The sequence below is a fragment of the Sturnira hondurensis genome, unplaced genomic scaffold (genome assembly GCF_014824575.4).
Source record: "Sturnira hondurensis isolate 20B ecotype Veracruz unplaced genomic scaffold, ASM1482457v3 Scaffold0010428, whole genome shotgun sequence".
Taxonomy (NCBI): domain Eukaryota; kingdom Metazoa; phylum Chordata; class Mammalia; order Chiroptera; family Phyllostomidae; genus Sturnira; species Sturnira hondurensis.
In genome coordinates, this window is record NW_028083059.1 from 38,695 (window position 1) to 107,862 (window position 69,168).

Below are 69,168 nucleotides of genomic sequence, written 5' to 3' on the forward strand. Positions count from 1 at the left end.
AAGAGTGAGTGGAAACAGAAGGGAGGTTGGGAGGGCTGTTGGGGTGGGCTGAGATGGGGGTAAAAGGCAGAAAACAGTACTTGAACAACAATTAAAATAAAATAAAATATTGTTTAAAAGAAAAAATACAACTACAGCAATATAACTTTTAATGAATGAATGTTCTTTTAGTTAAAAAAAGAGTGATGGGAACAGTGAGATGCAGGAAATAGGGGTATTTGCATGACACTCTCAACTGTATCATGCTCTTTCCTCTGAAAATCTAGGTAAGGAGCTACATTGAACTAATTAATTAGACACTCAATAAATGTGGGTACCCTCCCTTTCTCGTACTTTCCTAAGTCAAACCTGCCAGGTGAGGCCTCTTCCCTGAGCTCCAGACTCTCAGATCCAACTTTTTACTAATATTTCTACCTGTGTTTCCTGCAGTGGCTCAAATTCTTTATGTGAAAAGTGGAATACATGATCTCTCCAGTCACACGCCACTTTTATAGCTTTATTTCTCACCTTGGCCAATGACACCACCAGTCCCTGTCAGCAATGCGAGAGACATCAGAAATCCTTCCCTCTTCTCACCCCTCACACAGAAGTGGCCATCAGGACAATTAGATTCTCCCTTCTACAGCCCCCTCCATTTCTCTTCCTAGAGACATCCTAGCATCCTGGCATTCAATCATTAACTGACATCCTCACAGTTAATGATTCCATTTGATCCTTCATTATCTTCATATGAATGACTGCAAAAGCTTCCCCTATGGTACCTGCTGTCCTGGGCTGCGTCTCCTTCCTTCCTTTTCCAAAAGCAGAGCTCGACTAGAACCTGTGAGCAGGTAGTTAATTTAGGAGGCACTCAAGGCAACAGGAATAAGAAGAGTGATGTGAGGAGCAAAAACCAATATAAGGATCAGTTATCACATAAGGCAGATTGCTTCCGTGGGTAGCTGGGGCTCAGTCCCACTTCTCAGGAACACTCACATTGCCTCTCTAAATTTTTCACTGAGGTCGGACCAGGAGTAGCATCTATTCACTGACTCCTATATACAGCTTTCTGGAGAACTTTGTCCTAGCAAGTTATTGTTACCTAGCTGGCACTGTGAGTCTTCAAAGGGCCATTCCATGTTCTTTCAAGCCACCTACCTCATCATGGTGGAGAACACAGTAGGACCAATTAATTCTATGAGCATGGGCCCACTGTCACACTTTCATTGTGAAATGAGTACCTTAATCTAGGCAGTGCTGTGTGGAATACCATGATGGTGGGTAAGGCATTCTGTAAGTCCATCCATAGATGCTAATTTTAGCAGAAGTATAGGTGCAGGGAAGGCAGATCCATATCCAGAGTGTCTATTCCAGTAAGAACAAAATGCTTTCCCTTGCACGATGTAAGAGTTCAGTGTAATCAGCCTGCCACCAGGTAGCTGACTGATCGCCCTGGGGAAGAGTGCCATATCAGGGACAGTGTCGATCTTTGCTGCTGGCAGATTGACATTCAAGAGTGGCCAAAGCCAGGTGAGCCTTGGTAAGCGGAAGTCTATGTTGTTGACCCCATCAATGCATCTTCCATTTCTACCACCACGCCACTTTGTTCATCAGTCCATTGGGTGATGACAGGAGTGGCTGGGAAAGAGGCTGACTGGTATTTACAGAAAGGGTCATCCTATCCACTTCATTATTAAAATCCTCCTTTGCTGAGGTCACCCTTTGATGAACATTCATAAGAGAGGCAAATAACTTCACATAATTTTTTTTCTCATTCCAAGAGTTCTATTTACCTTGCCGCTAATTTTCTAATCATTCCTTCTAAGGCCCTGGCCGTCCAGCCAAACCACTGGCTGCAGCCCATGAATTGGTATATAGTTCCACATCTAGACATTCCTCCTTCCCAACAAAGTGAATCACCAGGTGTGTTGTCAAAGTCTTGGGAAGATTTCCCTTCAGCACTGCCCTTCAGGGATGCCCGAGAATGGGGCTAGAGTGCTGCAGCTGTCTGCTTTGGAGTGGTACCTGCCTATCAGGCAGGAGCACTTGTGAGCCAGGCCTAAGTCTTCTCTTCATCAACTGGCTGTAGGGAATTCCTCTGCATGAGGCCATTCACATGGGCTGGGGGGGGGAAAGGGAACTGTTGGCACTTGGGGCGACTTCTTCAGGTAACTAATCTGTGCCTCCAGGGACTGCTAGACTTGATCACATATCTACCACTTGCATTTGATGCAACTGTATGGCTTGCTGGCTCAGATAACTTCAGTTAGATAGTCAGCTCAGGTGACATGCTAATTTGGTGGCCCATGATTAAACATTCAGTCTCTACCAATGCCCAGTAGCAGCCCAAGAGTTTTGTTTGTTTGTTTGTTTTTCAAATGGAGAGTACTTATCTGCAGAGTATGTAAGGCATTTCCTCAAAAATCCTAAGGGCCTTTGTTGAAAAGCACATATAGAAGCCCATCAAAGACTCAAAGCAGCATCCCTCTCTGCCACTGTCACTTCAATTACCATTGGATCTGCTCACCTCATGGCCCAAATGGCAAAGCAGCTTGCACAGCAGGCTGGACCTGTTGCAGAGTCTTCTCTTACTTGGAAGCCCATTCAAAACCAGCATCTTCTTGGATCACTCAGTTAATGGGACAGTATAACACATCCAACTGAGGAATATGTTGCCTCCAAAGTCCAGAGAATCACTAGGTGTTGTGCCTCTTTCGTTGTAGGAGGGGCCAGATGCAGTAACTTTTTCTTCACCTTAGACAGGATATCTCCACATGTGCCTCTGGACTCCTAGAGATGTCACTGAGCTAGAAGGCCCCTGAATTTTTGTCAAATTTATTTCCCACCCTCTGGCACACAAATGTCTTACCAATAAGCCCAGAGTAGTTACTACTTTTTGCTCTAATAAGCGTCATAGAGCAAGTTTCATTCCCTATAATGTCATCAATGTAATGGATTGGTGTGATATCTTGTGAAAGGGAAAGATAATCAAGATCCCTGAGAATGAACTATTGACTTAGGGCTGGAGAGTAGATATACCCCTGAATTGTGTTGCTGATCTTACCAGCTGAAAGCAAGCATTTTGTGTTGGTTTTTGCTAACAGGTATCAAGAAAAAAGCATGTACCCAATGCCAGCTGCATACCAGGCACCAGTTAATTTGCTCAAGCAATGAAACCACATCTGGTACAGCAGCTGCACCAAGAAACATCATCTGGTTAAGTTAATAATAACCTCCTGTCATTCTGCAAGATCCATCTGTCTTCTGCACAGGCCAGCTGGCAAGTTGAATGGGGATGTGGTAGGAATCAACACCCCTACATCTTTCAAGTCCTTGGTAGTGGCGCTAATCTCTGCCACACAAAAGCAGTACTGCACTTGGCTTGCTGTTTTCCTGGGCAGAGGCCATTTGAATGGCTTCTGCTTGGCCTTTCCCACTGTAATAACACTCAATTCACAAGTCAGGAAGCCAATGTGGGGATTCTGCCAGCTGCTTACTATGTCTATTCTAATATAAATTCCAAAAATAAGGGAATAACCACCGGATAGTTTGATGGCTCACTGGTCCCGCTGTGAGACAGACCTGAGCTAACTTCATTGATAACCTGACCTCCTTAAGTCCCTGCACTGATTGGTGGATTAGAGTGATACTTTGGCTCTCCTGAAAACAAAAAAGAAGATACTTCTTTTTTTCAGGAAAAAAGATCTCCTGAAAAGGTACTTCTTTTCTCCTGAAAGAAGACAGCTGAAGATAAAGCATGATAAGCATCTTAGTGAGACAAGATAATGTAAACAAATTAGGAGACAGACAACAAAGGCACCATTTATTAAAGAAAACTGCAATTCACTATAGCAACAGAAGAGGAAGATCTTGAACTAACTCCATTCTTCTACATATTATCATCCGCCACAGTGATCCAGGAAAATCCAATACAAATACTCATGAATAGATAACAAAACAAACAAAAAAGCATCCATGTGCAGTTAATATAAGAATAAAGCAAAAAAAATGAGAATTAAAACTCTTGAATAGATGAAATCCCAAAAGGAAAGGCTGCAAGTAGAGGCAAACTGTAGCAATACTAAAAATGCATTAAAAAGCAGTACTAAAAATGTAGCAGTACTTTAGTAGCAATACTAAAAATGCATTAAGAATACTAAAAGTGCATTATTTTATTAATAATTATTTTATTGTTGTTCAATTACAATTGTCTGCATTTCCCCCCAACCACTCTCCCCACCCCCAGCCAAATCCACCACCCCCCCTTGCTTCCATCCTCCTGCCTCCCTGGTTTTGTCCATGTGTCACTCACAGTAGTTCCTAAAAACCCTTCCCTTCATTATCCCTTTCCACCTCCCCTCTGGTTACTGTCAAATTATTCTTAATTTCTATGTCTCTGGTTATACTTTGCATGCTTTTTTCTTTTGTTGATTATGTTCCAGTTAAGGGTGAGATTGTATGGTATTTGACCCTCTGCCTGGCTTACTTCACTTAGTGTAATGCTCTCTGGTTCCATCCATGCTGTCACAAAGGATAGGAGCTCCTTTTTTCTCTCTGCTGCATAGTATTCCGTCATGTAAATGTAATAGTTTTTTGATCCACTCATTTACTGATGGGCACTTAGGTTGCTTCCAGCACTTGGCTATTGTAAATTGTGTTGCTATAAACAATGGGGTGCATAGGTTCTTTTGGATTGGCATTTTAGGGTTCTTGGGATATAATCCTAGCTGTGGTATTGCTGGATCAAAAGGCAGTCCCATTTTTAGTTTTCTGAGGAAATTCCATAGTTTTCCACAGTGGCTGCACCAGTCTGCATTCCCACCAACAGTGCACTAGGGTTCCTTTTTCTCCACATTCTCTCCAACACTTGTATTTTGCTGATTTGTTTATGATGGCCATTCTGACCAGTGTGAAGTGGTATCTCACTGTGGTTTCAATTTGCATCTCTCTGATGAATAGTAATGCTAAGCATCCTTTCATATGTCTCTGGGCCCTCTGTACTTCCTCCTTGGAAAGGTGTCTTTTCAGGTCCTTTTCCCACTTTTTAATTGGGTTGTTTGTCTTCCTGTAGTGGAGTTGTCTGAGTTCTTTCTATATTTTGGATATCAAATCTTTGTATGAGGTATCATGGGCAAATATGTTATCCCATATAGTTGGTTCTCTTTTCTTTTCTTTGTTTTTTTAATTTTATTTATTTTTACTTCTAGAGAGAGGGGAAGGGAAGGAGAAAGAGAGAGAGAGAGAAACATCAATGTGTGGTTGTGTCTTGCATACCCACTACTGGGGACCTGGCCCACTACCTGGGCATGTGCCCTGACTGGGAATCAAACCAGCAACCCTTTGGTTTGCAGGCCTGTGCTCAATCCACTGAGCTACAGCAGCCAGGGCTAGTTGGTTTTCTTTTCATTTTAATGCTGCTTTCCTTAGCCTTGCAGAAGCTATTTAATTTGATGTCCCATTTTTTTATTCTTTCCTTTATGTCCCTTGCTCTAGGGGACATATCAGTAAAAATATTGCTGTGCGGAATGTCTGAGATTTTCCTGCCTCTGTTTTCCTCTAGGACTTTTATGGTGTCACAACTTATATTAAAGTCTTTTATCCACCTTGAATTTATTTTTTTGTATGGTGTAAGTTGGTGATCAAGTGTCATTTTTTTTGTATGGAGCTCTCCAGATCTCCCAACACCATTTGTTGAAGAGGCTATTTTTACTCCATAAAATGTTTTTTTAAAGCAAGTGCTAATATGATAAATGACCGTAATCATAAATTCAAACACTCAGAATATAAATGGACAAAAAAAAGATGTGAAACAAAAACTACTGTACAAAAAAATAATAAACCAGAGAAAAAGAAGTTTTCCAGAAACAAAGATTACTTTTTAAGTTTCCAGAGGAAACCTTTTTAAAAAAAATCATTGCATTTATGGGGTGATATTGGTTAATGAAATTATATAGATTTCAGGTAGGCAATTCTATAATACATCATCTGCATATTTCATTGTGTTCACCACCCAAAGTCAAGCCTCCTTCTATCACCATTTATCCCCATTTCCCCTCTTCTACCCTTCTCCATTTCCCTCTGATAATGACCATGCTGTTTCTGTCTGAGGGTTTTTGGGTTTTTTTTGGCTTAATCCCTTCACCTTTTTCACCCAGCCCTCCAATCTCCCTCCCAACAGCAGTTTCTGTACTTATAAGCCTGTTTCTGTTCTGCTTGTTTATTTTGCTTTTAGGTTCAATTGTTGACAGGTATGTAATTATTGCCATTTTACTGTTCATGCTTCTGATCTTTTTTCTTCTTCTTAAAGAAGACTCTTTAACACTTTATGTAATACTAGTTTGGTGGTAATGAAATCCTTTAGCTTTTCCATCTCCAGAAAGGTCTTTATATATCCTTTTTAAAAAAATATATATTTTATCGATTATGCCATTACAGTTGTCCCATTTCCCCCCTCTTCATTCTCCTCCACCTGCACACCCCCTCCCACCCACATTCCCCACCTTTAGTTCATGTCTATATGTCATAAGTTCTTTAAGTTCTATATTTCCCATGCTACAATTGCCCTCCCCCTGTCTATTTTCTCCCTACCATCTATTCTACTTATTTTCTGTACCTTCTCCCCTTCTCCCCTGCTCCCACTCCCGTTTCAGCCTTTCATGTGATCTCTATTTCTGTGGCTCTGCTCCTGGTTTAGCTGTCTGCTTAGTTTGCTTTTGTTTTAGGTGTGGTTGTTAATAACTGTGAGTTTGCTGTCCTTTCACTGTTCATATTTTTTATCTTCTTTTTCTTAGATAAGTCCCTTTAACATTTCATATAATAAGGGCTTGGTGATGATGAACTGCTTGAACTTGACCTTATCTGAGAAGTGCTTTATCTGCCCTTCCATTCTAAATGAAAGCTTCGCTGGATAGAGCAATCTTGGAGGTAGGTTCTTGCATTTCATGACTTGGAATACTTCTTTCCAGTTCCTTCTTGCCTGTAAGGTCTCTTTTGAGAAATCAGCTGACAGTCTGTAGGTGACTGTCCCCTTATCTCTTGCTGCTTCTAGGATTCTCTCCTTCATTTTCATCTTGGCTAATGTAATTATGATGTGCCTTGTTGTGTTCCTCTTTGGCTCCACCTTCTTCGGGACTCTCTGAGCTTCCTGGATTTCCTGGAAGTCGATTTCCTTTGCCAGATTGGGCAAGTTCTCCTTTATTATTTGTTCAAATAAATTTTCCACTTGTTGCTCTTCCTCTTCTCATTCTGGCACCCCTATAATTTGGATGTTGGAACGTTTAAAGATGTCCCGGGGGTTCCTGAGCCTCTCCTCATTTATTTGAATTCTTATTTCTTCATTCTTTTCTGTTTGGTTATTTCTTTCTCCCTTCTGGTCCACTCCATTGATTTGAGTCCCAGTTTTCTTTCCATCCTTATTAGTTATTTGTGCATTTTCCTTCATCACACTTCGTGAAGCCTTCATTTTTTCATCTAATTTGAGACCAAAATCAACCAGTTCTGTGAGCATCCTGATTACCAGTGTTTTGAACTGTGCATCTGATAGGTTGGCTATCTCTTGATCACTTAAAAGTATTGACTCTGGTGCTTTGATTTGTTCTTTTGTTGGAGCCATTTTGGTCAGGTCACACCTATTATGTAGTGAGAAGCAGAGCCTTAGGTGTTCACCAGGGCGGGGCAACCCAGAGATGGGTTCTGATGCTGCATGTGGGTGTGGGGTCATAGAGGGAACACTGGCGCTTGTTCTGCTCTTCGTTGGACCGCAGTCCCTTCTGCCACTTCCCACAAGCCAATTGGGCCTTTCTGGTGCTGGCTCCCGGGGGGTGGGTGGGTGGGGCTTGTGTACATTCTAGGACCCTGTGGGTCTCTGACAACAAACTCTCCTGTGAGGCTGGAAGTATCTCCCAGCACCTTTTCAATTGGTGCTTTTAGGCCTTATTTCGCGTCACTGGGGCCATGGTTTGTGTGGTCTGTCCCGCTGCCTGTTTTTGCCTAGTTTATCTGCACGTGAATGTGGGGCCACGGTCAGCCAACTGCCTTGTGTGCTCTGCTCATTTCCTCCCCACACCCGGGTTCTGCTAGCCTTGTGCTGCCTGCACTCCCAGGTCTGGCAGTCACCGCCTTTTCCTACTTCAGTCCCTCTCTGGTGGCCGCTGACTCTGCCCTCCTTACTGGTCTGGTTGAATAGTTGTTGGACTTCCGTATAGTTCAATTTTTCTGTGTGTTCTGGTTGTGTTTTTGTTTCTAAATCTTTGTTGTCCTTAATTTTGGTTGTGCGAGGAGGCACAGTGTGTCCACCTACGCCTCCATCTTGGCTGGAAGCCATATCCTTCAATTCTAAATGATAGTTTTGCTGGGTAATCTTGGTTTGTAGGTCCTTGCTCTGCATCACTTTGAATATTTCTTGTCAATCATTCTGGCCTGCAAAGTTTCTGTTGAGAAATCAGCTAACAGTCTTATGGGAGCTCCCTTTAGGTAAATGCTTTTCTCTTGCTAGTTTTAAGATACTCTGACTTTAGTATTTTGCATTTTAATTAGGATGTATCTTGGTGTGGCCTCCTTGGGTTCATCTTGCATGGGACTCTGCACTGCCTGGACTTGCACATTTATTTCTGCCAGGTTAGGGAAGTTTTCGATCATTTTTTCAAATTGGTTTTCAATTTCTTGCTCTCTCTCTTCTTCCAGCACACTGATAATTTGAATGTTGGTATACTTAAAGTAGTCCCAAAGGCTCCTTACATTATCTTTATTTTTTAAAGTTCTTTTTTCTTTTTGCTGTTCTGATTGGGTGTTTTTTGCTTCCTCATATTCTAAATCTTTGATTTGATCCTCTGCTTCATCTACTCTATTCTTGATTCCCAGTAATGTATTCTTCATTTCACATATTGTATTCTTCATTTCTGACTGGTTCTTTTTTATGTCTTCTATCTTCAATTTTAAGTTCCCTATCTCTTTGTTGAAATTCTTCCTAGCAAAGTTCATGGAGCATACTTATAATTAGTGTTTTGAACTCTACATCTGGTAGATTGCTTGTCTCCATTTTGTATAGTAGTTCCTTTCCTGGAGTTTTGTTCTTTTCTTTCCCTTAGGATATGTGTCTTTGCCTCCTCATTTTTGAGGCCTCCCTGTGTTTGTTTCTATGTATAGCACATTAGGTAGAACTGCTATGTCTGCCATTCTTAGTACAGTGGCCTTATGTAGTAAGTGTTATGTAGAGTCCTGTGGCACAACCACCCTGTTCACCGGAGCCAGGCACTCCAGGTGCATTCCTTCCTACTCCCATGTGGGGTGTGCATGCCCTACTGTTGTAGTTACGCCTTCATTGCTGTTAGCACATCAATGGGATTTACTCCCAGGCTGACTGGTGGCTACAAGGACTGGCTTGCATCGACCAACCATCATGGAGGATTAGCTGTGCAGGGATCCACCCCACAGAGCAGGACTTACTTCAGTAAGGCTCTGGTGCTTACTGAGTCTACTCCTGGAATGTGTTGCTTGTCAAGGCAGTTGGGTGGTTGCCTCAATGTGGTCTCAAGCTGTCCACCGGCTGCACTGGCTCTCAGGGCTCCCAGAACATGCAGGCCAAGGTCAGCTGCCACCTGTGTTCTACTGGGGCGACCCAGCATGAATTACAAAGTAATTTGCAGATGGCTCCTACTTGTTCTGGGCTTAGAGGTACCCAGGCAAGGCCAAGCTGTGACCCATGGCCACCTGCTGCTAGAGCCAGGCCTTGAGTCAGTTAATGAGAGGTACAGGGCATTCTGAGGCCAGATGCTGCTTGTTTGAGAGATTTTTTAAAAGTCTGAAGTATAAGCCAAGACATCTGTATAGAAAAGGCACTGGAAATAGCTTGGGTGGACCTACAAGCTTGGTGGGGCTGTGTCTCAGAGAATCACCACAGTAAGGCAAACAGTGTGAGCCAGGTTGATGGAAACTCAGATATGGCACCCATCTGCCAACTCTGTGGACAGGGGGCATCAAGAAACAGTAGTCTCTGTTAGCACTTCTGCCAGAAAGCTGCTTCCCCAGCTCTTGCCCTGATGCCAGACAATTCGGTTCTTCCCTGTATGTCTCTGATGCCTTTCAATCTGCTGCTCTCACACTGGAGCTCAAAGGGATTGAGTCAGAGTCAAGTCCGTGTGTGGGCCCTTTAAGAGGAACTGCCTTGGTTACCAGTAGCCTTCCATCCCACTCAGCGACAATCTCTGCTGGTTTTTACAGCCAGTCATTATGGGGAATTCTTTTCCTGGCACTGGAACCCTGGGTGGTAGGGAAAGGTGGGACCTCTTGCTCCTCAGGGGGGTATCTCCACAGCTGAGATATCCCTCCCAATTTTTATCTGCCACACATGGGTATGGGACCAACCTAATCCATGTCTCTGCCCCCCCCTACCAGCCTCAATGTGGCTTATTCTATAAATCCTTAACTGTAGGACTTCCATTCAGCCAGAGGTTAAGGTTTCTGAATGATGGTTGTTCTGTAGCTTAGTTGTATTTTTGGTATGGTTGTGGGAGGAAGTGAGTACCATGTTTATCTATGGTGCCATCTTGACTGCAAGTACAAAAGGAAATTTTCCAAGGGAAGAATAAAAATAACTAAACATATGATAAGATACATAGATTAAAGAACTATAATAAATACCATAGATTAAATAAAAATGGTAAAAAGAGAAATAGATATAAAAAATTAAAAGGATCCAATTTGCGCTCCTGTTAAAGTAAAATGAAACAATAGAATAGAACTAATATCTACAAGCATGATTCAAGAAAACTTTGCTGAAATCAAAAAAAACCCTGAATCTATATGTTGAGCTGGGCCCTAGTGTACCTGGAAAAACTGACCCAGAAGACATATGCAAGACATATGCTTATAAAACCACTTGGCAAAAACAACAAACAGAAAACACTGGACCTCCAAGGAAAGGACCAAGTTACTTTCAAAAGAAACAAATCAAGTTGGTCTCAGACTTCTCAATAGTATACAAACAGAAATCAATGGAACATTTTCAACTACCCCAACACACTCACAAAAGTGTGGCTGAAGGATTTTATATGAAGCTATAATAAATATCCTTAAATATCAAATCTACAGAAAACGTTTTAAACATGCAAGGACCAAGGAAAGATTATATCTACAAGCCCTTCTGAGGAATATTCCAGGGAATAAGATCCACTGGGAAACTGGTAAAACACTGGTGTTGAGCACCAAGGGGATCTAGTGATATACTCAAGAGTACATCAAAACTGGGGATAAGCGTAGAAGAGTAGTTTGGTAATGTTACATACTCTGACAAAGTGGAAATAACCCAGCTGAGAAAAGGGAGGAGAAGAGAGACAGAAAGGAAAAAAATAAGTGAGTTTATTTAATAATAAACTCATTAATTGGTATGTAAGTAACAGGTGGGAGTCAAAGAAGGTTATATAGTTGACAACCCCAAAAGTACAAACCTAATGAGGTAAAATAAACTAGGTACTTTATATAAAGCATTAGTAACTTACATATTTACTCACTATTGAACTCTTTGAACTATTCAGATAAAATGACATGGCTGAAATATGTTTTTCTATGAGTATATCCCAACAAAAAAAAAGGGAAAATATTAATTAAATGTAATTAGCAAACTATCACTAATAATAATTGATTCTAGGTGAATACACGAAGGATCATTATACTGTTCTCATTTTTAAACATTTGGATATTTGCATAATGGAGTCTCAAGAGCCATTAACAAGGAATAAGCAAGCTTTATCTGTGCTGATATAATCACCAAGATTCACTGGTAAGTGAAAAAAAAGATATAGAATAGTATATACAACATATCTTTTGTTCAATGAAAAAGAAATACATATATACATAAAGCCCTGGTCAGGTGGCTCATTTGGTTGGAGCACTGTCTGGTGCACCAAAAGGTTGCAGGTTCGATTCTTCCGTCAGGGACCACACCTGGGTTGTGGGCTCAATCCACAGTCAAGATACACACAGGAGGCAACTGATCAGTGTTTCTCCCTCACATCTCTTTCTCTCTCTCTCCTTTCCTCTCTGAAGTATCAAATAAATATATCTCAGGTGAGAGTTAAAAAATATATGTCTATGTGTACTCTAATGTGAATACTATGTATTCTCATATACTGTATATACTATGTATATGTGTACTATGTGTATACTATGTAAAACTAATATAAATGGCTACCTAGCATGAAAGTAATAAAAGCAAGGCTTCTGCATATACCTGTTTACAGAAGTTGAATTTTGAACTAAGTAACTGTTTTACCTATTTAAAAAATCCACTAAATCACAAAGGAAATATGTAAGCAAATCCTAAAATTGAAAGCAATGTATCTCAGTTGTATACGAAATTAGTATTGTAAGCAAAAAATTATTTCAAGTGACTTGAATACAGTACTCTTATTCCTTTCGTAGGATATGCATAAGAATAAAGAGAACTGCTAAGAAATCCTAAGTTTTACTCAATATTTCTATTAGTAGTAACATTGGTTGTAATTTTTAAAGTAAATTTTGCACATGGTAGAATAAAGAATAAACATTAATATAGTTATTAGAAACCAGGATTTTCTTCCCTGGCCAGGTAGCTCAGTTGGTTAGAGGGTTTTTCCTGATTTAAGGTTGTGGGTTCAATCCCCGGTCAGGGCACATACAAGATGTATTCAACAAATGAATGCATAAATAAGTCAAACAACAAATTGATGTTTCTATCTCTTTGTTTCTGTTTCTGTCTTCATCCCACTCTCTCTCTCAATTCAATAATTAAAAAAAGGAACCAGGATTTTCAGCGTAAGAGAAAAAGAATCACATAAAAGAAGAAAACACTATGGTACTATTTTGAATTAATATTGTTGAGACTCATGGGTTTTAATAATATACTTCCTAGCTCTGCTCACTGAAAGGGTCTAGAAGCAATCACACTTTGGTAGCAATGAGCACATCTAATGTCTAGAGTTTGGTTTCTAAATATTATTCCTCAGTAACAGAAACAAAAGTTCCTTGGAGAAATGGCTAATTCCAAAACTGGGGTATGTAATGTACAAGATGAGCCTACAGCATCTCCTTGTGGCAGAAACCAAAAACAAGCTCAAAACTGTAAGGTGGGTGTCAAAAGGATATGGAAAGAACTTAAAGCTCCCCCTTCCCCAGCTAGGTTTGGAAAAACTTAAGAAAAAACAAACAACGACAACAACAAAAACAAAAAAAACCCCACCATTACTATAATCGATTATAAAAACTTCACCTTCCTACAAAAGAGAGGTGACTATTTCACAACTCCTTACTCTGAAAATTAGTCACTAAAAGGGAAGAACTAAGCATTTACCCTGCCTATTTTCAGAGAAATTTTCCCAGTTGATGAGTAAAAGCATTTCTTTAAAGAATGCAAGCTGATAAATGTAAAAAGGAAGACAAAAGGAGAGAAATCACCATTTTGGAACACCCAGTGAACCAACTGATCCAGGTATATATCATCAGTGGATGGGTAGTTAGGGAATGGGGTATTCATTTTGATGACAAAGTATCAGCCTGCAGAGAATTTGCTAAGTGCAAAGGGGGAAAAATGTACCTTTACATTGGAAAGATTAACCAAGTGATCAAATTTGGCATTGAACAGTAGAAAAGCTTGATATCACACTCTTCTAAGTAACTCTATATGAAGTACACAGCACGTTTCCCAAACTACTTAATTTTAGGAGGTAAAATTGAGAAATGAGAAAATAATCAGATGAATGCAGAAAGTGGGACAACGCTGTACAACTGGTCTGGTTCAAACAGTCAAGGCAAACAGGTAAAGAAGAAGGGACTGTTCAAGATGACAAAAGAGCTGTGATGCATGAATCCAAACTGAAGAGGAGTGCAAAAATACAAGTCAAAGGCCACTTGAGATGATAAGGGACTGGACTTTAGTTGAAATTGGAGAAGTATTAATGCCTCAGGTGAGCTAGTGGCTTCATCATTCAGGATAGACCAGGTTATGCTGCAGTAACAAAGAGCCCACATTCTCAGTGGCTTGGAACAAAGGATTATTTCTCCCTCTCATTTGTGTAGCAAGTTTCAGAAGTCTTAAGCTCCCCAATCTATTGCTCTGTTCTAGAGTAATTCTGTGTTTCCTTTAAGAACAATAGAGATTCTTAATGATAATGGGTAGGTGGGTTAGGACAATGTTTCTGAGTGTGATTCCCACACCATTTTGTGTCGATCTCCAAAAATACTGTTAAATGTAAACACTTTATTGCTACCTATGCAAATGCCTTTAACTCCAGAGTCCTAACCCATACTTGCTGAACCAGAAACTCAAAGACAAGGCTTCAAGAGTCTACTACTAAGTAGCTAGCTTCTGAAAGTTGCTTTATTATAATTCCACTATTTTATAAATGTTGCTATACAAAAGGATATTTGCCTAGAAATAACTAGAGTAGCAGTTTATAAAATGGCAGAAATTAGTGTTTATTTTCTGACAAGGTAGCAAGTACAATAGTATACATATTTTTTAAAATAATCAATTAATTTTTATTACAAGCTATCTTTTGATAGAGATTCCTAAAGCTTAGCTGTATATTTTAAAATACAGGTTCCACATTTTACTTTAATCAATTGAGACAAGCTAATGCCACTGGATTACTACAATGAAAAGCCAACAAAATAGCTAAAACTTGGGTCATGAAAATGGATCAGTCATTGATAAGAGCCTGCAACTGCTCTAATCGTTTTGCAGACAATCAGCATCTCATCCAACTTAGAATGCCAACTGGAAGTATTTTTAGTATTTTAAAGTAGACTTTCTGAAAAAAAAAAAAGTCAAAAGGCTAGGCTAGTTACACACCTATTCAAGCGGACAAGATCCAGAACACTGACCACACCGAACACTGGTGAGGATGTGGAGCAGCAGAACCCTATTCACGCTGCTGGGGATGCAAATGGTGCAGCTGCTTTGAAAGACAGTTTAGTGGCCTCTTACAAAACTGAACATACTGTTACCATTCAATCCAGCAACCATGCTCCCTGATATTTACCCAAAGGGGTTGAAAGCTTCTGTTCACACAAACACCTGCACATGGATGTTTACAGCAGCTTTATTCATAACTGCTACAACTTGGAAACGACCAAGATGTCCTTCAGTGGGTAAATGGACAAATAATCTTCCAGAAAATGGAAGATTGTGCAAGGCTAACAATAAAAAAAGAGCCATCAAGCCATGATAAAACACCAGGAAACTTAAATGCATATTACTAAGTGAAAAAAAGCTAATCTGAAAAGTTACATACTGTACAAGGAGGGACTCCCAAAAACCCCCAGAATTATCTTCTGGAGGACAGGCCACTTACAGTACAGGCTTCCCTTGCTGGGTGTGTTCCAGGAACCCATCTGTACCAGCGTAATGCGGCACTGTTGTGAGAGGCGGTGTTCAGCTTCAGTGAGTTATTTTTGAAGACTCAACACATTTGCCCATTTCCTGATGGGTGATTTACGAGCACACCTGTCCACAACACGCTGAGTGTTCGGCAGTTTTTGGTTCAAAATAGCATGACCCCTGTGCCCACCCTCCCTATTCACTGATCTCACCCAATATAACTTTGTTTCCCTGGATGAAGAAAGTCCTCAAGGGGAAACATTTTGCTGATGTGGAAGAGGTAAAACAAAAAATGGCAGAAGTTAGTAAAAGGCATCAAAATGGACAAATTCAACAACTGTTTTGAGCCATGGGAAAAAATATCTTGATAGGTGCACTGCATCAAATGAAGAGTACTTTGAAGGTGACTAAAGTTTAAACGTGTAAGAATAAATACACAACATTTTATAAATAAATTCTGGGTTTTTTTGTGGTCCCCCCTCATATGATTCCAACCACATGGCATTGTGGAAATGGTAAAACTATGGAGACAGTAAGATCAGTGGTTGCCAGGAGCTGAGGGAGGAAGAGGAAGGAGAGAACAGAAGATTTTTAGGGAAGTGAAAATACTCTCCATGGTGCTCTTAAAGGTCATTTTACATTTGTCGAAACAAATACTCTCCATTGGTACTCTTAAAGATCATTAATACATTTGTCTAAACCCACAGAATGTACACCTAAAGAGAAACCTAAATTGTGGACTCTGGGTGACTCTGAGCATCGATGTAGGCTCACTAACTGTAACAAATGTACCACTCTGGTGGGGGGTGTTGATAATGGAGAAAGCTATGAATGTAGAGGTAGATGGGAAATCTTTGCACTTCCAATTTTGCTCTGAACCCAAAACTGCTCTAAATCAGTGCTCTAAAATCTAAAATTTAAAAATAAAGAGTCTACCACCTTGTCCTGCTACCCCACCAAATAAAGAGATTTGGGGACGGAGACCTTCTTTTCTTCTTTCTTTAGTCAAGACTCCTCGAGCTATTTCTAGCCTCACTAACCTGCTCAACACACCCCCAAATAAAATGAATATTCACTCTTCTCTGCCAATCATTTTCCTCCCCATGTTTACATTCAGATGTCTTTGAAGAGACGTTTCACCTTGAACATACATACTCATTGGACACCTCCTTCCATTAACAAGTTGGTAAGAGCAAATTGTTACTAATTATAACAGGAAGTGACAAGCACAAAGGAAACATTTAATGACATGATAAACTGTATCTGCTGAACCTTTTAGTCCACTATTCCTAGTTGAAATATTTTGGAAATTATTTTTTGTATATAATGGTTATTAATTACCAACATCTGTCTTTTGACAAATGAACTGCTTAACTTGACATTGTTACAATTAGTGTAAGTTGCAGGTCCATCTGTCTAGGTGATGGAAAAAAACAACTACAACTTGATCCAATTTGTTTTTTTTTTCCCAAAGCAAAACATCTGAAATAAAACATGAACATTTAATTACCTTTAGATAATATATGAAATAATTTACATGCTATACCTTCCCAAACACACTGAAGATAAATCCAATTTTCTGAGACACACAATCTGCTTTTTGCCAATACATACCCTATGGGTCACTTAGGGTGTTAACTGATTTTTCAGTCCACGTGAGAGCAGATAAACACATGCATATGTGCCTCAACTGAAGATTAGAGGATGACAAACCAAAGAGCTGACTAGAAGAAATCTTCCATGGAAGGTCTGAAAGCCAGTTAGTGCTGGAACCCAGTGACAAAGTACAAACACTTTCCCTCTGTGGTCACAAAGGTTAAGCTTCCTCTCCCAGTGCTTAAATTCCACACACAATGTTTTATACAGAGTACATTTCTATTGCTCTTTAAAATGGAGTATTTTTCCAATCAACATAATTTGTTACAGAAAAGCACTGGAAAACTAAACCGGATTAGATAAGCTCTCACACAGTAAAGTTTTTTTTTCCCACTTGAAAAAATATTTATGACCAAAACTAGTAACAGATATAGGCATAATAAAGAGAAGCATGAGGGGTCCTTTGCAATCTCCTTGTACCCTTTAATTATGCCTCATGCCACCCATATCACTTAAATTTTCAATTTTAAAGCCAGCTGGCTCCGGCAGTCCTGACCTCAGGCACCCAGGTCCTGTGTGAATGCGTGCTGCCTCAGCCCAGCAGGCCATCGGCTACAATATAGATGCTTTTCCTCTTGTAATTTAAAGATATGTATCAGTACCCAGAATAAAGTTACATGGCAAAATGAAACTCTTCCCAGCATCTAAGTTGGTTTTGTTAAACATTAACTTTGTATTAGGCTATCCTTTATTTTCCTTCTTTTCTTATATATTAACAGAAAATAATAGTCCATCTAGAAATGACTGCTTTAAGATTCAGATAACCAAGCAAATATATCTACCTGTATTTCATTTTTGTTCTTACCCAAAAATGTTTGGGTAAACTGAGAGTTAAATAGTCTAGAAAGAGTAGTAACTCATTGAGAGATAAGACAGTTTAAAAATACATATGTATTATCCATGTTCTAAGAACAGTTTTAGAACTTTAGATTTCTTTTAATTACATAATTATCAAAGGAATAAAGCCAACCACAAAATAAGAATCAACAGTGCAGTAATCCATACATGAAAGGCAGTCAAATATCCTTAATATTAAAAAAAAATCAATAACCTATGTTATAAACAGTAAGTCGTCAAATGTAGTACTAAGCAAACTGTAATCAGAATAAAAACTGCAGTTGCACTACTGAGCACGGCAGCGGGATGAGCTAAGTGGGGACGTAACAGTGCGCCTGCGCCCAGAGCACTGTCACACGCAGGGCCTGCAGCAACGAGTGCACGACCCACACAGACAGAACTAGGCTGACCAAGGAAAACCCAACAGAAAACCTTGCTCTAGGCTACAAAACCTAAGAGTAGAGAATAAACTGAGATTTTATGTCTTTATTAGAAGTTATTTTCCATGGCACTTCAATGTTAAACATCACTAACAGGTAAAATATGTAAATATTCATAGTTACGTGGTTACATAATCAAAAGAACTTGCCGTATCTATTAAGGGATTGCCTTGTTGAGTTTTGTTTACTGGTGATTAAATTATACTTATGTAAGGCCATTCCTGTTTGGCTGTATTTAACATATAAAACATACAGAAATGTCAACTTGCTAGTATACAATGCAAATTGTGTTTTGAGTAAATTTGCCAATATCACTTGTTTCTTGACTGAAAGTCATTCCTTGTTAGAAATGCAGTTACACTGACTTATTTCTCTCACAAGAACAGTCATTATCCTTCTTTCGACTATTAACCTACTGTTAGACTCTAAGAGAATTATTGGACAAATTCCTTTTGGTCATGCACACAGATCACCCTCACAATAAACCATTTCTTGCACTACAGTTAGTCCAGAAAACACTCTGTGAGTCTAACAAGTCATCCGTGCCACTCCGTACTCTAAGCTGACCACAGCGGGTTTGGATTTGGAGAACTCCTCCGAGTATTCAGCGTAACGGTTGTCCGCAGGGTTGCCGCCCTCTATAGTTCGCAGAGTATCAGTCACAGGTAGCACAGTGTGCTCCTTAAAACATAGCGAGGTTTTCAGGGTAGGTGACTCGGGACGAACTGAATGTAACAATTCCTTGGTGAGAACTCCATCAATTTCCTCATTTTTGTGTTTATTGATTTTCTAGAACAAATACAAATTTGAAAAAAAAGACTAATTGCATATAGTACATGTTCAAATATGTAGATGAAGGAAAACATACTTCTGTAAAATGTTCTCTTTAGGTACAGTACAAAATTGAATCTTGAAAAATTCGCTACATTAAAATTTGAAGTATCTATACAAAACGTACCTTAAATAAAGTGGAAAGGAAAAGAACAGACTGGACAAAGCCATTTGTGATATATATACTAAATGAAAAAGAATCAGTGCCTGGTATACAAAGAATTCTTCAAATCAGTAAGAAAAGGGCAGATATGCCAACAGAAAAACAAGCAGAGATTTGAATAGGATGCTCACAGAAAAGAAAAAAACAAATGGCACAACAAACATGAAAGTCATTCAACTTCACTTACTATCATAGAAACCCGAAACTAAAAACACTTTAAATGTTCAGCAGCTGAATGGACAGACTGTGATCTACTCATACATGATAATATTATACAGTAGTTATTATCAAAAGAAATGTATTAAAACATACATATTAGCATGGATAAATTTCAAAACAATGTTGAGAAAAATGAAGCACAACAGTAAGTTTATTTCTATTTATTTTTTTAAAATACAGTTTCCATTCCTGGATGGTGTGGCTCAGCAGACTGAGTGCTGGCTTGGGAACCAAAAGGTCACTAGTTCGATGCCCAGTCGGGACACATGCCTGGGTTGCAGGCAAGGTCGCCAGTGGGGAACACATGAGAGACAACCACACGCTGGTGTTTCTCTCCCTCTCTTTCTTCCTCCCTTCCCCTCTCCCAAAATAAAAATAAATAAAATCTTTAAAAAGTAAATAAATAATACATGTGGTTTCCTAACTGAATGAAGAGCACATGCAGATTCATGTTGTCACCCTTTATACTTCATACAAAAATTGTATTCTTCGGTACTTTAAATCACACAAAACTATATTATTAATTGTTGTGGATACAAACTTACATAGTAGAAATGTTCACAATAATTAACACCAAATTAATTGGTGGGGGGAGCCTGAGGAAAAATATAAGCATCCTCAAATATATCACGTTTAATTTGTTAAAACAAAAACATGAACGACCTGGTCCCAATATTTATTATTTTATATCTCTAGTTTTCTACATACTTCAGATATTTTGATATATTTTAAAATTCAGGGACAGTGATTCAAACTAACGTACTCAAAGGAGAGATCTGACTTTCAAGCAACCATGTGCCCATACGAGGTTTCTACATGAGGGGGGATGCCCCAAAACCAGAATTATCTACAGCAGGGCAGGCCCCTTGTAGTACAGGCTTCCCCCGCTAGGTGAGTGATCTAGGAGTCCATCTGTATCAGTGTACCAGCTGGTGGTGTTGTGAGAGGCTGTGTTAGGCTTCAGTGAATTTTTTTTGAAGACTCTTTCAAAACTTTTGCCCATTTCATGATGGGTGATTTATGAGCGTACCTGCCCACACTATGCTGAGTGTTAAGCAGTTTTTGACCAAAAATGGCATGACCCCCATGCCTACCCTCCCTATTTACCAGATCTCACCCTGAGAGATGTTTTTTGTTTCCCCAATGAAAAAAGTCCTCAAAGGGAAACATTCTGCCAATGGAGAAGAAGTGAAACAAAAAAGCACTAAAAGGCAGAAGCACTAAAAGGCATGAAAACTGACAAGTTCAAAACCTGTTTTGAGCAGTGGGGAAAAAGTCTCAATAGGTGTATTGCATCAAATGAAGAGTACTTTAAAGGTGACTGAAGCGTAAACACATAAGAATAAATACACAACTTTGTATAAATAAATTTTGTTTTTTGGGGTCCCCCCTCATATACTAATTTACACTAGGAACATAAGGAAGTAAACTAATTTAATATTCCCAATATATTATGTGAGATAATTCTGAATACTTACAGATTCTAAGTCTTTAATGTCTTTCTCTAATTGCTTATTTTGCACATTCGTTTTTGTGATTATGTTACACACTGACTCCCTGGGATGCAACGTTCGGTCAAATTGGTGGTACATGCTTCTCCAAAACCTTTATGACCAAAAATAGAAAAATTTCAATAAATTTTGAAAATTATGTTTGGACAAAAACCAGAACATAAACGTTCAAAGATGGCAACTTACTTAAAATTGAAAGATACTGTATTTGGCTCCAAAACAGCACACCCCTGAGACATGGAACTGTACAGAGGATTTGAGTACTTCTCTCGGTCGTCCAGGAGAAAGGGCCACAGGGAGTGAGTCTTCTCCCGTAACCTTACACAATGAGAGAAACACAAATATCTTTCTCGTAGATGCCAATACTCAGTTTTATAAACCAAGCAATTGTTTTCCAAGTAGAGTTAAGTTTTAGTTTTTACTTCTATTCACAGTCTAAGGTTACCTTCTCTCTGAATTTTGTTTGCTCCTTCTCCCCACTTTCACTTATAACCGTTTAATGAAACCATGTCTATCGAACATAACGCAGGTATGTCATTTTCTCCCAAACCACACACTTTAAGAGATTAATTCACACAATTTCATAATCTTGGTGTCTGTTACACCTATTTCAAATGACCACACACATACAGCTGACCCTTGCATGACACAGGTTTGAACTGAACAGGTCCAACACGTGTCCACGAAATACACAGGGTTCAATAAACAGTGCTGGCCCTTCATATTCCTGGGTTTCACTTACACAGATTCAGCAAACCTCGACCAAAAACAGTACTTTCAAATCCATGGATACAGAGGGCCAAATTAAAGTATATGCAGATTTTCAACTGTACAGGGTTGGTGCCCCTAACCTACACGCTGTTCAAGGGTCAACTATCTAGAGAATGGCACTGTATTTCCATGTGGCCTCATTCTCCTAGCCCCATGCCCGTACTGTAATGGCAGGGACAGATTTAAGGGTAGTACCAATAAAGGAAATTAGGAAAAATCAGGACACTGTTCGAGCACATTAAAATGCCAATGATACTAAAAATCAGGACTTCTGCCAAGATGGAGGCATAGGTGGAAACACTGTGCCTTCTCCCACAACCAAGTTTGAATACAACAAAGGTTTGGAGAACAAAGACACAGCCAAAGAACAGAAAATTGAATTATATGGAAGTCCGACAACAACGCACCGTTCAACCGGGACGGTAAGAGGGGCGGAGCCAGCAGCGGAGCTGGGTCAGGCAGGACAGATCCCCGACCTAGGCGCGCAGATAGCCCGGACCCAGTCAGGGTGTGGGGCAGACTGACCGCGGTCGCACATTTGCGCACAGTGAGACGGACAATGCAGGCCCCAGGGGGCGAACCCAGTGGTGGAGGGCTGATGGCGTTGGCACATTCGTGTGCAGTGGGATGAAACGCGTGGCCCAGTGACAGTGGCAGCTGTGGCACCTATGGGGGCCGAGGCAGGGGGCGGCAGATGGGACACCATTGCTCCTCTTTGACCCCGCTCCCACATACAACGTCACAACCCAGCGACTTAGTTGCCCTGCTCTGGTGAACACCTAGGGCTCCGATCCTGATACGTAACAGGCACAAACAGCCCAAAAGATAGCGCAAGAAGAACTCAAAGTCCCAGAGCCGAAAACTCTAAGCGACCAAAAGATTGCCAGCCTCTCAGATGCACAGTTCAAGACACTGTTTATCAGGATGCTCACAGAACTGGTTGATTATAGTCACAAATTAGAGGAACATATGAAGGCTAAACTAATTGAAATGAAGGGAGATGCACAGGAAACCAATAGCGATGGAAAGGAAACTGGGACTCAGATCAATGGAGTGGACCAGAAGAAGAACAAAACATCCAACCAGAAAGGAATGAAGAAACAAGAATTCAAAAAAATGAGGAGAGGCTTAGGAACCTCCAGGACATCTTTAAACGTTCCAACATCCGGATTATAGGGGTACCAGAAGGGGGAAAGAAACAGCCACGAGTGGAAAACTTATTTGAACAAATAATAAAGGAGAACTTCCCCAGTCTGGCAAAGGAAATAGACTTCCAGGAAATCCAGGAAGCTCAGAGAGTCCCAAAGAAGTTGGACCCAAGAAGGAACACACCAAGGCACATCATAATTACATTAGCCAAGACTAAAATGAAGGAGAGAATCCTAGAAGCAGCAAGGGATAAGGGGACAGTCACCTACAAAGGAGTACCCATCAGACTGTCAGCGGATTTCTCAAAAGAGACCTTACAGGCAAGAAGGGGCTGGAAAGAAGTATTCCAAGTCATGAAATCCAAAGACCTACAGCCAAGATTGCTTTATCCAGCAAAACTTTCATTTAGAATGGAAGGACAGATAAAGTGCTTCTCAGATAAGGTCAAGTTCAAGGAGTTCATCATCACCAAGCCCTTATTATATGAAATGCTAAAGGGACTTATATAAGAAAAAGAAGATGAAAAATATGAACAGTGAAAGGACAGCAAACTCACAGTTATTAACAACCACACCTAAAACAAAAGCAAACCAAGAGGACAGCTAGATCAGGAGTGGAACCATAGAAATGAAGAACACATGGAGGGTTAGCAACAGGGGAGTGGGAGGAGGAGAAGGGGGGAGAAGGTACAGAAAATAGCATAGACAGTAAGTAGAAAATAGATAGGGGGGAGGGCAAGAATAGTAGGGGAAATATAGAATCTAAAGAACTTGAGACACGTGGTTATAAACTAAGCGGGGGAGAATAGTGGGGGAGGGAGTGTGCAGGTGGAGGGGAATGAAGGGGGGAATGAACAACTGTAATGGTATAATCAATAAAATAAATTAAAAAAAGAAAAAAATGCCAATGATACTAAAAATCAAACAGAAAGTAGGTGAAGTAGGTGAGGCAGGTGGGTGAAGGGTAGAATGGTTTTAGAACTACCTTGTACCAAATAAACACAAAATAGATAAGGATAGAGAAAGAAATATGGAGAATCTGCTTTCTTCTGTGATCCCCAAAATAACCAAGAGATACCTTCTTAGAGAACTACTAGGAAATTGTTGGGAACCGCCCTGCCTGGTTTCAGGAGCTGTAACCATGTCTAAGGCTGAGCAAGCGACCTTCAGACCCTAAGCTAAGGCTGAGTGAGCGACCTTCAGACCCTAAGCCACTAAGGAGACAAAGCTTATCTCCCTGGCAGGAGCACCACTTCTGCTCTTTTTTCCATAACTGGCCCCCAATGCTTGACCAGTTAGCCAATGACAGGTAAGATTCCCTAAGGGGCAATGACCTAAGACAGGCATGATCACGAGGATCCAGGGAAGAACTTGGGGGGCTATGGAGAAAGGGGGTGATGCTCACCCCTCAGCTTTGATGAAGCCTGACTCCCCTGAGTCCGAGAGAAGTCTCCGAAAATTCCTTGGCTATCTGCCTCCTCTGCCTGACTTAAGCCTGAAACAACGACAGGGGGGAGTGCAGCCCTGTACTGGAAAGGGTGGGCTCCCCTGGAGATCAGGCCTGAGAAAGGATATGTAAAATCCTGTGAAGCTTGCTTTGCTAAGAATGCTCTTAGTTAAATGATAAAGGCTGGAGCAGGAAATGAGTTTGTTTCCCAAAGTTTTGTAGCCTTTTAGCTGATAGACCCTGACTGAGAAGAAGCCCTAATAATTCTTTATATGCTATTTACTGTTTGATCCTTACTGCCTAACAATGATTAATGAACTGCACTTGTATTCCTGTGCAAATTAAACCCAATAAAAGCCTGTCTAGGTAAGGGTCAGCACGCTCTCCCCTTGAGAGGGTGGCCAGGCCACTCTGAGGTGCTCTCCCCTGTTGAGGGAGTAGCCGTGCCATCCCTTCTTCTCCACAGGACTCGGGAGTCCGTGTGAATTTGTCTCATGTCTCATCCATGATGCTGCGGGCACTGTGAGCTGGTGTCCATGTCAGGAAATACGTGTTTTATTACATCTTCCTATTTATGAGGATGTTTGACACTAAATGAGAATTGTTGACACTAAATGAGAATCCTAAAAAACAGCTCTGTACTCCAAGTCACCTCCCCTATTTATGAAATAAATAAATACATAAAAGCTTTGAGATGCTGTAGCACAGAGCTAGCGTCCTAATGTTCTCTGACTTGTTCACCTCTGTCACACTCTACTTCACCTGTCACTGCCTTACATGTCTTCAGATTCCTCCACATGCTCCCATTTCTGCCTTCAACCCTGCTGGGAATGATGGTACCCGGCTGTCTTCAAACTACTACACCAGAGTTAGGCTAACATGTCACCTGGATGTTCAAAATCCGTAACTGCTCTTGACTGACTACTGTAAGAAACCTGAACCGAGAAGAGCTAAGGACTAGGAGATAGATCTCCCTTGTGCCACAATTTAGCCAGAAGCACGTAATCCCAAAGACTAGTTAGGGATGGACAGATGCAGCCAAATACGTAAACTTATTTCCCCAAAGAACTGTCTGTCTAGAAATGTGAGGAGAGCTATAAGGCTTCATCTTACCCTAAATTACTCAACAGTTTTTAAATCTTTTAAGACACTTTAAAACTTAGTAGCCAATATTTTCCAGAAAATAAAATAAATATTTATACACACACACACAGATATATTTTCAGACTGGAAAGAAGCGTCAGTGCTATTTCTAGGGTTTGGTAATATTTCTTGTTCTGAGTGCTGGTTACACAAGTGAATGACCCTAAGATTTATTAAGCTTCACACTGAAGATACATGTACTTTCTATATATATGCTATACTTCAAAATACATTTTTAACAATGTATTTCTACTATTACCCTGAGGATGTGAGAGATACTTGGCTTCAGAAATACAGGCCATAAAATCTTTACCAAAAACTGTACTTCTAGGAGTCCAAAATGGCTGCCGAATAAATGGAAGCTACACTCAGGTTCCCAGCGAATACCTGGATTTACCTCTAAATTATAGAGCAATCAACCTGAATAACCAACTAAAGTCTAGCTAAACTAGAGGATTTTCAGAAGAAGCCACTCAGAAACTGGGAAGAAGAGTAGAGATGTGGTCAGGACTGGCCCCCACAGTGGGCCACACGCAGTGGCTGGAAAGCCAGGGGGATACCTGTACACTGCAAACTCCCTGCCACCCGAAGCATTGGGTCTCAACCCCACACAGGGACCCCCAACCCGGAGCGATGGAAATGGGAAGAGGAGCACACACAGAATCTGGTGGTGAAAATCAGTGGAGACTCAGACTGCCTAGGAGAGCGGCGAGTCTGGTAGAGACTCAGGCACCCCCTTCCCACAGTCGAGCACTCCTGTGTGACAGCACCAGCCAGGGGAACGCACCGCCTGGTTCTCCAGCTCCTGGTGAGTCCACCCTGATGTGCTCAGGCCCTGCTGAGGGGTCTGCTGGCTGCACCCAGCAGAGACCTTCCGGGTGCTCTTTTTCTAGAGAAGCTCTTGGCAGAAACTCAGTGATTGAAAAGTGTAGCTTTGGAAAGAGGGCCACTCTTCCCCACCGCAGATACAGCCGGTGCCCGCCTCCAATTTGTTAAATCACCTGGCCTGCCCTTACACTCTGGGGCCTCGTCCTGCTGCGTTCAGTTGCACAGGGGGATCACAGTGCCCTACAGAGATGGGACTTTCGGAGCACTACATCCCAGGGAGGCTTTTGTCCAGGAATCAAACGGGCAGGTGTTGGGCTGTGTGACTACATCGTGGCGGGTCCACTCCTATTTCCCCTGCAAGCTCAGCCCATGCTACCTCAAGAAGGGAAAAAAAGTGTTCACCCTCTCTTACAGGTTTGTCAGCACCGCCCCCAACAGGAGACTTTGGATCTGTACCCCCAAGTCCCTGTGGCCCTGCCCTGCTGAGCTCAGTTCCACGGGGAGGAAGGGGTGGCTGCTCTGAGTTGAGACATTAATAGTGTGTCTCCCACATAAACTATTACTCTGCGACCAGGACGAAGTGCCTGGCCCCTCCTGCAGGCTTGGCCAGTACCACCCCAAGGAGAGTCTCTTTTGATCTCTCTCTCCCCACCTTCCCCAGAGTCCCAATGGTTTTTCCCTGCTGAGTTTGCTCAGGCAGAGAGGATGGCTGGCTGCAGCCAACCTGAACCTGCGGCACGCTCCTCCTGGGGAACTAGAGATGGAGACTCTGGCAGAGACTGAGTGGTTTGGTTCTGAAGTAGGAGCCACTTACCTTCCCTGAGTACCTGACCACACGGCCCCCCAAGTAGGGGATGCACCAGCCTGGTTCTCCTGACCCTGGTCTCCCTACCAAACTTACAACATGTGGAAGGGTCTGTGGATCAAAGACTGGGCCCAGTGTACAGTCCTTCTGTACATGTGGGTGTCTTATGATATAAGACATGTGAATGTCTTACATCACAGTGAATGGCATGGTAACTCTAGATAGACAGGCCAAGGCTAGTACACACAACACCTGACATAAACTGTACCTGAATCCCACCCAAGTAAATCCAGAACCAGCACAACTAGTGGTGGGCTCTAAAGCCACACCAGAGCTCTACCCAACTGGCCACACAAGCAGGAAACCCAAAGTGGGATTCCAGCAGGCACCACAGCCTACCTGAAGCAACTCCACCTCAGCGTCAGCCCCTGTACAGTGACTCATCTGTGGAGATTAAGATTTACCCTTATAGATAGACATCCCCAAGGGTTAACTCCACCCACAAAAGGGCCAACAGGATTCAAGATTCAACTACAACAGGGGAGTGGGTGCACATGACCCACAAGAAACACTCCTGCAGCATGGCGCCCAGGTGATCTGGAGGGTTGTGCCACTGAGCCCATCAAGGCACCTACATCATAAAGATACAACAAGTCTGGGAATCACCTAATACAGAGATAAAATGGTGAGAAAAAGAAATATGCCCCAAATGAAAGAATAAGAGAAATCAGTAAAAAAAGAATTAAATGAAATGGAAGTGACCAAAATACCAGAAGCAGAGTTTAAAACAGTGGTTATAAGAATACTCAAGAACCTTAGGGGAAGAATGATCTCAGTGAGAACTTAAAGAGATAGTAAGCATTAAAAAAGACATAGAAACCATAAAAAACAACCAGTCAGAAATGAAGAATATAACACCCAAGCAGAGCATCAAAAAGGAAAGAGAATTTTTAAAAATAAGGAATATGTAAGGAAGCTCTGGGACATCGAGTGTAACNAATGAAATGGAAGCGACCAAAATACCAGAAGCAGAGTTTAAAACAGTGGTTATAAGAATACTCAAGAACCTTAGGGGAAGAATGGATGATCTCAGTGAGAACTTAAAGAGATAGTAAGCATTAAAAAAGACATAGAAACCATAAAAAACAACCAGTCAGAAATGAAGAATATAACACCCAAGCAGAGCATCAAAAAGGAAAGAGAATTTTTAAGAATAAGGAATATGTAAGGAAGCTCTGGGACATCAAGTGTAACGACATCTGCATCACGGGGCCACCAGAAAAAGAGGAGAGTGAGCGAGGGATAGAGAACTTGTTGGAAGCAATAATGGCCCCAAATGTCCCTAACCTGGTGAAGTAAAAAGTCACATACGTTCAGGAAGTACAGAGTGTCCCAATTACAATGAACCCAGAAGGGCCCTCACCAAGACACTTAATAATTAAAATACCTACAGCCAAGACTACTCTATCTAGCAAGGCTATCATTTATAATTAAAGGCAAAATAAAGAGCCTCCCAGACAAAAAAAAAAGAGTAAAGACGTTCATTACCACCAAACCTGTATTACAAGAATGTTAAAGGGCCTGCTTTAAAAAGAGGGGAGAGGAGGGAAAAACTTAGATATAAAGAATGAGATGAAATGAAATGAAATAAAATACAGCAAAGTAGGAAAAAATTCAGTTCTATTTTATACTGTCAAAATATTTCATTAAGTTCAACTACAATTTATGTTAGACCTCAGCTAAGGGGAAAAAAAAGAGCCCATTTAATCAAACCATCTTACTTGAGTTCTTCTCTCTCCTTCTGACAATTTCCAAGGAAGTTTCCAAATTGGCATGAATGAATATGTTCATGGATCTGAAGAAGAAATGCTTCATTGAATTCAAAGGCTTGTGGAAACTGTTCGGTCAGATGCCACACACATTCCAAGAACTGAGTAAACACTGGTGAAACTTCCTTTGGGTCACCATCCAAATGGCCACACCTAACCCCCCCGAAAAGTACAAGCTATTAAAAATGCCTCTGAAAGAAAGCAATTGTTCAGGTGATGTTAAAGTTCAACAGACATAAAAAAAAACCGTTCTAAAACATTGTGTCATTGGCATAAAAACAACCTTAATGTTTTCATTGAAACCACTTACACTTAAAGAGTTCTTGAACCACAATTTTAAAGGATCTACTACCTACTACAATCCAGACAAACAAACAAAAAAAGGTAATAAATTGTCATAAAAATGAACAAACTTATGAGAATTGAAAGAAATGACAAAAAATTAAATCAGTCTTCATACAGAAAACTATATTGTACTCTCACCTCCCATTGGATAAGCAAGTTCATGAAAAATGGAAACATTTAGGTACTTTAAACTAATTTTTCTATTTTTACCAAATATACAAATGCACAACTGTGACTGACTCACCTCTCTGAAAATTTATGTCCAAAGGAGATCCAATCTTTTTCTATTAAAACCTTAATGAAAAAAAGTAAAGTCCATTTTATAATTACTTATCATTTTTTTGTTTAGAATGGATTAAATTCCATTGTCTTAAAAATAGCATTTACACTTTGCAAACAAAACAAAATTTTAAGACTATAGGCAAAAGACAGCAAGAACCTAGATTAAAGACTGGTTTAAAAAAGTGAAGATGATATATAAAAAGAAACACAGGGGTGTTATAACTTCAATTATTTCTATTGTACTTACTACATTTTAGGTAAAGAATGTATGTTATAAAGCACTGCTGCATGTACATTTTTTATGTAGAATGATGATATTTGCCTAGAAAAAAGGCTAGGAAAATGGAAATCAAGTGTTAAACGTGGTTAATTGTGGGTGGTACACTGGGTTATGTTTTAAATCTTTTGACTTACTTGTACATCACTTACATAATACTTACAAAATGATAAAGAGACCAATGTAAAGTTTCTATTCAAATTCAATGTTAATATCTAACCTCTAGCATTTCCTGTCACAACTCTACTGAAATAACAGGGTTCTAATTTTTTCAGTCTAACTAACCTAAACAATGTATCTTCTTAATATTTAATATATAATTTCATCCATAATCACCAAGTACACCCTTTTCACAGTGTCCAAATTGTCACTTTTAGATTCTCTGCCTTGGTCTTAAATCTCTCAGAAGGCCATACAATGGAACGAGAGAAGATGCAGTTTCTGGACTCATATTGCATGGACTCAAGTTCTAGTGTTACCACTTTCACACCCGTGTGACTTCAGGCACGTGGACCTTTAGGCTGTAGCCTCAGATTTTACTACAAGCCCTCTGCCATTCTTCTATACACCAACATCTAAAACTTAAAATCTTTCTCATTAGATGTATTCCTTTGCTTATCTCAGTAAAGAGCAGGAGAGCAGCACCATTCATCCAGACAACTGCGTCCCTAGCCTGGAAATCATCCTATCTGTGAACAGCTCTCACTGACTCTCCTGTTTTAATATCCCTGCAGGTTGGCGCATCACCTCCTCCCTCCATTCATGCAGTACTGCCTTAGTTCTGGCTCTCAAGTTATCGCAACAGTTTGTATACTGGTCTCCTAACCTCCATTCCCACTCCCGTCTTCCTTCAAGACACCTAACCATCTTTTTAAAAGCATATGACTGTTTCCTTTGTTTAAAGCCCTCTAGTGGCTCTCACTACCCAAATTCTAGTTTTCTCCTCCTCAGGCCCCCATGCCACTATATTCTTCTGCAACCAAGCCCCTGACCCCCAACACTCACCCTAACCCCACCCACTACACATTACCTATAGTCACCTAAAAGAGCTACTCTTTAGCTTTACTGCTCCGTTTGCCTGGGAACGTCTCACATTGTCCCTGGTCATGTATTACACGATTTCATTTGGATGTCTAAGGAACACTTAAAGCCAAACACTGCAAGGGAAATAGTCCCTACCTTACACTCACAAAGTAAGCAGAACATTATTTTATCAACAACACTTCCATTTGTCTTCCCAGATTCAATGTGTTAGCACCACAAAATACTGGTGCTAAAAGGGACCTAGTGATGTTAAACCTTCCCTTGCTTTAAGATAGTACTGTATTTAATAATTCTAAACTAAGGAAAACTTTCTCACATCTCTTCACTTACTACTTGCCCTGAGTTAAGATATAAATTTTGAAAAGATGAGTTAATCTGATCATCCATTAAAAAACAAAGCAGAAAATAGGTTGAATTAGAAATTTAGTCTTCAGATAAAAGACATGCTTCCTACCATTTAACTACAATTAACAGATGAAAAAATCTGAAATAGAAAGTTTCTTCTAGAATATAATTTTTAAGTACTCTTACTTATGCCTTATTTTACTACATTACTTACACTCGTTAGATAAATATGAGGGGAAAATACTGAGTATTTCTATTGTAACATTTTAGGAAAAAACAACTTTTAAATCTAAAATTTGTTGTCCAAGAACTGGCACAAATGAAAATTTGGCTACAGCCACTGTTTTAGCCAAATAACTCCTTACCATGAATCCTTTGACTGTCCTATAGTAGGAATCCAACAAAAGAGAGCCAAGGGAACAAACCTGGGAAGTCCTATCCCAGCCATCAGAACAATGTACCAACACACTTGCATTTTCAACCATTATTGCCTGAAAAGAAAGATCACATACTTAGATTCTAACAGAATACACTGTAGGTGAATCAAAAAGTTCTACTTACTCAAAAACCAGTAAGTACTGCATTACAAAGAGCTAGGACTGTAGTGATAATGCTCCCACAACATAATTTCCAAAAAATAAGACAAAACACAAATCAAACAAAAACAAAAATTCTATTTCAAAGTGCCTGAGAAAAATTTTATCATTTCACTAAATGATAAAATTAAGTGTGCCTCATTAAAGAAGTAAAACATGATAAAAAATGATCTGACTGGGCCCTCGCTGGAGTGGCTCAGTGGACTGGGTGCTAGCCTGAGAACCCAAGGGTTCGATTCCCAGTTGTGACACATACCTGGGATGCAGGCCAAGTCCCCAGTAGAGGGCGTGTGAGAGGCAACCACATACTGGTGTCTCTCTTCCTCCCCTCCTCCCTTCCCCTCTCTCTAAAAATTAGTAAATAAAATCTTTTTAAAAATTATCTGACTGGAAAATATACCAGCACTCAACATAAGAAAGCCATTCCTTCCCAACGATTACAAACCCCCAAACCAAATATAAGCAACGAAGAGTTACTTTGGCCAGGAAGATGGCAGCATCCATGACAGCTTTGATATGACGAAGCCACCCGGAGCTTTCCAAACCAGAGTAGAAATCATTGACAGAAAGCCCTTTGGTACCGTTAACTAACAGAGAAGGAAAAAATGTCAATTAGAATGGGCTAAAATCTTCACTTTTCCTATTCTACATATTGCTAGGGGAGTGAACTGGGGAAGAAGAGAAGAGGACAAAATAAATAGGCAAAAGTTATTATAAATGAAAAGATGCTACCAGAAGCTCAATGATCAATTTTTTTGTTATATTTTGCTGTGCTTAAAAAAATGCTATCTGGTTTAAAAAAAAATATTTGCACATCAGTGTTTAATTAAAAACACTCTGATATTTTAATTTTTTAAATTCCATACCATGACTAGAAAGATACCTTATTTAAATGAAATGGTATTGTAAATTAATCTTAACTATACTGACTAATCGAGAATATCTAACAATAGCAATTTTTCTAAAAACATTTGAATTATACTAATACAGTAGCTATTACCCAAATATGGATAATGAGCACCTGAAATGTAGGTAGTCCCAACTGAGCTGTACTGTACGTATAGAATTTCTAAGACTTAAAGGCAAAAAAGTAAAATATATCATACAAATTTTTAATATTGATTGTGTTACATGTTTAACATAGTGTTTTTATTAAATAGTGTTTAATAAATAGTGTTTACTATTTAGTGTTTTTAGTAAATAGTTTACTAAAATTAATTTCAACTGTTTCTTTTTACTTTTTAAAACATGACTACTAGAAAATTTCAAATTCATAATTTAATATTTTGTTTGACTAGCATTATATTTCTATGAAGCAAAGCTGACTGCAAGATAAGCAATAATCATACCTTCCAGTAACTTCTGAAGGCTTGACCTCATGACATGAATATTTTCAATTCCAACAAACTGAAATCTAATATTAGAATAGTTGTCTTCATTTTCATAACCTTTTCCAGCTGCTCTGTTGGCCATTGCATTCAGCTAAAAATTTAAAATGTATAAATTCAGAGATAATCGCTTTTATCTTGTAACTTACCAAAATATCATGAAAACGCTAAATAAACTAATTTAAGCTAGCGGACAGTTTGATGGAACTCACCACAACTGAATATGCTAACATTTTTTAGCAAGTAAAAGTCTCAGAATAATAATAGCAAAGAAGGCTACTATAAAGAGACACTATGATTGCTACATAATGGAAAGGTCAGACAAGAGATTTCCCACAAATAATTCATGACACTAACCCACTTAGGTTTCAGTGGGCCAGTTTTCCTTATGTTTGTAATATTTCAAAATCTAAAACCACAAAGATCTCCTAAATAAATCTTAAAAAGATTCAGAGATTAGCAGAGCTGGGTAGTAATAATCTTACCCAGGTCGGATTATTTGAGTTCTTCCATATCAGAGATTGCTGGAGGCCCACACAACACATAACGTGGCATATAATCAGTTAACCTGACAGAGCTTCGAGAACTGGGACACAGATAAACCAGCCTCTAAGGCAGAGAAGAGACTGCCCGTAACCCCATAACCTTCAGCTTTTAGATCAAATGCTACCAGACGTTCACTTAGGGTTTGCCACATCTAGTTCTTTCAGACTAGGATTTCATACAGCACATTATTACAGCTTACTAAATCTTCTCATGGACCTACATTTTTGAAAAAAATAGTAGCTTTTCGTTCAGTGTACTGGAGCCCATGTTTGTAACAAGTACGGTTACATTGTATTTACCGACTCACTGGTTATTTAACACTTATGATTACTGAGGTCAACAGTTAGATATTTAAAGTGTTTCTACATTATTACTATTTGAGTTTAACTAGTAAAACAAAACGATCAAAATATAGATACATTTTCTCTGTAGAAGTCAATTACACAAATAAGATGCATCAGGTCCTGAGAAAATCACCTCAGACATTATATTCAGAAAGTCTTGTTACAATCTTTTTATATCTATTATCACCTAAAAATAGTTCTAACCAATTAAGCCATCCAAATTACCCAAAGAAGTAAAATAAAATTTTTCTTACAAATCACCAACACTTTTTGTCTTCTAAGAAAGTCTTTCCTTTTTAATAAAAGATCACCAAATTATCAGTTTCTAATTTTTAATACTCCTTAATTTACTCAAATTAATCGTATGTTTTCCCCATTATCTTATGTAAGACTGCAAAATGGTGAGAATTACTTCTAAACAGCAACCATTCTTTCAACAAAGCTGCCTATAATTGTGGTCTATAAGGCTCACTCGCTCTTTTTCATCGCTTTCTCTTATTCTCTCATCATTCCAGATTTTTGAAGAAATCCTCACTATAATTCTGCCAATGTCCTTTTGTGTAGCCCACCAGCTCTGCACTCGATGCTATAATAAAAATTAAAAGTAATGTTAGCTATTACCATTGTGGATTTAAATTACTTTAGTTTCAGGATTGTATATCAAATGGTTGCTTAACTGTGTTTATAAACAGAAAAATGAAGCCCTAGGTGGTGTGGCTCAATTGGTTGGGGCATCATCCCATAAACCTAAAGGTCACAGGTTCAATTCCCAGTTAGGGCTCATACCTGGGTTGCACGTTTGGCCCCTGCCTGGGGTGCCTACAAGAGGCAATGGATCAATGTTTCTCTCTTACACTGATGTTTCTCTACTCACCTCTCTCCCCTCCCTTCCCCCATCTCTAAAATCAATAAGCATGTGCTTGGATGAGGATAAAACAAATGGGACTGTAACATTTGTCCCAATGATTTATCTTACACAACATTTTACCTTATACGATGGATACCTAACAGAACAACTATTTCCCCTTCACTATTTATCATTCTCTAGGTCACTGTTTCCTAAGTTAATTCACTACGTATTTTCCTTATCTTCCCGAATATTTCAAATTAAGGTCCATTATTTTAACAGTGTTTTGCCAACTGAAAATTCTAATTCAATTTTCAATTTTTCACAAGACACACACTATTTAGTATTTCTTCACAATAACAATACTTACATGTATACATCATTAATAGTTCCCAATTAAACTCAGAAAACATAGGAAATCACTATCTGTGTTACTGGGAAATTGAATTTCTAAGTTGGTATCCTTTAAAAGATTGATTTCCTTAGTATCATTAGCCTTGGTTAATTTAAAACTAGAATTCAGTATGTTAAATGTGGGCAAATTAATCAACTCTTTTTAATATAACAAAGACAACTAAAATAACAGACGATAGTGTATTCAAAGCACATACTTTGGGCCTGGTATCCACAACATACATATAGCGATTGGCCGGATTGGCTTTACTAATGGCTTGAAGCAAATGTTCATCCTCCAGGCACCTGGCACTGAATCCTGACAGCGGCTGACTACATCGACAAATGGCAGCCTAATTTTAAAAAGACAGAAATCAGATTATCCAAAGAGGTCTGAAACATGTCTTTTACAATGTTTAAAAGAAAAAAAAAGTTAAAATCAAATGAGCTATCTGTTTAAAAGTTGGCAGGACAATTAGAAGACATTAACTTTGAAATCCTATTTGAATTAAAATACTACTTTAACATCTTGATATTACTTAATTTTTCCCAACAATCTCTTCCAAGAAACCTAAATGCCTCCTTACCTAGTTGGATAAAAAAATGTCTTAGGTCCTAAGGAGTCACATCTGGTTAATTCTCTATCATATAACCTACTAACATAGTTTCTGTGCCCTAGACCACAAGATAATTTCAACTGAAGTTCAAGTAAGAAAGAGATCAGTCAGTAAATGCAGAAAAGGGATTTTTTAAAATAGCAACCAACATTTAAACTTTTAGTTTCCAAAGCCTTTCGGACCTCTACTTAGAAATCAGTGATCTTTATATAAAATGAGACATAAAATGAGAAAAATGAGTTTCAATCCAAATTTGGGTTAAAATATACTCAATACAAAAAGGCAACAATATCTATAGGAAGTAGTGAATGTTGGATTAGATAGTCACTGTTGTTTACAGTCTTAAAAAAGCCCTAGCTGGTAAGACTCAGTGGACTGAATACCGGCCTACAAACCAAAAGGTCACTGGTTCGATTCCCACTCACGGCATGTGCCTGCGTTGCAGGCCAGGTCCCCAGTTGGGGACATGAGAGAGGGAACTGCTTAATGTCTCTCCCTCTCTTTCTCCCTCCCTTCCCATCTCTCTAAAACTAAATAAATAAAATCTTTAAGAAAATAACCTTTAAAAAAAGTTTAAAAAAAAATTTAGACCTACACACTTTTTATCCAGTCTCATCATACCAAACCCAACTTAACCCTACCCAAGCATTTCAACTATAGTATCATTTAAAAAAAAAAGTATACATAAATTCAGATGTTCATCTATTTTAAATTTACACATACAATAACACTCATAAAAAATTAACAAAAGAAAATGAGGATTGCCTTATTACATTTTTTAGAAATCCAAAATCTTGGATTTCCTGATTTGTTCAGTAAGGCATTGAATATCTACTTTTAGCCGATTTCCAATTAAAAACATATACAAACATGTGTGTGTCAAACAAAGGCCATGATCAGTCATAACTCCCTATGAATTTTCTATAAAAATTAGATTAGAAACTCTTGTTTAAAGTTTTACTTACTATCTCTGGCTCCCTTATAAACCCCAACTTGAAGTTCTAATAAAGAAATTTAATATGCAAAAAACCATAGGTCAAAGAGAAAGGAAAAGGAGGGAAGAATAGAGTAAAGATGTCAACAAAATTTCAGAAAATGAAAGCAGACTAACATGTAATAACCAATTTACCAGAGCAAAGAGGGCTGCCAAATCATTATCCGTCAATAAGAAGCAGGTATTTCAAGGAGTAAAATCCCAGACAGGCTCAGGATTTGGTACCTCTGAAAGCCCGAGTAGGATCTTGACTAAAAACAATCAAATTGGCTGAATGACTATATAAGGACTAGTTAACAATCCCAGATCTTCCTGTACCCTGAAGAAAAAGTTTATTCTATGAAGAGGATTAACCCGAAGACTCTGGGCAACAGGCACAGCTGTGGTTGCACACCCTCCCTCGCCAAAAAGTAGGAGGCTTAAGTAAAACCTACATAACAAAATGTGAGGTCTTCCTATCTCTCTTCCCACATCTGGACCCTGGCCAGATTTACCACACACACTGGGATAAAGGTTACAAGAGAAAGAAGAATCCAAAGAGAGTAATCACTCATGCATACAAACTTCTAAACAGCTTTGTAGTACCTCACTTTTAAATATGAGAGCAAGAATCAACTGGGCAAGAATCAAATATTTGAAAGACATGAAAAACAAAAGACAAAATTAATGTAAAGAAACTGAGTGAAAGAATAATCAATGTGGGGAGCACAAGAATTCTTTTTTAAAATCCCTAACATCTTCAGAGAACTAAGTCATTACATCCAAGAACAGAAAACTGTTAAAAAAATTCCGAAAACAGGAAATAATTCTTGGATTTCTAAAAGACTATGGCAAAGAAAAAGGATCTAAGAGATGGTTGGAGGTGAAGTTCAGGAAATCACCCCTACCCTGAACGTTATGATGAGACTTACAGACATAATCAAGCACAGAAGGAGGTGGAAAATCAAAGAGAGAATTAAGAAAAATGGAGTTTTATGCTAGAAAGCCAACTTGTCAAGTAATGCCTACAAAAGTGAAAAAAAAAAAAAATTAGTGAAAGTTATCGAAGAAATAGAGAACCAATTTCCCACAAGTGAGACCTAAGTTTCCAGAGAGAATTTAAAACAACACATGAAGGCACATAACTGTGAAGTTTCAAAACACTGGGAGCAAGAAGAGTTTAAAAGCTTCCAGAGAGGAAGAATCAGGTCACAAAAAACCAGGAGTCAGAAATGACATCCAAATTCTCAACTTACCAGCTGCTGAGATACACAAAAAGTGATTTACCTTCTCTGTACCACAGTTCCCCCTTTTGAAAGTGACAGGTAATTAGCAGAGCCCAACTTATAAAGTTTCTGTAAGGATTTCACGTACATAAAGCTTTTTTTTTTCCATTTTTAAAACATTTTTAAAGATTTTATTTATTTAGAGGGGAAGGGAAGGAGAAAGGGAGAGAAATATCAATGTATGGTTGCCTCTGGTGTGTCCCCTACCGGGAACTGGCCTGCAACCCAGGCATGTGTCCTAACTGGGAATCAAACCACGATCCTCTAGTTCACAGGCCCACGCTCAATCCACTGAGCTGTACCAGCCAGGGCTAAAGCTTTTTTTAAAAAAAATATTTTATTCATTTATCTTTAGAGGGGAAGGGAAGGAGAGAGGAAGAGAAACATCAATGTATGGTTGCTTCTTGTGCATCCCCTGCTGGGAACTGGCCCCTGCCGGGAACTGGCCTGCAACCCAGGAATGTGCCCTGACTGGGAATCCAACCGTGACTGTCTGGTTCACAGGCCCGAGCTCAATCCACTGAGCTACACCAGCCAGGAGGGCTAAAGCTTTTAACATATAGTGCCCCCTGGCCTACTGTTACAGCCTACAAAGGTGACTTCACAGTTACATGCAATCCCTGTTACAGCATCTCAGTAAGATGCCTCCTTCACCTCTTCATATTGCAAAATCTTTCCACTCTGAAGTGCTTACTATTAAAATGGTAGCCTGAGAGACTTCCGGCTAAGATGGAGGCAAAGGCAGATACACTTTGCCTCCTCACACAACCAAAAGAAGGACAATAACAAATTTAAAAGCAAAAAATAACCAGAAGTGCCAGAAATACCAACTGTATGGAAGTCCAAGAGCCAAGGAGTTAAAGAAGAAACACTCATCCAGACTGGTAGGTGGGGCGGAGACAGGCAGCTGGGAGGAGAGGACTCACGGCAAGGCTACAGCTGGAGGACTAGGGCGGACCAGGTAAGGTGACAGTAGGCACACCAGGTGGTTCCACATTTGTGTGTGGATAAACTGAGAACAACTGGGAAGTGAGACAGACTGTGCAAGGGTTCAGTGTGGGGAAATAAAGTCTCAAAAATTCTGGCTGTAAAAATCTGTGGGGGCTGGAGTGGGAAAAACTCCCAGCTTCACAGGAGAATTTGTTGGAGTGACCCACAGGGTTCTACAATGCACACAAACACTCCCAACCAGAAATCAGAACAAGAAGGGCCTGATTTGTTTGTAGGTAGTAAAGGAAGTGACTGAAAGCCAGCGGAGAGCTGAGCAAGCAGCACTGTTCCCTCAGACCCCTCCTCCACAAACAGCGCCACAACAGAGTAACATGAGTTGCCCCGTCCTAACAAATACCTAAGGCTCAGCCCCTTTCTATGTAAGGGACAAGCTAAGACAAAAAAAATATGGCCCAAATGAAAGAACAGATCAGAGCTCCAGAAAAAATACAACTAACCAACGAAGAGAGAGACAACCTATCAGAGGCAGAGTTCAAAACACTGGTGCTCACAGAAATGGCTGAGTATAGTCACAAAATAGAGAAAGAGTGAAGGCTATGAAAAGTAAAATAAAGGAAAAGGTACAGGAAAACAACAGTGATGGGAAGGAAACTGGGACTCAAATCAACGATTTGGAGGAGAAGGAAGAAATAAACATTCAACTAGAACAGAATGAAGAAACAAGAATTCAAAAAAATAAGGAGAGGCTTAGGAACCTCTGGGACAACTTTAAACACTCCAATATCTGAATCATAGGGGTGCCAGAAGGAGAGGAGGAAGAGCAAGAAATTGAAAACTTATTTGAACAAATAATGAAGAAAAACTTCCCCAATCTGGCAAAGGAAATAGACTTCCAGAAAGCTCAGAGAGTCCCAAAGAAGCTGGACCCAAGGAAGCACACAGCAAGGCACATCATCATAACATTACCCAAGATGAAAGGAAAGGAGAAAATCTTAAAAGCAGCAAGAGGAAATGAGACAGTTATCTACAATGGAGTTCCCATTAGGCTACCTGATTTATCAAAAGAAACCTTACAGGCAACAAGGGGCTGGAAAGAAGTATTCCCCATCATAAAAGGCAAGGACCTACATCCAAGATTACTCTATCCAGCAAAGCAATTATTTAAAATAGGAGGGTAGATAAAATGCTTCCCAGATAAGGTCAAGTTAAAGGAGTTTATCAACACCCAGCCCTTATACAAAATGTTAAAGAGACTTATCTAAGAAAAAGAAGATAACCAAAACTATGAACAGTAAAATGACAACAAACTCACAACTATCAACCACTGAAACTAAAAACAGAAACAAAGGAAACAACTAGAACAGGAATAGAATCACAGAAATGGAGATCATTTGGAGGATTATAGGCAGGGAGGAGAAGGGGGAAGAATGGGAGAAAGGCTTTAGGGAATAAGAAGCATAAATGGTAGGTACAAAACAGACAGGGGAGGTTAAGAATAGTAGGGGAAATGGAGCAGCCAAAGCACTTACATGTACGACCCATGGACATGAACTAAGTGTGTGGGGGGAGAATGCTGGTGGGAGGGGGGTTGCAGGGCAGAGGCAAATAAAGGGGAGAAAAAATAGGACAACTGTAATAGCATAATCAATAAAATATATTTAAAAATTAAATAAAATGGGAGCCTGACAGTAGACAAAGAGTGCAGACCTGGGAACCCAAGGTTCGCTGGTTCAATTCACAGTTAGGGCACAAGCCTGGGTTGGGGAATAGGTCCCCAGTGGGAGGGCACAGAAGAAACAACCACAACATTGATGTTTATCTCCTTCTCCTTCCTGTCTCTCTAAAGATAAATTTTTTGAAAAGGTAAACAATTTAAAAAATAAAATAAAATGGGAACCTGAAATATCCTCGGTTCTCTATCTTTTCTCAATAGTTAGCTTGTCAAAACTATCCATTGAGAAATGTAAGCAGGATCAAGATAACCACAGGCAGGGAAGAGAACCTATGTAATCCCATTATTTTCAAGTCACCACTTGAAAACAGGAAGGAAGGGTGAGAAGTGGGAAGATGGGAAGAAGGAAAGAAGGAAGGGAGGGAGGGAAGAGTGAAGGGAAAAGAAAGATGACAAGTACAAAAGCTTCTGCATTTCGGGGGCAATTTTGTTTTAAAATAGTGAAAGGTCATTATGTGAAACGCCAGCACTTCTCTATGAGCAATATTATGATAATGTCATCTTCATACAAAAGCAAGCATTGTTTTGGATATTTCAACTTGAAGAGGGATGACACTACTTTGGTAAAGTCAAAAGGAAAGCTACCCACCTCCTTACTTTGATGATAGTAGGAAAGAACTGGAAATCTTCCCTTGCTCCGGAACTTAGAACTACCAACAATTATTGGTTTGCTTGCTATTCGGGGAACATAAAGTTCTCTTGGATAGGTTTCACAAATCTGTAAAAATCAAATAAAACATAACTGCTCCATCCAGTTAAAATCCATTAGGTTGAAGAAAAAACAACCCATGAGGTTGAAATACCTTTATAAAACTTTAAAACTTACTAATGTAAGAACAGTACATAGCAATACAGAGACAAATTGCTACCATGACACTTCCTGACTCTCTGGTACTAACATTTTCTGAATTCCCCCTGAAGGTTGCTAAGTTACCTTGTATTCTCGGTTGGCATCAGACAATTGCCAGTTAGAATTTGGCACACCCATCCTCTTATATTCTTCAGCAAGGTCAATAAGCTGCCAACCTCGCAGTCGTTCTGAGTCATTTTGTTTGGGATTATAAGAGAATGCATAAAGATCTTCATATTTTGCTATAATATACAAAATGCATAAATGTTAAAATGCAACTTATAAGACTTACTATATGACAAATAAAAGTAATTTTCAGTTCTACCATTCAATTTTTTCTTTAAACTCTATGAAGAAATGGCTAATACCTAAACATATTTAAAGTTAAAATTTTCTATGTTCTTTGATGCAAATGACTAAAATGACCTAGGTCTTTCATGCAAATGACCTAAAGGCATAATGTATCTATCTGAGATTCAATTTATGTCATCAGCTAGTGACTAATATAGTTTGACTTATACAGTACTCTATTGTAATATTTTCCCTTTTAAAAGTAAAATTTAAAGACACAGACACTTCCTACCCACCACTTATCCCAAATGAGATGTAAAAAATAAAGACTAATGCTATAATAAAAATTAGAGGTATAATATGGAACATGATATTGCCTATATGTTCCTATAGTATGATTTTGCCAATGGCAATGGTTGCACAGAGGTCCAAAGAGCACTTACTTCTGAACAATGATAAGCCCCTGAAGTCACAGAACCATCCACACCATAAGATTTGACTTAACTTGGGACAATGAGATAAATAAATGTTACCGGCCTTATGCGTCAGGAGAGAAGAGTAAAACAAATCTGTTACTAGACCACTGCATACCGGATGTCCAATAAAAAAAGAAGCATCTAGTAACTAATGTGTTTTGTCTCCATGGAGAGATCTATGTAATTCAAGGTATATTGGGGAAGGAGGCCTCCAGACCCCTAAGACACAGTAGCGATAAGATTCTTCTTTAGGGCCTATATCTCTCTCGCTCCTATCTCTACTAAAGTAGGGTTTACCCTCCTTTTCCCACTGCTCATCTCCCTTATGTTCTGCTCTAGTGAATTAGAATATCAGTCTCACTGCTATCAGAGGAGCCTGACCTTCCTTAACTTCTCATTTAATGAATCAGTTTTCAAGTCACACCCCTTACCTGTGGGGTTCTTAAAAAAAAAAAAGGGCTGTGCTACTGGCTATCATATCAATAGACTGCTAAAACATTAATATAATCTATAGTTTTTTAAGTCTGTACTACAAATTCTTCATCTTGTCCTTACAATTACCCCTTCATTGGAAACCCTTATTACAACTCAGATCAGAAGTTTATAATTACTTCTCCATCAAATTTTTTAGACTAGAGTGCACAACTACTCAACTTAAGAGTAACGAAATATAAAATAACAATAAAGAGATATTAAATAAAGTATCTCAGATAGTCCTTCTCCAAATTGAGCTTTGGTCTCTAAGAACAGTACCTTGTTTTGACAGTTGTAGCAAAGAGTTGTAAATATCATGGCAATCTCTTTCTTTGGGAACAATGAAATGCACAATTCTGAAGTTCTTGCACTGAATCACAAGTGGGCATCCAGAAGTTGTCAAAGCCAGTTTCTCCACTGAGGCAATATGATGGTGCAATATCTACACCAAGAAACAACATTTGATCATAGTGATAAAAAGCACTATCCCATTCTGTTCCACAGTTCATAAATGTTAGAAATGTCCTCTTCAAATAAAGTCTCAAATGTTATACACTACAGACTCAAACTTAAAAATTGTACATGACAACGCTGAGCCAGAAATGTGCCCTGATCATTCCACACGTTCACACATTATATCCCAAGAATTAAATCCTCTAAATATCTCTGTAATCTGTCTACTTCTCTCCGTCTCCACTGTCACTGCCCTAGTTGCAAGGTTCCCACTGTTTCTCCCCTGAATTACTGTAACTATCTTTCTACATGCTCTGTCCAAAAGTATTCTTGAAATCCCCCCAATCCCTTTCCTGCAAGGCAGACAAGTAATCACTGAAAATCCAACCCGAAAAAAAAAAAGGCAAAGCACTCTGGTCATTATTCACCAATTCTATTCAAGTACTAACTAGGCCTGACCCTGCTTAGCTTCTGAAATCAGATGAGAGCAGGAGAGCAGGAGCATTCAGGGGATGATGACCAGACGTTCCCACTTTTCTAGCCTCATTTCAAGCCCCTCCCCCAATAAGACTTAAGTTCTAGTGACAACAGCCTTCTTTTGGCTCCTCAAATGAGCCAAGCTCCTTTATACACACACAGTCTGAGTTGCTCCTACTAACTGGGATATTATAACTCTACCTCTTCACCTAGGAACTCCCAGTATTATTTCCAACCGTTGCTTTAAACTCATCACTGAGAAACTATATAGCCTGACAATCCCCAGGGGCCTTCCCAAGTAAGTTAGGCCTCCTCAATTTTCTTATCAAATATCAACACACATTTTTCCTTTGATAACACTTAGTATATGTGTAATTTGTTGTGTAGTAAAGGTCTATTTCTCTAGCCAGATTTCAGGAGTTTTGTTGGAAGCAAAACTATAGCGAAGTTAAATGTCATATCCACAGCACCTAACACATTACTGGGAACACTGTAATGATCCTCTTCAAATGAAAAAGACAAAAAATTCAAATGATATATATTACACATTTAAACTTAAATGTGACCCAGCCAGAAATATAGATGTCATAGTTGATATCTTCTCCATCACATATGCTTGCTGAATGAACGAACAGAATGTCCTACTATAAACTCGGTACTTGGTGGCATTTGAAACATATAATTAGCATTCTTACTTGTTACCTATTATATTCTGTTTGCTACTAAAAAAGGTTCTCTTTTTCTCAATAGAATTCCTACATACTTAAAATATTTATAGAAAACTTTTCTGAAAAATAAAGATCTTAAAATCATGTTTTATCAAGTTTGATAAAACTCAAACATGGCAAGAAATCAAGTCATCTCAAATTAGTTTAAAATCTTAACAAATTCCAATAAAAAAATTCAACCTGCTTTTGGGTGTGTGTGTGTGTGTTGGGGGCAAGGTAAGAAATGGATGGTTACTTATATTATACATATATATCATATAATTATAATTTTATGTGAATATTAACCTCCAAAATTAAACATTAATTCTAAAGCTCACATGCAAGATTAAATACATAAAATAATCAAGGAAAGCTTGAAAAAAAAGACTAATGAGAACAGAAGTCCTACAGCAATTAAAAGTATATATAACACAGATAAACACACACTATACATATGTAACTTACATTTGTGGCTGATATTCAGCACTATTAACATTTACATTAGCAGACCTGTGCCAAGTTACTCAAAAAGATCTAACTAACAGTAACATCTAAGTAGAGGCTAAGGAACAATAATCCACTGCAATATTATATCATTATTATGATTCCAATTAAGACCCAGATGCTGGACAAACTGTACTTTGACATGAAGCAGAAAATCTGGACATTGGCTTTTACTCTTGCCTTGCTGAGGACAAGGTTGGACTTTTTCCATGGCAGGATGGACAGAGATGAGAAACTGGAAACCAAGGGGGCAGCTTCTATTTCCACATGCAAACACCACAGTCTCCCATGCCCAGGTCCTTGGAATCCTTTCCTCGCAATCCTGTGCGCGAGCCTAATTGCCACCACCAACAAAAGGGTAACTTCTTTGTAATCAGCAAATTTAAATCACATATACGCATCTACCAGACAGGCAAAAGTTTAAAGTAGACAATATCACTGTTACTGAGGATAGTGAACAATGTGTCACACCCTACTGAGAATATGTTGAAACAATCATTTTGGAGAGGTAACATACTTAGGAAGGTTGCATACACACTTTTCTAAATAATTTTACTCCTAGGCAAGCTATCTCAGACAATTCTGGTGCAGTGTACACATGAAAAAACATATACAAAATGCCCATTATCTCCTTGTTTGCGCTAGCAATAAACCAACAAACACCCTAATGGCAATTTGGTATAAAAATATTATGGAATATGACATCTAAACTGTCAATATGTACTTACATTTTTCTGAAAATGTAAAATGTAACAATGTTACTTGTCATTACATTGTTTTGAGTTTTAAAGAGCAAAAAGAACATGCAGGTCTTTTATAATTATTTGTGTATATAAAGAGAGCCTGGAATTCTACAAAAAATGTCCACGTTCCACATTTTATCAGTTTTATTAAAAGGGAAGGCAAAAGCGATTTAGGTGTCCGAAAAGTTTTTGAGATAGGTTACTGTAGGGTAAGTAGAGGCAGCCTGGCTTCCTCACCCAGGTGTCTGGGTAACTAAGGGAAGCAGTGTTCCCATAGGCTGGGAGGGGCGTGATAATCAGTGTTCTCATAGCCCTGAGACTGGGTCCGATAAAGTGTTTCCGTAACATGAAGTGGGCTCGCATGCACAGAATTATGCCATGTTCCATAATGTTCTGGCAGTTTTCCGGCTTTGTTCCCCTCTAGTACTTAAACAAGTATGGGCTTCGCACTAGTTAGAGACACATGCAAGGAGACAGATGTCACGCTGGGAAGCAGGAGCCACAACATGTGACATGCAGGGAGACATGCAGGTAGCTGCGTGCATGGCTCACCCTCCTCCCATGAATAAAGGCATGCCAGACATCCCAATGGCTCCGCGAATATTACTCAGTCTGTACAAATACCACGGACCCGTCCAGCCTTGAACGGTCGCAACACAGTTAGCAATGATTCAAAATGTTTTACACATTCAAAATAAAACACAGCCAGAGATTAAGACCCTTATTATAATTATGGTAAACAGTACAACAGAGGTCCACCTTACCCAGGTTTCTTTCTGATGAGAGTCTATAAATAATAAATGTGTGGCTGTAAGATACAGTGTTCCTGTTAATGACTTGTTACTGGTACTGAATCGGTCAAGTAATTTCACTTGCTCAACCTAAAAAAGAAAAAAAATGTTACTCGTCATTTCAAAAGTAGTATAAATTCTTTTTGTTACCCTGGGATTTAAATGCACATTTTCAAATTTTTTCTTCCTCCTGTTCAAAAACATGAATTTATTTAATGTTGAATGTTAAATTTCTTATGTCTTGGGAAGTATATAAACCACAAACAATATAGGTACTATTTATAGTTACAAATATAAACAAAGAAGAAGAACCCTGGAAAAAAGTATTAACACATATATTAAGGGGCACAGGAAAGAGGGGTGTGATGTAAATAAGCAAAAATGTTATTTGTATCTAAGAGTCAAAATGTTTTATTTAGAGTTGGTGGGTCAAATAATAAATATATAAGGTTATCATGTAGCGTCATGGAAGTAAATTACCAGAAAAATTAAATCAGGTAACAGTTAAATCACTGTAGAGTCCAACTTATTCTCCTCGCCACTCCACCCAGGACACTTTTTTATCCAGCTCTGTGAGTTTATTCATACTGTTCTCCTTTCATGTAACAGTCTCTTCTGCTTTGCTAAGTACTAAGCATTCTGCAGGGCTCACTGATGGCCTGTCCCCTAACAGGAATCCTTCTCAGGAAATTAATTACTTAATGTCTTAGGTTTGTATTTCTTCATGGCTCTGAATTCCCGGGCACAGGTTATAGGTCATATGCTGCTTCTGGGTCTGTAGTAGCTGAGGCAGTGAGGTACACAGTGCACCTTTATTAACAGTAAACACAAGCAAGCAAGGGCAAGGTGGCTACTGAAGAGTGTGATTAAAGTTGGCCAGGGGAGAAAAAGAGAAAATAAAATTTAAAAAAGAGAAGATAAAGTTGGCCCGGGATATGCTGACAACTGTTTTGAAAACACAGCATTTATTACTATCTGTTCTTATGGGGGGGAAGGTCCATCCTTGAGGACTGTTCATTACCTTGGTAAATGCAAAATTATATCCAAATCAAGAAAATATAATAGAAAAGCATTACATGACCACTTCAATATGGCAACCACTATATGGATGTGGCAGACAATAAAATTAACCTGAAATTATCCCCAAACATTTAGCTAATACTTAAACTGAGTTTCTAGAGAGAAAAAAATTAAGAGAATTTCTTTTTTTTTCTTTCTTGTTTTTTGTTTTGTTTTTTATTGTTTATCAGCTTTATTATTATTTTTATTTAATTCTTGTTCAAGTACAGTTTTCTGTCTTATATTCCCAGCCCTGCCCCCACCCGTGCTCCCCACCTCCCCCCCATTTCCACCCCCCACCTTAGTTATTGTCCATGTGGCCTTTATACTTGTTCATGTGAGTCCATCCCCTTTTCCCCTGTGATTCTCTCCTCTCTCCCCTCTGGTCCCTGTCAGCCTGTTCCGTACTTCAGTGTCTTTGGTCATATTTTGCTTGCTTGTTTGTTTTGTTGTTTAGATTCCTGTTAACGGTGATATCATATGGTAAAATAAGAGGACTTCTGAGAAAATAATAGTGATTATTCAATTTCTTGCTGCAAATCCTAGGATAATTGTTTTAAAAAGAAAAAAAAACTTTTTTTGCTAAAATCATCAGCGTACAAATTTCAAACTAAAGACTCAGTCTATCTCTAAACACCAATGGCTGCTTCATATTTCCCTGTTTCACTAAGAACCTGAACATACTTTACATATGTTACTACAGATTTCCCTGCATTTCCCTGTAAAGTTTTTAAGTCAGGTGTTTAGGAAGCATCTACACGTCTTTCTGGTCACAAGCACCGAGGCACGACAGGAACGTGTTAGGATCCTTGGATTATAGGTCTCACCGAGGCAAAAAGGAAATGGGGAGTGGGGAAAGGGTTGTGGAGGAAAAAAAGACTAAACCAAGAAGAAAATGGGGCAGGAAGAAAAGAATTGGGGGGTGTGGTCATTATGGTGAAGATGGGAAATGCCAATATATTATTTTAAGGGCCTGTTAGTTGAATTGTTGCCAACTAGGAGCCTGCCTTAAAAGTATCTTAATGGTCTACACAGGAAGTTCAGATTTCAGCTGGTTACAAAGCAGAAAATGAAAAGCTCAAGAAATTACACACAGAGAATCACATCTGGAAAACTCAGACAACCGTCTACCCACAAGAGGGAGAAGTGGCCTGTGGGACAAGATGGGACCAATGGCCTTCCTCAAAATTCTGTAACCCACAGTTGTACTTACTCAGCAACTACATGACAATGGCTACTGAAGCAGAAAGTACGTTGTCAAGGATTCTCTAGCCAGGCACCCATTTGAGACCCTTAGAATCATTTTTACATGCTCATAGCACTGACATCTTGCCAATAATTACCCATCAAAAAGAAAGAGCATCAAGTTGCCTTCCTGAAGTGGAAAGTAAGCATCAACATGGAAGAGATTTTTATTTTTTGTTCATGTATCCCCAGTTCCTACAACAGCAACTTCTGAATAAACTGCCAAGTGAAACGGATCATAAATCCAGGGGCACTTTACTGACCCCTACCCTGCTTTGCTTTCCTGCAGTGCTAGACACAGCTGACATTCCATGAATGACTTCCTATTTCACACAGTAAAATTAAAGATTTCACATCAGCTTTCAAGGCTCTATCCTCACAGTGGGGGTCCAACCTGCAGCCAGTGGGCCATATGCAGCTCAGAACGGCTGTAAATGTGGCCCAACACAAAATCGTAAGTTCACTTAAACATTCTGAGATTTTTTTGTGATTCCATGTTGCAATATACCTAATGTATGGCTCAAGACAACTATTCTTCTTCCACTGTGGTACAGAGATGCCAAAAGGTCGGACAGCCCTGCATAGTAACTTAACTGTGTCCTCAACTTTAATCTTCGACTATGCTCTCTCCTCCACTCTGCTCTAGCCACACTTGTCGTCTTGCTGGTTCTTATCAACCAGGCATGCCCAGCCTAGGGTTTCTGCTCTTGCTGTTCCCTCTGTTGGGGCTCTTCCTGCCATCTCTCCCCCCCACCTAAAGCTGGCTCACTCCCTCACCTCTTTCAGGTCTCGCTCAAGTGTCACTATCTCTGTAAGGACTCCCCTACCATATTTCCAACTCACCTCCCCCACCCCACCCCAGCGCTCTCCGCAGCATTTACCACCATCTACCATATTACATATTTGACTTACTAATTTTGCTGATTGTTGTATCTTCCCTAACTAGAAAATAAGTTTTATAAAGGAAGGGATTTTTATCTGATTTAATCACTGCCATTTCCCCAGTACCTAACACAGTGCTGCGCCATGGAAAAGGAGGGTGCAGAGGAGGGGGCAAATAAGGAGAGGGAAGAGGAAGCAACGGAAGAAATTAGGCAGGGAAGACTATTCCCTTCCCATCTGTGATTCACCACTTTCCATTTTACTCTGAATTTTCTTTCTCTGGCTCTTCTTACTCTGCTTGCCCCCTTTTAAGTATTCCCAGGCCTCTAACTTTCACACTCTTCTTTACAGAGCCCCTACATATTCTTCTTGCATAAACTTATCCACAATAGGCAATTGTAATGATTATCTAAACAAGGCAAGTCCCAAATTTATAGACCCACACAATCAGCTACCAACTAGAGATCCTACCACCCGAGTTCCTCTCACCCATCCCGTCCTTCCCATCCCTATCACACTGACATACCTCCCTTCTCAAATCTCTCCATTAGATCATTCCTCTGTGAGGCAGGAGAGTGCAATGTTTAAGAGAATACAGCTGGTATCACAAAGACCAGGATTCAGGTTCCCAGCTCCACCTCTCCCTCAGTTATTTCATTTAATCTCTGCAAGTTTCAGTTTTCTCACCTGTATATTGGGTTCATATTAGTAAAAGTCAAGAGGACTTTAACTACTTTGTGGGGAAAGAATTCAGGTGCTCCTCAAAATCTACTGGCTCATATTTCAAAGACAATTAAAATATCATTTTCTCCTTATTCTTCATCCACTCTTAGTTTTGTACCTCCTTCACTCTTTGTAACAGGAAGCATGCCTGTGCGTGCACACACAGGTGTACCTCACATTCTAATGACATAAAGGGATACAGCAAGCTAAGACAAATTAGGCATGGCTTTTGGAATGACTCAATTTGAGCACTAGTGGGGTCAAATTTTCACGCAACATTCCATTCTTTAACAAACTCTAGAAAGTGGTCTTTCCTATTGAGGTCAGGAAGACATTCCTCCATTTCATTCTGTAAAGCTCCATTCACAAACAGCACAAATTTCGACATCAATACATCATGTCAGCCAAAGGACCAGAGCCTGGCAGGGAAAGAAGACTGAATAACGAACAACTGTCTCTGCATATTTCCCATTGTTTCTTGGCAAGACTATCTCATTACGGCAAAGTTAGCACTCAAAGTGATAGGTAGTAGCTACACTGTTCTTAAGCATAGCTTGCAAATGCTCTTTGAAAATTTCAAATTCAGACTTGGCATCTTTACTGATGCTATACAGTTAATAAACCAAATGTGATGGTATAAAACCAAACACTAAAGCCATTTAATTACTATTCAGTTAAAATATTTTATCTCATAAATCTCTGGTTAGTAAGCAAAAACAGAAAACAAAAATTGACCACAAACAATACAACAAACAATGCCACATAACTATTATTTACTTGTCAGGAAATTTGAGGAAGATAAAGCTCTTAGACTTATTCTTAGGATTTATTTCTGAATTAATATTAATATATTTTTATAATTAGATTAAAATTAGAGAGTCAATGGGAAAGACAAATCTTGGTTTAAATCTTTACTCTGTCTCACGAGCTAATTGGGCAGATTATTTCCATTCTCTAAACCCATTTCCTCATTTGTAAATAGAAACCATGTACCCAACTGGTGGCGTTTAGAGATTAGTGATAATTTTGTATAAATTACCATATCTGTGAAATTGCAAATACTATGAGTTGATATCATATAATTGGCTATATTGACATATAATTACTATGTACAGTTGACCCTTGAACAACATGGGTTTGAACTGTGTGGGTCCACTTACACGTGGATTTTTTTTTTTCAGTAAACACCTGCACTGTTTTCACTCCATGGTTAATAGCCCACAGATGCAGAAGGCCAATTGTCTGCATCAATTTATATCATTTTATATCCACCGATTTTGGTATCCATGGGGAGGACAGGAGCTCGAATCAATCTCCCTCAGATACCAAGAATAGCTAAGTTTGTGGGGAGTCAAAAGTTATACACAGATTTTCAACTGCACAAGGGTCAGCGCCCCTAACCCCGGCATTATTCAAGGTCAACTGTGCAGCTATCTGAACAATACAGAAAGAATCACTAGTTACATAGTACTACACTTCACAGCCAATTATTGATCACAGTGACTAAACCACAGAGAGTTCAACACAGCTAAATAAATGGAAAGCAATTCATTTGTAGTTTGAAATACAATGATTTTGGCAGCAAGTTAACTATGTCCAGGTGAAGGCTATATATAACAGAAACAAAAAGTTGGCTATGTTCAAGTCAATCTTTGTAACTTATAAATTATGAAGTGATTCCTGTAAGTTACAATTTAAGAAATTCAGGTCAGTAGAATGTCAATAATTATCGGAGTGCTGAGGCCCACATCTGTGGGGCTTGCAGCTATCTATCTAGTGTCTGTGCAGTGCCTGGCACGTAACAGGCACCTAGAAAACACTGATTTCAGGGCACTGTACACACAGCCACTTAGGATGAGTCCCGGGTAGCAGTGCTCCAATGCTAGAAAAATAATTGAAAGTAATAAAGGAGCACACTTGAGAAGTCATTTTAATAGAATGTTAGTCAGAAATCCTTTAGTCCTTAAAAAGTCATCAACGTCCAATAAATCAGTAAGAAAAAGTATATACAATCCAATAGGAAATGAGGAAAGATTCTAAAGAATTTATAGAAGTAAAAATATAAAAATTGTTTAATCTCACTATTAATTGGAGAAATGCAAATGACATATTGTTTTCACCTTTGAGGTAAGTTTCTTAATATGAAATGATGGCAAAAATAAAAGGAAATGGCTGTTCTTATATCATGATCCAGTCGCCTAGGAGATTGAGGAGAATCTATAAATGACAGTTCTAGGTCCCTTGACAAGGCCTCTCCATTTTCTGCATCAGCTCAAGAGAAACACTGAGATATGTGTACAAAGTTACATATGTAACAGTACTTGTAGCCACATTATTTGTATCACTGAAGCTTTGCAATAACCTTAATGTTTTCAAATAGAGAATTTATTAAACATACTATGACACATCCATATTACAGAAAACAATGAGATGTCTGTATTTACACAATACTTACATGGAAAGCTCTGTAAGATATATTATTAAGTGAAGAAAGCAATTTGTGGACAGTATGTACAATAAATTCCATATATGTAAAAAAGGTGGTTGTTAATAACTGTGAGTTTGCTGTCCTTTCACTGTTCATATTTTTCATCTTCTTTTTCTTAGATAAGTCCCTTTAACATTTCATATAACAAGGGCTTGGTGATGATGAACTCCTTGAACTTGACCTTATCTGAGAAGCACCCTATCTTCCCTTCCATTCTAAATGAAAGCTTTGCTGGATAGAGCAATCTTGGATGTAGGTCCTTGGATTTCACGACTTGGAATACTTCTTTCCAGCCCCTTTTTACCTGTAGGGTCTCTTTTGAGAAATCCGCTGACAGTCTGATGGGAACTCCTTTGTAGGTGACTGTCCCCTTATCTCTTGCTGCTTCTAGGATTCCCTCCTTCATTTTAATCTTGGCTAATGTAATTATGACATCACTTGATGTGTTCCTCCTTGGGTCCAACCTCTTTGGGATTCTTTGAGCTTCCTGGACTTCCTTTGCCAGACTGGGGAAGTTCTCCTTTATTATTTGCTCATATAACTTTCCGACTTGTTGCTCTTCCTCTTCCCCTTCTGGTACACCTATAATTCAGATACTGGAACGTTTAAAGATGTCCTGGAAGTTCCTGAACCTCTCCTCATTTTTTTGAATTCTTGTTTCTTCATTCTTTTTTGTTTGATTGTTTCTCTCTCCCTTCTGGTCCACTCCTTTGATTTGAGTCCCAGTTTTCTTTCCATCACTATTGGTTCCCAGTGCATTTTCCTTCATTTCACTTAGTGTAGCCTCCATTTTTTCATCTAATTTGGGACCAAAATCAACCAGTTCTGTGAGCATCCTGATCACCAATATTTTGAACTGTGCATCTGATAGGTTAGCTATCTTTTGGTCGCTTAGAAGTATTGGCCCTGGGGCTTTGACCTGTTCTTCTGTTTGAGCCATGATGTTTTGGTCTGGCTGCACCTGTTATGTATGAGGGGTGGAGCCTTAGGTGTTCTCCAGGGCAGGGCAACCCAATTGCTGGGTTGTGATGTTGTATGTGGGGGCAGGGTCAAAGAGGGAGCAATGCCGCTTGTTCTGCTCTCTCTCGGATTTTTGTCCCTTCTGTCACTTCCCAGAAACCAATTGGGCCCTTCTGGTGCTGGTTCCTGGGTGGGTGGGCTTGTATACATTCTAGGACCCTGTGAGTCTCTCCAACAAACTCTCTTGTGAGGCTAGGAGCCTCTCCCAGCACCCAAAGTTTTTCAATCAGTGCTTTTAGGCCTTATTTCCCATCACTGGGGCCCTGGTTTGAGCGGTTTGTCTCACTGCTCGTTTTTGCCCGCACGTGAATGTGTGTCTACAGTCAGCCAACCACCTTTCGAGCCTTACTGGGTCTGCTCATTTCCTCCCCCTGCCAGGGTATGCCAACCACTGCCTCGTCCTGCCAGGACCCCTCTCCGCCCCTCTTACTGGTCTGGATGAATGGTTCGTTGTTGTTGGACTTTGGTACAGTTCAAATTTTTTGTCTGTTCTGTTTGTGTTTTTGTTTCTAAATCTCTGCTGTCCTTAAATTTGGTTGCGCGAGGAGGTACAGTGTTTCCGCTTACACCTCCATCTTGGCCGGAAGTCTTATTTATTTACTTTTAGAGAAAGTAAAATAATTCTTTTACTTACAATCTTATTTAATTTACTTTTAGTCTTATTTACTTTTTATTTACTTTTAGGGAGGGAGAAACGTCAATGTGTGGTTGCCTCTCCCACGCCCCCTACTGGGGACCTGCCTGCAACCCAGGCATGTGCTCTGACTGGGAATGGAACTGGAGACACTTTGGCTCGCAGGCTGGCACTCAATCAACTGAACTATGAGAGCCAGGGCTTTTTTTTTTTTTTAAGATTTTATTTTTCTACTTTTAGAAAGAAAGGGAGGGGGGAAAAGAGGGAGAGAAATATCCATGTGTGAGATATATACACCAATGGGTTTACCTCCTGCAGGCCCCTAACCTGGGAACCTGGCCCTCAGCCCAGGCCTGTGCCCTGGTCAGGAATCAAATCTGCAACCCCTCAGTTTGCAGGCTGGCACTCAATCCACTGAGCCACACCAGCCAGGGCTCCATGTACACTTTAAAAAGGTTTGTGAAACATTTTAATGACAGCTCAGATTCTCCATGGAACAAATGAAGATGACGAATGTCTGGTAAACAGTGATTCTAGGATGAGCAGCAATCATCTGGTTTCAGCAAAACACAGTCCAGGTTCACAGTGGGTCGTCCTTTTCCCAGCGATCCTCAAATCATGTTCTTCAATTCTACTGGTCTCTTTATTTTACTCCTCCCAAAGTTGAAGTCTAACTTTAATGTTGGTAAAGTAACTTGCTAATATTTTGATATTATTTCCTTCAATTTTAACATTTGTTAGGGAATCACAAGCATGCCTTTTACGCACCAAAATTAAGCATAGAATTTAGTAAGCTCAGTTGAGTAACAATTTCATCAAACCCTTTTAAATTTAGGATACAATATATTTAGCTTCTCCGTAACTCCTCTGTTGAACTGGCTCTAAAGACAATCAAGTTTAAGCACAGAGACTGACACACCTAATCTAAACCACTCGAACCCGGGACCAGAAAAGTGAGGAGGAGCTGAGTGCTGATCTCAGTTTCTCCAAAACTTGCATCAAGAATCTGTGAAATGTGGGGCAACTAACCTTAAACAAGTAAAAGTTTACAGAGCATCGAAATGTTCACTTGTAGACCCACTAGCTTTCTAGTCTGAGGCAGAGAAAGGCTGACACGCCCCGCAGCTAAACAGCCCCAATTTTGGCAAAGAAAAAGCTAAGAGGGCGGCGACAGATCACCGCACCCAACGCTTTGGACTAACAAGTAAGGTTGCACTCCCGAGGGTACAGGAGGCCTCGGTACACCCCCGTGGCCCAAAATGTCTCTGCCGCACCCCCCACCACAGGCCCGGCCGGGACCCTCGGCCCGCAGCCAGGCCCCGCCCGACTGGTCCTCAGCCTTTCTCTCACCAGGCGAGCTCTGCTCGTCTCTAGCCTACGCCCGGTCTCAGACCCGGGCCAGCGCCCAACGCATCACCCGAGCCCGCCTACCTTGGTCGTACGGATGTGCTCCATCCCAACGAAGGTCGGCTGGCGGCCCGCCTCAGCGGCGTCTCATGAGGCCAGGGAACCCGGGCGGGGACCTAGACCCGGCAGGAACAAGCTCAGCAGGCGAGCGCCAACGACAGTCCACCCCCGGCCACACCGACTGCGCAGGCGCAGCGGCCTGCGTTGTCTCCTAGAAACACTTCCCCAAACCCAGGGGCGGGCGAGGGAGCGTAGGCAGGTGGGACAGACCATCGTGGAAGGAGAGGAGCTTCTTAGTCTTTGGGGACCTCGCCGGTCCTACAGTGCCCCCGGCCGGTGGAGGACTCACCAAACCCTGACAGAAGGAGATCCTTTACAGAGAGCACAGTTCGCAGAGGACCAGAACGACAGGTGTGTGAATGGCTCCGGGATTTTGCTCCACATGAAACCCGTAGAAACGCCACAAGAGAGAATTCGGTGGGTGAGGGTGACCTGTCGCTGAAGTCCGTCACCCTAACAGTGGACAGCACCAAACTGCAATGCTTTTTCTTTACTTTGAGCTACAGTTCTACTCACAAGAATCTAGTCTGAGGAAATAATCAGATATATTTAGTTTAGCTCTATTTGAAACGATAAAAATCCTCTATACTATGGCATACCATAAATATAATAAAAAGTCAAAGTGAGAGGCAACAAACATTTACTTGAAGTCAGAAAATAAATAGCTATTTGGGAAGCCTGATTCAGGGAGAAAACCAAAATACTGTTTGGATTGGGAGACAAAGGCAAGGGGTATTTATGAGAAAGGGAAAAGAAAGGAATTATATTAACCGAAGGAAGGTATTTCTGTTGGTGCAGATAAACGACATAGTGGTGTTAATTCTAAACAATGCTTTTAATGTTTGATCTGGTAGCCATCAGTCCAGTAGCCCAGTCCAAAGGTTAATTTGCCCTGCTTTAACATTCTAAAGCTTTGAGATATAAGGTGTTTGTGGCAGTTCAACTCCATTTTAAAGTGGATCTTTTTTTTTTACAACAACATCCATTTAAAAACATGCAGTAAGTCTTAGAAGCAAGTAAAACCTGAACAAAGTAAAAAAGCAAGGATTTTTTGTAGTTTTAAAAGAAAACTGAAATCACAGGGCAAACCACTACTCCAAAGAAAACCAAAAATCACAGACAGAGAGGGGAATACAAACAACCACAACTGAGGGAGCAAAGGCACTCAAATTAAACCTTCCCTGGGAATCAGTGCCTGGCAGTGCCCTTTTACCCACTACAGCATGTCTGACTATACAGAAAAAAAATTACAGGAAATACTAAAAGGCAAAAAACAGAGTTTGAAAAGACAGAGGAAGCATCAAAACCAGATTCACATATGGCAGGGATGTTGAAATTATCGGACAGGGAATTTAAATCAGAATTTATATGCTAAGAGCTCAAATGGATAAAGTAAAACCATGCAAGACAGATGGGCAATGTATGCAGAGAGGTGGGTATCCTAAGAAAGAACCAAAAAGAAATGATAGAGATTTTTTAAAAACTGCACCTGAAATTAAAAAGGTCTTTAATGGGCTTATAGAAGATTGAACATGGCTGAGGAAAAAAATTCTCTGAGCTTGAGGATGTCTCAATAGAAACCTCAAAAACTGAAAAGCAAAGAAAGAAGGCAAAAAAAAATAGAACAGAATATTCAAGAAGTGTGGGACAGATACAAAAGGAGTAACATATCCGTAGTGGGTATTTCTGAAGAAGAACAGAGAGAGGAACAGAAACAAGGATCTGGAACAATAATAACTGAAACTATTCCCCAGATTAATGTCATGCACCAAAACTGTGAAATCCAGAAAGCTCACAGAATACCAAAAAGTATAAATACCATACAAACTACATATCATTCCCAAACGACAAACAATCAAGGATGAAGGGGGGAAATTCAGAAGAAGCCAGAGGAAAACAAACACCTTACCTCTAGAGGAATGAAGATAAGAATTATATCTGACTGCTCCTCAGAAACCATGCAAGCAAGAAAAGAGTGAGGTAAAATATTTAAGTGTTGGCATAAAAATCAGCCAACCCAGAATTCTATGCCCTGTGACATTATCTCCCAAAAGTGAAGGGGGAGCCCTGGCTGGGTAGCTCAGTTGGTCAGAGTATCTCCCAGTGCACCATGCTGAAGCTGCAGGCTGATCCTGGGAGGGTCTGACACATGCAGGCATCACAGGCTGGTGTCTGTCTGTCTGTCTGTCAGTCAATCCACCCCCTCTTCTAAAATCAATGAATAAAATTAAAACAAAATTTTTTTAAGTTGAGGGGCAATAAAGACTTCTTAGACAAACAGAAATGGAAGGAATTTGTTGCCAGTAGACCTGTCTTGCAAGAAATTTTCAAACAAGTTCCTTAGAGAGAAGGCAAATGGTGCAAGTCAGAAGCTTGGATCTACCTAAAGAACGGAAAAGCATGAGAGAAAGAATAAGTGAAAGTATAATAAGATCTTCTATGGTTTTATTTTTAATTGATTGAACAGGTAACAGTTTCTTCAAATAATAGTGGCAACAATGTAGTTGGTTATGTGTGCCTGTGGCATAAACACATAAATACAGGGTCTGGGAGAAGAAACACCTGCTTGAGTGTGGTTGGCAGGGTAATCACATGGGTGTAATAATTTATAGTTTTAATTTGAACATTTTACCTAAAATTTCACTTGGTGTGCTTGAGTGTGATATTATTATGTTACAGAATTACATGCTTATGATTTTGGAATAAAGGATTTGGAATAAATAAGGGGTATTATTTGTACCAGACCCTGTGTAATTCTGTAGAAGTGAAATGGATGATAGCAATGATACAAGGGATGCCAGGGAGGAAGTAGAATTACTTTGTTATTATAAGGTACTCACACTACCAAAAAATTATGCTGCAGAGAAACATTACATAACAAAAATGTTGATGCATATAAACTGTTAAATTCAATATGACTGTTTTGTAATTTGTATTTATGCAAACAAAAAGCTTACACTTCTAGATGTAATTTCTCTATTTTACTGGTTCTCAATCAGGAGTGATTTTGCCCACAGGTGACATTTGGCAATGTCTGGAGACATTTTTGGTTGATTTAAATTTGTGTGGCTATGATGCTATTGGCATATAGTGGGTCAAGGCTAATTCTCCTACTGAACATCCAACAATGCACCAGTCACCTGCCTGCCCATAAAGAATTAACTGGCCTAAGACATCAGTTGTGCAGAGGAGGAGAAAACTTGCTCCATGTTTTCCAAGTGTTCTGTACTAAGCAGTTTCAATTTTTTGTAACTAGAAAATGCTGTTTTAAAAATACCAACATTTTTACATCATCTTTCTCACTGTGTTTGTTGTTTAGTTATCTGTTTAACATGTAAGTTTTCTAATTAAAATTTTGTTGCATTTTGTGAGCATTTCATTCATTTATCACATTCAAGTTGTCTTGTGTCGCTCTGTCAGGAGTGCCTGCTATGTTTCATACGGATCGCCAAAGCTATGGCAATTCTTACTAAGTATAACAGTCTTCGTAGTAAAATCATGGACTCCTGTGAATTAAATATGTACTAAGAAAAAAGTCGAACCACCTGGAAACCAGTATGAGTACATTATCATATCCAAAAGAAATACAAATTTTGCTCCTAGGCCCCCCACAAAGAAATATTGAAAACTAATGTGATCCTTTCAAAAGGCAGGAAATGGTGAATTATATTGCATGGCATACATCAAGACATCCTTTATAAAACCTTTTAATATTATTTTCTTCCAGATTTTTATTGTTTTCCCCATTCCCTGTTCTCATACAAGTTAATACCCCGGTTTACCCTCCCCATTCTGTTATCATTTCTAATTTTTTCTTACTAATTCTTTTACAGAGGTAATGATAATGATGTTAATAAACACTAAAGTGATTACCAGGCGGCAGAAAGGGTACTGTTTTATCTATATTATGAAAAACATACTATTACTTCCCTCATTTTAAAGATGAGGAAATAAAACACAATGAAGTTCAATGATATGCCCAGTATCACACAGATGATAAAGACTACATCTGGCCCTGGCTGGTGTAGCTCAGTGGATTGAGCACGGGCCTGTGAACCACATGACTGGTTCAATTCCCAGTCAGGGCACATGCCTGGGTTGCAGGCCAGTTCCCAGCAGGGGACACACCAGAGGCAACCATACATTGATATTTCTCTCTCTCTCACCCTTCCTCTCCCCTCTAAAAAGAAATAAATAAAATCTTTAAAGAAAAAAAAGACTACATCTATGATATGAAGCCAGGCAGTATGAACTGTAGAGTATGTATTCTTAACATCAATTTTATATAGATTTTTTTCAAAATCCATGTAAAAGTTCCATTTTGAAATCGTGCTACAAATTGGGAAATGACTGTGCATTAAAAAAACTAAGATAGTGGATAAACAGAAAATCAATTTCTATAGAGCATTCAAGCAACTGACAAGATAGTGAGGACTTAAATGCAAAATATAAAAAAGGTGTACATGCAGAGAGGTGAGCAGGGTACTGAAACTGTTCCTAGAGGAGGATTTCCCAAGTAGGCAGATCTAGTACCCGTTTTGATGCCCTTACATGAGACAAAGCTCAGAAACCAAACTCCAGGGTCCACCCTGATGAGGATTACAATAAAGGGATTCTCCTTCCAGTAAAGCCAGGGCCACAGGGAAACACACTCAATCCAACCCCAGAATACAGCAGGAAATTTACCCTGACACTGAGTAAAGAAAAGGGGTGGGGGCAAAATTACCTGTCTCAAAAATATTAAACAATCACTGAAAGACTTGTATTTTTTATTTGATGTTTTATTTGTTATTTTAAAATACATTTTACTGGTTATGCTATTATGGTTGTCCTATTTCTTTCTCCACTTTTTCCTCTCTGCCCTGCAACCACCCTTTCCCCAGCATTAGTTCGTATCCACGGGTTGTATGTGGGAGCCCGCCAGGCCGCAGGGAACCAAGGACAGAGCCCCCACTGTGAAAATGGTGGCGGGACTTGGTTTCTGGTCCCTGGAGCCGGCGGGTATCTTGACATCTTCCGGACCTTCTCCTTCTCAGCCTTGAAGGAAAGAACAAGGTCTTGGCATGTGCGTCATGTTCCAAGGAAGTGGTAATCTTGAGGACACTGCTNTCCACGGGTTGTCCATGTGAGTTCTCTGGTTTCTCCATTTCCTACACTGTTCTTAATCTCTTCCTATCTATTTTATACCTTCCAATTATGCCTCTTATTCCCTGTACCTTTTCCCCCATTTTCCCCAATTCCCCTTCCTGCTGAGAACCCTCCATATAATTTCCATTTCTGTGATTCTGCTCCTGTTCTAGTTGTTTGATTAGTTTGTTTTTGCTTTTTTTTTAGGTTTAGTTGTCGATAATTGTGAGTTTGTTGTCATTTTACTGTTCGTAGTTTGATCATCTTCTTTTTCTTGGATAAGAAATGATAAGCCTAACATTTCATATGATAAGGGCATGGTGATGATGAACTCCTTTAACTTGACCTTATCTGGGAAGGACTATTTGCCCTTCCATTCTAAATAACTTTGCTGGATAGAGCAATCTTGGATGTGGGTTCTTGCATTTCCTGACTTCAAATACTTCTTTCTAGCCCCTTCTTGCCTTCAAGATTTCTTTTGAGAAATCAGCTGATAGCCTTATAGGAACTCCTTTGTAGGTAGTTTTCTCCTTTCCTCTTACTGCTTTTAAGATTCTGTCCTTATNCCCTGGTTTAATGATCCAGGATATGCTATTATTAAGGCTACTAACGATTTGATTTTCGTTATTTTGCTTTTGTTGTGTATACCTTGCATTATTCGGTTTTTTATCAAACAAATCAGTGGCTTGTACGTAGACCTCAAAAAACATAAGCTGGACATGACGAGGAATGTGGAGTCAATGCGTTATATAAAATAAAAAAGGGGGAGATGTGGGAGCCCGCCAGGTCGCAGGGAACCAAGGACAGAGCCCCCACTGTGAAAATGGTGGCGGGACTTGGTTTCTGGTCCCTGGAGCCGGCAGATATCTTGACATCTTCCGGACCTTCTCCTTCTCAGCCTTGAAGGAAAGAACAAGGTCTTGGCATGTGCGTCATGTTCCAAGGAAGTGATAATCTTGAGGACACTGCTATCTGTGGGCTAATGTTCTCAGGATGTGAGAACATCTTGCCCTCTTGATAGCTTTCGGGAATGTATAAACTTTTGTAAAACAGCATTGTTCTCAGGCCACTGTAGTTCTGCATATAAGCCAGCAGTTCCTTGAATAAAGTTGCCATAAGCCAGCAGAGCTTTTGGTCCTCTCCATTCTTTAGTCCACCGCCTCACTTCGCGATCCACCCTTGCTGCTGCGGGCAGCGGCAGTTGTACATGTGAGTTCTCTGGCTTCTCCATTTCCTACACTGTTCTTAATCTCTTCCTATCTATTTTATACCTACCAATTATGCCTCTTATTCCCTGTACCTTTTCCCCCATTTTCCCCAATTCCCCTTCCTGCTGAGAACCCTCCATATAATCTCCATTTCTGTGATTCTGCTCCTGTTCTAGTTGTTTGATTAGTTTGTTTTTGCTTTTTTTTTTTAGGTTTAGTTGTCGATAATTGTGAGTTTGTTGTCATTTTACTGTTCATAGTTTGATCATCTTCTTTTTCTTAGATAAGAAATGATAAGCCTAACATTTCATATGATAAGGGCATGGTGATCATGAACTCCTTTAACTTGACCTTATCTGGGAAGGACTATTTGCCCTTCCATTCTAAATAACTTTGCTGGATAGAGCAATCTTGGATGTGGGTTCTTGCATTTCCTGACTTCAAATACTTCTTTCTAGCCCCTTCTTGCCTTCAAGATTTCTTTTGAGAAATCAGCTGATAGCCTTATAGGAACTCCTTTGTAGGTAGTTTTCTCCTTTCCTCTTATTGCTTTTAAGATTCTGTCCTTATCTTAATCTTGGGTAATATAATTATGATGTGTCTTGGTGTGTTACTCCTTGGATCTACCTTCTTTGTGACTCTGTGAGCATCCTGAACTTGCATGTCTATTTCCTTTGCCAGATTAGGGAAGTTCTTCTTCATTATTTTTTCAAATAAGATTTCAATTTCTTGCTCTTCCTCTTCTTCTTCTAGAACCACCCCTATGATTCAGATGTTGGAACAACTAAAGTTGTTCCAGAGGTTACTAAGCCTGTCTTCATTTTTTTTGAATTCTCTTTTCTTCATTCTGCTCCAGTTGAATGTTTATGTCTTCCTTCTCATCCAAATTGTTGATTTGAGTCCGAGTTTCCTTCCCTTCACTGTTGGTTGTCTGTATATTTTTCTTTATTTTACTTTTCACAGCCTTCACTTTTTCCTCTGTTTTGTGACCATACGCAACCATTTCTGTGAGCATCCTGATTACCAGTGTTTTGAATTCTGCCTCTGATAGGTTGGCTATCTCCTCGTTGCTTAGTTCTTTTTCTGGAGTTTTAATCTGTTCTTTCATTTGGGCCATATTTCTTTATCTCAGCCCACCCATTATATTGAAAGAGGCAGAGCCTTAGGTATTCACCAGGACAGGGTGAATTCACCTATTGTGTTTGGCACTGTATGTGGAGGATGGGTCAGAGAGGGAACAATGTTATTTGCTTGGCTGTTGGCTGGCTTTCAGTCACTTCCTTAACTATCCACAAGCAAATTGTGCCCTTCTGGTGCTGATTCCTGGGTGAGTGGGCTTGTGTCCATTCTAGAACCCTGTGGGTCTCTCAGAGAACTCTCCAGTGATGCTGGCTGGGAGCTGCTGCAATTCTCACAGGTGTTTACAAGCAGCAGTTTTAAAACTTCCTTTTCCTGTGCTGGCACCCTGGGTTGAGCAATCTGTCTCATTCCCCAGTTGTTCTTCCCAGGTTACCTGCACGGGAATGTGGGATATCCTGCTCCCCCCACCACCTTGTCACAAGTCCTGTCCACCCTGGCTTCCCATCTTCACCCCTCCTACAAGTCTGGATGAATACTTATTTCTTTAACTCCTTGGTTGTCAGACGTCCATACAGTTTGATTTTCTGGCAGTTCTGGTGGTTTCCTGTTTTTAAATTGGTTGTTATCCTTCTTTTGGTTGTGCAAGGAAGCAAAACTTATCTACCCATGTCTCCATATCTTGGCTGGAAACTTGGAATCTTGATCTACACAATCACTGAAAGATTTTTAGATTGGATCTACAGCCTAGATTCATACCAGCTGGGGTTTACTGCCATAAAGAAAGAGCCCCAATTCCTCTGCTACTGTTGTACAAAGGGAAATAAAGAGACATTAGAAAGGAGAAGAGATTCATTTGTTGAGACTTGTTTTTATTCTTATGAATGTTTATAAAGCATATAGTCCAATTGGAGAAGACTTCACTGTGCACTAGTGTTCCTAAATCTTAATGTTCCCTAAAAATGTTGAATACAATAAAACTCATCAGATTAAGTATTTTATGCTGTACTGATCTCATGGCCCATGCAAACAGGGCACTTAAAGCATTACAACTTCAATGGAAAAGTCGCTAACATGAAGGAAGATTGCCAGCTAGGAAGAGATCTGTTTCTTAGGGTTAGTTACAGCGTGAATTTCAAAATACCAGCTTAATCACTGACCATAAGAAACAGAAGTTTCTTTCAGTACATTCTCTTTCTCTTAAGCTATGTGGATACTTTACACTTCAGAAGTTTGTTTTCTTCTCATGAGTTCAGCACAAGAGGAAGCCAAATGTTATGGGACTGCTGTCACTCAAGCAAAGTCTTGATCTGCCCATAAACCCTATGGTGATATACAAATTGTAAAACAAGATAATAGTATTTCTGAGAAGGAAGCTTCTGGAAGCAGCCCTGAAAGCTCATTATTATAGAAATATATCACAGAACCTTAATCTAAACTCCGTTTCTGAGGGTCCTGTTCTTTTCTTAGGTATGCCACTCAATCAGCTAAGCTCCTATCAAGATGTGCGCTAGAAGCTATGCTGTCTTTCTAAAGAGTCTTAAAATATCTGTTCTTTGATTAATTTCATTTTGATGTTATACTTACAATTTCCTTTAGCATTCAAGGATACATAGATTTTGCCTTATATGTGCCTACAAAAACAAAATGACAACATCACTCACTAATTACTGATGATTTTAGTAAAAACATTTTTATTAATTGATATTTCATTTAAAGATGAAGTTTTCACATCCAAAATCACAAATACACAAAAGCATTAAATACTCACCCTGAAATAATGAGGAAACAGGGTCTCCTGCATTCATTTCGTTCTAATGTTTAGTGCTTATTTTTATCCTGCTAACCCCCCCCAAAAAACCTCTACGTAGCTTCCCTATAAAATGGACAAGAGATGTCTAATGCCATGATTGTTATGTGAGAAAACTTTTCATATTTTGAATGTTGACGCTTTCAGAATTATGTTTACTGTGTTACCAGCTAATGTGATATCATGAAAGCAATCACATGTACTAATCTGAGTGCTTCTTAAATAAACATAAAAAAAGAACAAGAATATTTCACTTGTTTATATTTCTCAACTTTTATTTTTCGGTGTATTATTGCAGAAGATGAAGTCTATCATCAAAATTACTTCTGGAATCAAAAGTATTTGAATCCAAATCTCATTTCTGCCACCCACTAGCTGTGTGAGTTTAGAGAAAATATTTAATTTCTCTAACTCTTGGTTTCCTTATCTATAAATAGTAGTTATTATCCTCTCCTCCACTGAGTTATTTGTGTTGGTTAAATGAAATAATTGAACTGAAATAATTAAACATAGTGAATGGCCTTGATAAATGCTCAATAAATAGTAGTTGTGTGTGTGCGTTAAACAGGATGCATCCTATTATCCCCAGAATTTATCTGGATACCTGCTGATTCTGATTTTAATCTTTTAGCACTGAGTTCAGAAATTTATTTCAATCAGGCTGTGTTCATTTGGGGAGGTTGAGTAAAGTAAAAAAACATTTATTCTTCATTGAATGCACTGTACCGAGCGATTGTGTTATGTATTCTATAACCCTGTGCACCTGCCCATTGAAGTGCACATATCCAGGTTAGGCAACATACAGGGCTGTCTTAATCTCATGCTGGGTTGGAGGGAGACATGTTATTTTGTTTCCAGAAGATCAATGTGACTCTCACTGTCTCAGGATTTGTGAGTTTGGATGCTTGCTCCTTATTGTATTAAAGAAGGTCACTATATATTTTTTCTGTGTATCGTAACTGTGTGATCTTTTCTCCGAGTGCTTTACATCAGCGGTCCCCAGCCTTTTTGGCAACAGGGCCTGGGTTTTTTCCAGAGCAGGGCGGGGTGGGGGGTGGGGCGCGCAGCTCAGGAGAGCTCTCCTGACTGGGCTCCTAAGAGGCCACGGACTGGTGTCAGTCCACCACCCAATGGGTGGGGACTCCTGCTTTAGATATCTATGGCTGTCCATTTGTACTTGCCATTGAGATTAGTCCATATAGTGGTCGGGTCACACTCTATGCTGAGTAACCACTTTATTGAGTAGTGGGTTCCTATGAGGTGAAGCAGGCCGCAGCTTTCCTTTTCTGCCTAGGTACCCTTTGGGCCTGCTCTGCTGGCTCTCTGTTTGCCTGTCCTCCACAGGAACTTGAGGTCCTAGAGAAGTAGTAGTCACTGGGTTTTAGAACAATCTAATTTTTAGGAGTCAAGTGGTCCAGTCTAATATAAATAAAAATATGTTTTGTATCCAGTTCAAAGCTTCTTGTTTTTCCCTGTACCCGCCCCCCTACATTTGACAGCAACGTTCTCCTCTAAATGAGCCATATCGAAAGTCTCATTTCATGTCTCCCACTTACATCTATTAGCTATATTTGGCTGTAAAGGAAGCTGGGATATGTAGTTGTTTATCTGGCAAGTGTGTCACCCTGCACAAAATTTAGATATTTTTAAGGAAAAAGGGAAAAATAAAAATTGGTGGCAAATCCTCATTAATTTTATTTGACATTTACAAGTTTCTTTTGCTCTTATGCTCATACACTATCATTATCAGGCCATGAAAGCAACTTTTTTCATGTGCCATTTCCCACACTCCCCAAAAGGAAGGACATGATTTCAAAATAAATGACCATGTGTTAAATTAAATATATTTGTCTTTGTGGAAAACTTTTTAGAGTTTCATTTTTCTCATTTATCTAATTTCTTGGGTTATAGGTGAAAACTTTACCAGGAAACTAACCATTACTGCTGTCATCTGTTGTTGGAAACTTTTGTTTAGTGTAGGCTTTCCCCCTAATCTCTTTTTCTGAAAAATGTCAAAGCCACACACAAAAAAATGGAAAGAATACAGTGATGAATACCCATATGCTTTGCTTGTAGAGTCACTAATTGTTAACATTTTGTCACATTTTCATTATTAATCTCTCTGTAAATTTTGTTGTCATTGGAACTTTTGCAAATTTAATAAGATTTTTAAAGAGGAAGGGCACTATTTAAATCTTTAAAGTCAATAGACTCTGAGAATAAATTCAAGACAGAGGGCAACTAGTTATATATAATCTCTAAAAGGTAACTTCTCTCTTGGAAATTTCATAGGATCAGACCATATATATTACAGATCCCTTTAAATAGATGGACGATTCCTACTTCCTTTATGTGTTAGAGTCTTTTGACAGACATTTCTCAAAGGGTTATCTTAATCTGAGCATAGTACTGAAGAGAGCTTATTTAGATATTTTTGATGCAAATTGAAATCAGAGATTGTTCACAGTGCTATTGCATTTCAGTAATTCAGTTTGATCATGAAATCAACGATGTCATTATAAGCCTGTAAATCAGCAAAAGATGGTGCTTCTTAACAGAATTCTCACAACATAAAAAAGAAAGGAGGAAGCAAAGGTACTTGCCCCTAGAATTTAGAAACTGAATCACTTGCTTCATCATGGAAAGAATACACAAAGAATTGCTATATGGGTTCAGGTCCCACAATGTCCAAGAGGAATACTTGGAACATCCTTTGGAATAGGATGTGTTACTCTCACTACTAGGTCAGGAAGGTTAAATTCCAGTGCTCCATAGCTTTGCCTGGCTGGAGAGGCTTTAGGCATAAATAGGCATGAAGATTATGGTATTATCATTTTACTGTCAGGTTTTCAATTGAGTAAGCAAACAGGGCTTATAGAAACTGCCTTCATTGGAGTTTTATTTCTGTAGAACATGAGGATGTAAAGTGTGTTTTATTTATTTATTTATTTATTTGCTAATAGGACAGAAGTCATCTGAGAAAGGTCTTTGAGGTCCAATTTTTCACTTAGAGACTTTTCCAATTTTGCCTTTAGAGACATGTGATAGATTGTAATACTGTTCATCAAATATTCAAGTTTCCATTTCTGCAGTGCTCCACTTTGTGGGACTTTGGGGGTCACCGCAGCGTAATTTAAACTACTCTGAAATGAATGAATCTTGGAAGGACATAATTCAGTCCATAGCGAGTGACAATGCCTAAGCTCAATGCAAGAGAAAGTGCTACATTAAGGCGAGTTGTGAGATGTGAAGTTAGTGTCAGATGAGGGTCACTGCGTTTTTGATCAAGGCAACGTCGTGGTGAGTATTGTTTTAGGAGAGCAAATCTGGAGGTTGCTTATGGATGAATTTTATTGCAGAAAAAAAATCTCATTTGTAGGAGTACTGAAACAATCCCTGATGGAAAAATAAAGACCCCCATTATAGTAGCACCTAAGCCTTTCCTGATCCTTCTTTTAAACCACATTTTTCTTATGTTTAAGGGTTGCGCATAGAACCCTTAAATTTCACAGTATATTGTATACTTGTTTTCGTATTCTTATTCCTTCCCTTCGCAGTTCTTGTAGTAGGTACCAGTGGGGTTGGAGCGCCGCAAAGTCGGGAGACGTCAGTCGGTGTGGGAACCCCGCGCCTGGCCCCACGTTCCGTACTCTTAACAAGCAGAAAATTCCGACACTATTTGTAGACTTGACTACTCCTTTGATGCACAATCAGGGGGCTTGTCCAGTTCTGTTTGC

At 39.5% G+C, this 69,168-nt stretch overlaps 1 protein-coding gene across 1 annotated transcript; it reads right to left on the reverse strand.

Moving 5' to 3' along the window:
* Positions 1-15,607: 15,607 nt before the first annotated feature.
* On the reverse strand, positions 15,608-56,349 carry MTMR6 (myotubularin related protein 6). Its single transcript, XM_037058853.1, has 14 exons — positions 56,174-56,349; positions 46,665-46,781; positions 43,296-43,458; positions 41,860-42,017; positions 41,515-41,643; positions 35,585-35,719; positions 33,198-33,330; positions 32,326-32,435; positions 31,618-31,743; positions 29,549-29,598; positions 28,912-29,112; positions 21,175-21,306; positions 20,956-21,082; positions 15,608-19,053 (listed from the first exon to the last, which is right to left on the reverse strand). Exons 1-14 carry the CDS (start codon positions 56,195-56,197, stop codon positions 18,793-18,795), a joined length of 1,866 nt encoding a protein of 621 aa, XP_036914748.1. The 5' UTR covers positions 56,198-56,349; the 3' UTR covers positions 15,608-18,792.
* Between the last annotated feature and the right edge of the window lie 12,819 nt (positions 56,350-69,168).

What these genes read in the sequence shown, in the direction of transcription:
- MTMR6 (XM_037058853.1), bottom strand. Translation starts at nt 56,197, where the DNA reads ATGGAGCACATCCGTACGACCAAG. An exon ending in ATGCCAACCGAGAATACAAG is followed by an intron (nt 41,644 to 41,859) that starts GTAACTTAGCAA and finishes TGATTTTTACAG; the next exon opens with ATTTGTGAAACCTATCCAAG. An exon ending in TTGTGGATACCAGGCCCAAA is followed by an intron (nt 33,331 to 35,584) that starts GTATGTGCTTTG and finishes TTAAATTTTTAG; the next exon opens with CTGAATGCAATGGCCAACAG.